General features: G+C 32.0%; 4 protein-coding genes, 2 long non-coding RNA genes, 1 other non-coding gene and 1 pseudogene across 13 annotated transcripts; 4 read left to right on the top strand and 4 right to left on the bottom strand.

Annotated features, from left to right (window-relative positions):
* Nucleotides 1-4,517: 4,517 nt before the first annotated feature.
* Nucleotides 4,518-4,713, bottom strand: LOC120072412 (U2 spliceosomal RNA). The gene has a single exon (XR_005480472.2). It is a non-coding gene; the product is annotated as a U2 spliceosomal RNA (small nuclear RNA).
* Nucleotides 4,714-15,458: 10,745 nt separating this feature from the next.
* LHCA6 (PSI type II chlorophyll a/b-binding protein (Lhca2*1)) lies at nucleotides 15,459-20,343 on the top strand. Its single transcript, XM_039022765.2, has 5 exons — nucleotides 15,459-15,781; nucleotides 15,863-16,036; nucleotides 16,620-16,657; nucleotides 17,525-18,039; nucleotides 20,179-20,343. Exons 1-5 carry the CDS (start codon nucleotides 15,735-15,737, stop codon nucleotides 20,200-20,202), a joined length of 798 nt encoding a protein of 265 aa, XP_038878693.2. The 5' UTR covers nucleotides 15,459-15,734; the 3' UTR covers nucleotides 20,203-20,343.
* A 3,482-nt stretch (nucleotides 20,344-23,825) lies between these two features.
* LOC120070709 (ubiquinone biosynthesis COQ9-like protein) lies at nucleotides 23,826-27,422 on the top strand. Its single transcript, XM_039022557.2, has 6 exons — nucleotides 23,826-24,316; nucleotides 24,584-24,691; nucleotides 25,780-25,941; nucleotides 26,036-26,207; nucleotides 26,930-27,003; nucleotides 27,109-27,422. Exons 1-6 carry the CDS (start codon nucleotides 23,984-23,986, stop codon nucleotides 27,187-27,189), a joined length of 930 nt encoding a protein of 309 aa, XP_038878485.1. The 5' UTR covers nucleotides 23,826-23,983; the 3' UTR covers nucleotides 27,190-27,422.
* A 2,609-nt stretch (nucleotides 27,423-30,031) lies between these two features.
* LOC120070729 (uncharacterized) lies at nucleotides 30,032-32,802 on the bottom strand. Its single transcript, XR_005480019.2, has 2 exons — nucleotides 32,678-32,802; nucleotides 30,032-30,391 (listed from the first exon to the last, which is right to left on the bottom strand). It is a non-coding gene; the product is annotated as an uncharacterized LOC120070729 (long non-coding RNA).
* Nucleotides 32,803-33,060: 258 nt separating this feature from the next.
* On the top strand, nucleotides 33,061-36,847 carry LOC120070727 (RmlC-like jelly roll fold protein). Of its 4 annotated transcripts, XR_016527614.1 has the most exons (7): nucleotides 33,327-33,583; nucleotides 33,923-34,044; nucleotides 35,196-35,511; nucleotides 36,372-36,444; nucleotides 36,528-36,568; nucleotides 36,689-36,727; nucleotides 36,831-36,847. XR_016527614.1 is itself a non-coding variant. In XM_039022599.2 (5 exons), exons 3-5 carry the CDS (start codon nucleotides 33,460-33,462, stop codon nucleotides 35,517-35,519), a joined length of 570 nt encoding a protein of 189 aa, XP_038878527.2. In that variant the 5' UTR covers nucleotides 33,061-33,194; nucleotides 33,278-33,306; nucleotides 33,444-33,459; the 3' UTR covers nucleotides 35,520-35,729. The 4 variants fall into 4 exon arrangements, 3 of the variants coding, with proteins under 3 accessions (XP_038878527.2, XP_038878522.2, XP_038878515.1); XM_039022599.2 differs by lacking the exons at nucleotides 36,372-36,444; nucleotides 36,528-36,568; nucleotides 36,689-36,727; nucleotides 36,831-36,847 and adding exons at nucleotides 33,061-33,194; nucleotides 33,278-33,306 and having other exon boundaries at nucleotides 33,444-33,583; nucleotides 35,196-35,729; XM_039022594.2 differs by lacking the exons at nucleotides 36,372-36,444; nucleotides 36,528-36,568; nucleotides 36,689-36,727; nucleotides 36,831-36,847 and adding an exon at nucleotides 33,129-33,306 and having other exon boundaries at nucleotides 33,444-33,583; nucleotides 35,196-35,729.
* Nucleotides 36,185-37,792, bottom strand: LOC120070726 (protein NEGATIVE GRAVITROPIC RESPONSE OF ROOTS-like; annotated as a pseudogene). The gene is made up of 4 exons (XR_016527613.1): nucleotides 37,654-37,792; nucleotides 37,496-37,571; nucleotides 36,595-37,420; nucleotides 36,185-36,414 (listed from the first exon to the last, which is right to left on the bottom strand). The product of XR_016527613.1 is annotated as a protein NEGATIVE GRAVITROPIC RESPONSE OF ROOTS-like (transcript).
* On the top strand, nucleotides 36,826-41,194 carry LOC150038025 (uncharacterized). 3 transcript variants are annotated; one of them, XR_016527616.1, is made up of 6 exons: nucleotides 36,826-37,002; nucleotides 37,118-37,205; nucleotides 37,292-37,397; nucleotides 38,316-38,484; nucleotides 39,074-39,281; nucleotides 40,676-41,194. It is a non-coding gene; the product is annotated as an uncharacterized LOC150038025 (long non-coding RNA). The 3 variants fall into 3 exon arrangements; XR_016527615.1 differs by having other exon boundaries at nucleotides 36,925-37,045; XR_016527617.1 differs by lacking the exon at nucleotides 36,826-37,002 and having other exon boundaries at nucleotides 37,109-37,205; nucleotides 37,335-37,397.
* On the bottom strand, nucleotides 40,480-45,816 carry LOC120070725 (inter-alpha-trypsin inhibitor heavy chain-like protein). Its single transcript, XM_039022584.2, has 13 exons — nucleotides 45,128-45,816; nucleotides 44,722-44,877; nucleotides 44,426-44,641; nucleotides 44,253-44,342; nucleotides 43,987-44,100; nucleotides 43,640-43,909; nucleotides 43,021-43,183; nucleotides 42,730-42,807; nucleotides 42,025-42,125; nucleotides 41,711-41,881; nucleotides 41,375-41,449; nucleotides 41,117-41,218; nucleotides 40,480-41,026 (listed from the first exon to the last, which is right to left on the bottom strand). The coding sequence occupies exons 1-13, from the start codon at nucleotides 45,515-45,517 to the stop codon at nucleotides 40,682-40,684; spliced, it is 2,271 nt and encodes a 756-aa protein (XP_038878512.1). The 5' UTR covers nucleotides 45,518-45,816; the 3' UTR covers nucleotides 40,480-40,681.
* Between the last annotated feature and the right edge of the window lie 8,984 nt (nucleotides 45,817-54,800).

Here is a 54,800-nt window from a genome sequence, read left to right on the forward strand (position 1 = left end):
TTATTTTAGACATTCCTTCAATATAGCACTCTATTTGCATATTTATCATTTTAAATTAGATGTTCTCTAATTAGAGTATAATCAATTAAAATTTTGATTTAAATACTATTTTGGACTTTGGTTCATTTTGATTCCTGTAGATTTATTTTATGGTCACCCTGCTTTTAAATTTTGTTCATTTTTATCTCTTGTGTTATTAAAATGTTTATTTTGGGCATTCTACTTTTAAAAAGTTGTCATTTTGATCTTTTTTTTATATATATTTATTTTATTTCACTTTTAAGGGGGCAAAAGGGTCATTTTTTTAAAACTACAAAAATCAAAATGAACCAACCTTAAAAGTATATAGAGAATTAAAGTTAAAAATATAGAGACCAAAATAAAATTTACGAATGTACAAAGGCTGCTTTTGATATTGATTTAGAGAGAATGAAAAATTATTATAACAAAATCTTAACTTTTTTTTTATTTGATTAAATTCACTAAAATCACTTTTAAATCGCACGTCTATTTCACTTTAGTATATGTTATTTACTAGCTTTTGAGATTCTCCTAAAGGTATATACAATATTTAATAAAAATTCAAATTTTCAATTTATCAATTAAAATTTAACTTTTATTTTATATATCTGTTATAAACAATTATTTAATAATTATAAATTATAAAAAAATAAATATTAAATCCATTCTAGTTATTATATCTTTAATTTAGTATTTATTTACTAAATACATAAAATCAACTTGTTAAGTATAAAGTTGAACATTTACCAAATACTAATATGTTTTATATTAAAGTTAATTTTACAAAGAAGTTGTCAACAATTATTTTAAAAGCTATAACAATCCCAAACGAAGCCATAGTCTAGAATGAGAACTCGTGAACTAGAATTTAAATCTTGAATTTTTTACTTTGACAAAGAAAAAAAATTAGGCTTCGTTTGATAACCATTTGATTTTTTGTTTTTTAAAATTAAGTCTATTTTATCCACATTTTTTATAATGATTTGCATCTTTTTTTCTCAAGGACAATGGTTGAAATCTTAGCCATTCAAAAAACAAAAACAACTTTTTGAAAACTATTTTTTTTAGTTCTCAAAGTTTGACTTAGTTTTTAAACCCTTGATGAAAAGTAGATAACAAATAAAGAAATTTGAAGAAATTTGAAGGTAGTAGTAATGTCTATAGACTTAATTTTCAAAAACAAAAACAAAAAACAAAAAAACAAAATGATTATCAAGCGAGGCTTAGTAATTTATTTTTAGCATTGAAAAAATGTCAATACAACTAATACAAAATAAGGGGGTTTGGACGGATTACTCAAATTAAGAGGGAAAAATGAGATTTTCTAGGTTAGAGGTTCGTTTTCCCCACTTCACGCATTTAATTCAATACCTTTGAAAAAAAAATATATGCCCCAGCTTTTTGAAAATGAGGATTTTTTAACCCTTTGCTGATGTCACACTAGATGAAATTACCAAAACGAAACCCTCGAGAGCACGTAGAATGGCCAATATCTAACACAGTCTCACTCTTGGAAATATTGAGGTTTTAATTTGATGAAAACTTCAATAGAAATATCGAGAAAATATCAATATCGATGAATATTTTTGAAAAAATTATAAAAACAAAAAAAAAAGTAAATAATTATTTTATGATTTTAAAACAACTATTCTTTATATTATATTTATATTAACATGTCATTATTCTTTATATTATATTTATATTAGTGCCATTTTATTGCTTATGTTTTATGGTTCGTAGATTTTTCTCCGATATCGTTTTACTCTTCATGTCGATGTCGAATCTATAGAAACCTAAAAATATCAGCACGTGGATGAAAATTTAATATTATGATTATAGATATTAAAGTAGTTTCCAAGGGAAATGGATAGAAAATTATTATTAAAAAAAATAAAGAAATAAAAGGGGAAAGGATGGAGAAAATAAAGCAGGTGAGACGTTAGAATGGAATGAAAGTGGTGGATGAGCTTCACCAATACCAATTAGTAATTTTCTAAATTATTGATTAAATCTCATAAAATAATTTAATGATCTTTTTGGCAATTACCAAAACCACCTTCTTCCTTTTATTACCTAATATCTTATGACAACTGAAATTGCTTTGATATTCCTTTTTAAAATTAGGGTTCTTCATTGACAATTGACAAACCCATGCACCATATCTCATCAACTTCTTCACTCTTCTTTTTCCTCCTCAAAACCCAAATAATTATTTTAAATGTCAATCATAAAATAAAAATTGTTCCTCAAACTAGGAATAGAAACCAAAATTATAGGAGAATAATAAAATAGACTCGAAACTAATCCAATCCATCAAGTAAGGATAAATTTAGAATGACTTTTAAAGGGTAAAAAATAAGTTTTTAGCACATTTAAATCTTTTTAGTGCGTGCATGGTTTGTTCAAAATTTAGAGAAAAATAAAATAAAATTGATTTGAGGTCAATTAAATCGAGTAAAAATGAATGTAGAATACTTTTAAAAAGGTTTTTTTTTTTTTTTTTTTGTAATGCATGGTTTGGTAATTATATTTGATCTTAAAATTATAATTATATATATATATAAAAGCTTTATAATTGACTAGATCACACTAAAACATGATTGTTCAAAATCAATTTTTTTTTTTATAAAAATCATATTTAATTAGAAGTATAAAATGAAACATTAAACTAATTTTTTATTAAAGACATGATTTAAACCATCTCAAAATTACTCTTAAATATGTTCTTACACTTCATCCAAACAACTATTTTTACAACTCCACGTGGGCAATGTAATATAATATATCATTAGTTAAAGTTCTTTTTAGTTCAACAATATGTAAGGTGGGAGATTCAAAACTCTGATCTATTATATAGTAGATGTATGTTGAATTGTGTTTAAATTAATTAAAGTTACATGGATAATTAGATGATTAAATTTAATTAGTCAAGTTAATGATGGTGATATATTACAATTTACATCAACTTCAAATATTTTTTTATTAAATAAAAGATTGGGACATGAGAGCTACTTTGGCAGGTAGACCAAAGAGTGTGTTCTAAACAACTTTTTGAAATGGATGTTTTTTTTTTTTTTTTTGAATAAATTACTTTATTTGGTCATATTATTTAGAAATAGTTGTATATTGTAAATAAAACGCTTTATTTAAGTATAATGATTTTAAAGAAAATTGAAATTTATGATATGCCTTTTTCAAAAAATTACTTTATTAGGTAATATTATATAGAAGTACTAAGGCCTCGTTTTCTAATTATTTAGGTCCTGTTTCGTAACCGTTTGAATTTTTTGTTTTTGTTTTTTAAAAGTAAACATATATCACCCACATTTCTTATCACGCATCTCTCTTAACTACAATTGTTGGATTATTAGCTAAATTGCAAAAAACGAAAACAACTTTTTTAAAGTTACTTTTTTTAGTTATCAGAATTTGGCTAGTCTTTTAAACTATGAACATTACTTTCACCTCCAAATTTCTTTCTTTGTTATATACTTTATATCAATGGTTTAAAAAATCAAGCCCTTGAGAACTAAAATAATAGCTTTTAAAAAATTATTTTCATTTTTTGAAATTTGGCTACGAATTCAACCATTGTACTAAAAAAAGATGCAAATCATTGTAAAAAATGTGGATAAAATAGGCTAAATTTTTTTTTAAAAAAAAAATCAATGGTTAAAGGAGCCTAAACCATTAATAAAAAGTACACAACAGATAAAGAAATTTAGAGTTAAAAATAATGTCTATAAGTTTAATTTTCAATAAAAGAAAAAAAAAACCATATCGTTACCCAACGAAACCTAAATTGCTTTACTTGACTATAATAAATTAGGAAAAAAAGATCATTGGACTTGTATTGCCATATTTTTTTATCAAATGGCTTGACACTCTTTTATGGTTAAAATATCTGCATCAACAACCTAGTGGCAATAATCTGATCACATATTTTTATCGAAGATTTTTTTCAATACCGTTTCGGTCATATACTTTAAATTTGTTCACTCTAATTGCCACATATTTTCAGTAAATTTTAAATTTAATCTCTTAAAAATAATAAAAATATTTTAAATTTAATCTCTTAAAAATAATAAAAATATTTTAAATTTAATCTCTTAAAATTAATTTTTATTGAAATTGGTTAAATAATAACACAATAATGAGAAGAATATGTTTTCTAAATGACTAAATTTAAGATGTATCATAATAATAATGAGAAGAATTGTTTTTGATCCATTCAAAATTCTTTATGATACAACATCAGATCCGGCTCGTCAATTTGAGGTAACCTGAAGAACCCAATTCATTTGGGCTTTTATTATTTTTGATGTTGTCAACTTTGCTTTTGTTTATTCAAATTCACATCTTAATTCGTAAAATCATAATACAATTTTCATTATGTCGAAGTCCAAACGTTAGATGTCCAATTAGAGAGTTGAGATACTTACAAGTTGGAAAATCGACAAATAGTAATTAAAGAATGGATTTGAACTGAAATTTTGGAGGGGTGCGCCAGGCCCAAGCAGAAGTGCTACGCATGGGAAACACCTGAGAGCCCCAATGGCAAGCCATTGTAATGGGCCCTCCCCCTAAAGAAATAAATTTAATATCATGTGGGCCGATGACCCACGTATCAGATATTAAACTGATAAGAACAGATACTACACTTGATCTTAGCCAAAAGGCCGAGAAAGGTATACTTTTTCCGTCATATGCACGCCTCTTTTATACTCACCCTCTTCCTCTCAATTCTGTAGCTTGACCGATGTGGGACAAGCTTTTGCTTCTATTCTCATCTTCTCAAATTCTCAATCTCATCTCTCATCGCTTTCTAAATAGTATTAAAATAAATTGAAAATATATGCAAACATTCTAAGGCCTAAAACATTAAACTTTGGCCCTTTTTCTTTTCCTTCTTACCAGGGATTAAATTTCCATCCAATCTTTAGTCATTCTATCCAAATTAATTTTTAAGTGAACTATAGCATGGCATCTTAGAGTTGTTATATTAATCAAAAGTTTTTCAATTCAAAATAGGGTCGATATATATCGTGTATATGGCATATTCAAAAATTTTGTTGACCAAAAGCTTTATATGATTTAGTAAAAATAAATTAATTGAGTGAAGCTTAAACTAAGATCTAGGGGGGCTGGAAGACAAATTTACCACTAAACTAGCCAATGATTTTTATACTATGTCATATATATATATATATATAAAAGTTTCGATTTTATTTCGTTCCTTCCAACTTTTAATTGATCCGTTTGGTAACCATTTTGGTTTTTTAAAGTCAAGCATATTTCCTCCTCATTTGTTGCAATAATTTGCATCTTTCTTAGTATAGTGGTTGAATTCTTAGTCAAACTTCAAAAACAAAAACTACTTTTTGAAAGCTACTTTTTTTTAGTTCCAAAAAAATTGTTTGATTTTTTAAACTATTAGTCAAAAGTAAATAACAAATAAATAAATTTGGAGGTGGAAGTAGTATCTATAGACTTAAATTTTAAAAACAAAAACAAAAACAAGAAACAAAATGATTATTGGACAGATGGTTGATTTGGTTCTTAAGCTTGTCTTCCATTTTAATAAGTTTTTCAAAATATCTATTTTGGTCTCCAAACATTTAAAATATAATCATTTTGGTCTTTGTTATATTATTTTTCCATGTATTACTTGTAGGTTGTCCTATGCTCGTCTATTTCTTTATGTGACTTTAGGTTATGTTCATATTAACATGTTTGTACACATACTCGACGCTATGTCATCAAAATCATAATAGAGATAAGAATCACAAAATAGTTTTTTTCCTTTTTTGGGTAAAAGGACTAAACGAAACACTTTCGAAGTTTAGATGTTAAAAAGGAACCATAGTAAAAATTAAGAAATCAAAATAGATATTTTAAATGTTACCAAAATATAACAGAAGTTTTTAACAAAATCTATGCTGCAATATTGAAATTAGATAATGAAATACTGATGTGACATTCAAAGCTTTTCAATCAAATCATCTAGAGTTGATAATAATGATATGATGATAATAATAATAATAATAATGCAATTAAAATTGAATAACAAAATGGTCACACGTGAAAAAAAAAATTAAATCTCTTTTTATTTGCTAGAATATGGAAAAATTGTCACAGCTCTAAACAATGTTTTGAGCAATCCTAATTTATCTTTAATGGATTGAATTTTCAAGGAGGTAGGTGACATCAAAATGGTTTATAAACATTGTAAAACAATTAGTTCATATAAAATAAATTCTTTTAAATGTAAATGTCAAGCAAAAATTACATATCAACTTTGGTTTTATTTGAGATCGTAATTTTTGAAATAATTACTAGTAGAACTTTTAGAAAAAGAGCAGTCAAATGAAGTGAATAAAGTGTTTAGCAAATTTCAAACTTTATATGAAACGTATTATAAAGTATGAATGACATAAAAATTTCAATAGTTAATTACGAGAGGTGTGAGAACTGAAACTAACTTAGGTAGGTTTTAGAAATTAACCCAAATGGAATAAAAAAAAACGCTTTAAATTATCTTATAATCAAATTTTTCAAACACAATGGAGCTTATTCCAAATTTATTATTTATAACTCTTTTAGTATTGGAAGGTAATGATTTAAATTTATTAAAGTTGAACAATTAGGTTTGGCTCTAAAAAATGTTTCAAGCTAATCCAACCACGAACACTTCTAACCTCAATTGTTCTTAAAATATACTATTAATATTTTCTTTAAAAAAAAAAAAAAAAACTTTTAGTTTACCCAAAAAAAAAAATACACTTTAGGATTTTTAGTCTAAGTATTTGTGTGATTTAGTTTGCCATTTTATAAATACATAGTATTTGTGTGTTTTATAGTTACTTTTTGTATAAGATATTTGATTTATTCAATGCTTAAATTTTAATTATCATGATTATTGCATTACGATTCAGTGTATTTGAATTTGTACATTGTACTTTAACATTTTGGATCTTCATTTTTTTTATGGAGAGATCTTTTATTATCTATAATCTATAATATATTAAAAATAGTAATTTTTAGAAAACTTTTTTGGACTATTTTGCCCTCTATCAATTTTAAAAATTACACAATAGGGCACTTGAAATTAATTCTACCAATCATTAGTGTATTTTTTAAAAAAAAAAATTACACAATATGCCACTTGAAATTAATTCTACCAATAATTAATTTTTTTCAAAAAAGAGGTTGATTATCAAGAATAATAAATAAGGGAATAAAAAAGCTTTTCTACAACTTAAAAAATTTATTTTCAATCAATTATAATTAATTATAGAGTTTCAAAAGTTTTAGAAAACCAAAAGGTTTGCAACTTTTTAACATCTACTTCCATTGGAAAAAAAACATTTTTTAATCATTCTTCCACCAACATTTTCACCAAATATTTTTCTAAGATTCTGCTTTCTTTATTATTCTTTTATTATTTCAACTAATTGTTCTCACATGTATATCTAATCTATGAGATTAGTTGGATAGAAGCTCCAACTGTAAGTGAAGGTTTACATTTGTATTCATAATCAAACGTGTCATCAAACTTTGGGTAGCTTCAAAAGTGCATTTTTTTCCCATCATAAACCTCGAGGGGGAAAAAAGCCCATGAGATCCAAAATCGACATTTTTTTTATTTTTTTTTTCTCCAATCTTAGTCTTATTGCATTCTCATATCAAATGTTTTAAAAGGGTACTCCCACGTGGACTTTGAACGTGAATCAATGTAAAATAAAAATTTTAAATTGAGAAGAAGACGATGACAACAATGACGAAGATGACGAGGTATACAGTGACGACGAAGAAGGCAAAGAAGAAGAAGAATGACCCATGAGATACAAAATCTACATATTTCATTTTTTTCCTCAATCCTAACCTTATCATATTCCCATATAGAATGGTTTAAAAGGTACTCACCTTTGAATTTTGAACATGAATGATGCTTATGTTTTTAGAGCATTAAGCGAAAGTGAGGGCTACATGTTTAACTTTTTTTTTTTCGTTTTTTCTCAATCTTAATCTTATCATATTCCCATATAGAATGTTTAAAAGGGTATTGAATTTTGAACATGAATGATGCTTATGTTTTTAAAGTATTAAGCCAAAGTGGAGGCTCATGTCTCATGTATATGAAATTTGATTTTATGAATGTTATTTTCTTTAAATAAAATATTAAAAAAAACAATGTTCACGGTGTTTTCAATCTCAAAAGATCTCAAGATGTTTGTGTATGTTATTTTAATATTAAGTGTATTATTTTTATTTATAATATATAATATATTTAAAAATTACAATCACAAAAATGTATTTATGGACTATTTTATCTCATCTCAAAATTTAAATATAAAATATGTCGTTAAAATTAATTGTCAACAATTGCCAACAGAGTTGAACTAAGTAATTTGTTTCTCAATAATAAATAGTTAATTCAATAATTAATACATATATCTTCTGAAAAAAAAAACAATTTATTACATGTTTAATTATATTTAATGTAAAAAAAATACTAAAATTATTGTAACTTACTATCTTAAAAAAAATAGTAAGAGGAGAGCCATTCGTGGACTACTTTGTCCCTTCAACAAATCTTGAATTTACCACATTGTCTTTTATTCTAAAACAAACATAAACTATCCTTATTGAGTTGTTTTAGGATAATAATAAAAGAAAATTAATAGTTTTTTTAAAATAAAAAATAAAAAAAATCCATGGTGTTATGGTTTTATTAAAAAAAAAATGTTACCTACGTTCTTAGAAATTATTATTTAATTAAAATAAAAATAAAAATAACAAAACAGGAATAAAATTAACATTAATATTAGTTGTTTATTTTTTTTTCACATTCTCAAATTCATACATAACCTATATATGTTTAAGAGATAAAATGTTAGAATATGAAACGTTTTTATGTTTATAAGTATATTTAATGGTGAGATTTGAAAGGTTTGGTTACTTGTATCTTCTACAATTGATGATAAGCAACTCTCTTCGATCATTTTTACTTTTTAACGAACATTTGAACTTTCTCTTTTATTGAGGTTTTTAAAAAAAAATAAAAATAAAAATAAATTTTTTTATTTCATTCACCATCTTACTTTGCCTTATAATTTTATTAGATTATTTATAAACCGTCATCTTTGGTTATACTTTTGTGTTGAAATGTTAATACTTTGTTATTTAGATTCGCTAAGAGGTCAATAATTAAATCCATGGTGGCCACCTACCTAGGAATTAATACCTACTATTGTTTATGTACCATAAACAAGTTGGTTCGAGAGGGACTTTGTTTATGTACCATATTCATTGAAGAACGGTTGTGGACATGGTGTAGATGTTGGGATTGATGTCCTAATTCTCCCGGAGTCTCGTTGTTTTGTAAAGATACACATTGTTCAATGAATAAAATAAGTGTTATTTAATTCTGGCATTTACTTATATCCAATAAACAAAGCTCCTTGGTTATCTTATGTGAACTTAAGCATGTATATGTGATATACAAATGGATCATGCCTTAAGTGATAACCTAAATAGGTCTGTAGTATAAGGATTAAGGTGGGATACTTGATCCTGGTGACACTATGGATACGGCCCGCTTTGTAGAGGTTTGCAAGTGTTGTAAACTACTACAGATGGTAGATCCTGACCATTCATGTGGAGACGTGGAGCGGGGTGTCCTATACAAAGAGTTTGTATAAGACCTGGACCACGAGATGACTAGACTCTGTATATAACGTCGTTGATACTAGAGACTTACATCTCACCTAAACGACCATAGGTGACACGACCTCAATCCTGAGTGTTTTGGGAACTCCTGCCTTTGAGGGCGGTCCTTTGATTAGTATGGGTGAGAGTGGTCAGATTGCCAACTCAACATGCCTACCTTTTTGGGGACTTGTCTGATCTGGGAGCTGGGAACTCAATCCACAAGATGGAATTCACTCTTTTCCGAAGTAGGGATAAGTAGAGAGATTGCTCCCTTAAGGGCTGATTTGGGGCTTGAACATAGTGGCCACACTTCTCTTTGGAAGAGAAGACTCAGTCATAGTAGGACTATGACTTATGTTCATTAGAGGGATCAGTGGTACTTAAGGAGACAGATGTAACTACAAGGGCATAACGGTTATTGGCCCAGCTGTACTTACGAGCGATCTGTGAAGAGTTGTCGCACTACTGATTGGTTAAGATGGACACATAATATATTCTGTGTAAGGAGAGTTCAAGCTGTCGGTCTTTAGTGGAGTGCCTGGCAGTTAACGGATGGTGGATCCCGTGACTAAAGAGTTTAGTCAGTTATTCACGTACCGTTGGAGCTTCAAGCTACAGGTCCATGAGGTCCCCTTGGTAGCTCAATGGATTTAGTTGAGGATCAGTTCTTGGTGTTGATTTGAAATGTTCAAATTGACAAGAGGTATTTTGATTATATATGATATAATCGGTATGTATGAGATACATCTAGTGGAGGATTGATGTAAATGAGATTTACATTAAGTACCATGGAATAGAAAAAGAACTATGGTTTATATGTTTCATGAGATGAAATATTAAAACTATAGGTTATAAATATAGTATGATAAGTTGGTTATCATTTATGTTTATAATAATATTAATTATTGGATAATTAATTCCTTTTCTTTTAAATAACAAAAGTAGTGGGTGGTTATTGGATCATGGTAACCGTGAGTTTAAAAGAAAAGTGGTTTCCTATTTTCAAAAAGAAGTTTTTTTTTCCAAACAATTGAAAAGAATTTTGAGTTTTCTCTCTCGGCAAAAGAAACTCACGAAGTTGTCAGGTTTCCTATTTTCAAAAAGAAGTTTTTTCTTTTTTTTTTTTTTTTTCGAACGATAGAATTTTTTTTTTTTTAGTTTTCTCTCCATGCAAAAGAAACTCACGGAGTCGTCAAGTAATTTCGGATTTACTAAACAACGGTTGGGCGAGCTAAACGATCGTGCAAGTGCGAGCTAAACGATCGTGCAGTATTTACTAAACAATCGCATAGTTTTGCTATACGATCGCTGGCCCAAGGTAAACGATCGTGTAGAGTTTGTACGCGACAAACCGAGCTAGATGATGAGCTAAATGATCGCATAGCTTTATCTAAACGATTGGGCATCGACTTATACGATAAGTCCCCACCATCTCCCACTTGCTCAGTCGTGTACGCGATCGATGTTTCCTCCTTTGTCTGCCTCATACCAAGTCCGAACAGAGCCCACCCTCTGGATTCTCACACCGAGAATATCAAAGGTAGCCTTGTTGGTGGTGTCAGACTCAACTCGACACCGTCGAGGTTTTCTGGAGGTCGTTCGTGGTGCTATGGAGGCAGTTTGTGTTACGAAAGAGTTTATGGCCGAGGAGATCGTTGAGGACAAACTCGAAGTATTCGTTCTGTGTTCGTTGCGGTGTTGCGGTCGTGTAGATCAAGTGTTCGTGGTCCTGTTGTTTGAGCTAACGAAGCGTGGAGATGCTTCTGCCATTGTGCGTATAGTTTTCTCTTTATGCATTTGAGTTTATTCATGCTTGAATTGTATAACTGTTTATATTAAAGTCGATTGTAAATGCATTGTTTATTCATGATTGTAATTTGAAATAGTCTTGTTTCGCTGCTCATGAAAATCTCGATTCCGATTTCCTTCAATAGGATGGCTTTACTCAAATCTGATAGATTGAGACAAATGCTAAACATGGCACCTTGTGGATCCTTGTTTCTATTCAATGCCTATTTTATGTGGAGTCTTTGCTTTTTATACTTTTGTGCAGTAGGAAGGAGGTTGAAGCCTTTTGTTTTAGTATGTTCTTATTCTTTTTATGTTGAGAAGAAGACAACTTGATATTGCATAAAACATATTTAGTTTTGTGTTCATTACCTTGTTCATGTTTTTATTAGTATTTAAAGTACTAATTGAAGATATCAGAACTATTTTGTTGGAGTTATTTTTTAGTTTCTAAATGAAGAAACAAACTTCCCCGAGTGAGATTGGTACACTCTAGTTTTGTTTGGTTTTGGATGAATTTTGTACTTAATGGATCTCTCATATCTTCATGCAAGTAAGAAGTTTGTTTTCTTAAATTACATTTGGAGTCTAAAAAAATCATGGCTTATGCATGAGAAATTTTAATATTTAAATAATTGGGCTTAAAATGACTGCCATTTATAAATATATAATCTGGTCAAAGCAAATGTAAGCTCTCAAGAAGAGCTAAATTTATGGCCTTAACTTTCCTATATTTAGATCATTCTTGTACTTTATTTGTCTTATTTTGTTGGAGAATTGACCCAATGGAGCAAATACGTTGCAAGGATGAAGAATCATGCAAAAATGAAGGAAAAACCATGAGTCAAATGCACCACATCGAGCTGAGATGCAAAAGGATAATTCTGCCCTGTTCTGGCATTGCAACGCTATTCCTAAACCTAAGTCTAATGCTCATTCGACGTTGTAAGGCAGTAGCATCAGGTACAGGGAAGCGTTGCAACGCTGCCCCAAATGTCATGACGCTCCGTAGTTGGATCATCGCCAGCATTCCAACGCTTGAACTTCAATGCTAAAGGACAGAACATTCGACATTGCAACGCTCTTTCAGAGCGTTGTGACGCTACAACGATTGATGGGATTTGATATGCGTGCGTGGGGCAACCGAGCGACCGTTGCAACACCTCATTGACGCTCTCCAATGTACGACGCTACGCGAAACCTATAAATAAGACGCTCGGGGTCAACCTTCAACACACAACATTCATACTGAAATACAACTCCGAATAAAGTAAAATCTGAGAAATTAGTCCGGTTTTGGGAGCCATTGAAGTCAAATTGCTGAGCAATTATCGCCATAGTCAGCCTCGATTCTCTTTCGATCATTGTAATTCCAATATGCCTTTTAGAGGCTAGGTAATTTTCTTGGGATAATTTGTATGTCTTGATTCTTAAAGTTACTAGTTTAATCTATTCAATTGTTGTGAAGTCTTTGGGTGGATTCGTTTTAATATTATTAGAGTTTCAATGATTTTTTCTGACAAATTAATTTATTGAAATTCTTGTGTGCTTCATTCTAGCCTATGCATTATTGATTGATTAAGTTGCACGTATTAGGATCGCATGTTTAGGGTCTAGACTTTTTTTTACCAAACTCATGTATGCCCTAGTATAATCTTTCCCAAATAAATCATGCTATAAAATATGACTTTATGGCTTGTAGTATGTCTCAACAATTGAACCATTTCTTAATGCTTTTCAGTTTTAACTTATATGTCGCTAAGAAGGAAAAGTTTTAAACTGAATTGGTACTAGTTTTGAATTTTATCAAAATTGGCTAATTGGGCTATTAGAATTTTTAATAGATTGAGAGGTTCACATAATTGGAAAAATTAACTAGTACCTAATGATATAAAATAAAAAGCATACAAACTAATCCCAAGATTTTTCCCTCAATTTGATTCAACCTTTTCTGTGCTAACTCTTGCTTTTCATAAAACAAAAACAAACCCATCAAAACCCTCTTTAAGTGGAATTTATAAATCGCCCTAAGTTGATTCGACAGTCTCTTTGTGGATTTGACCCCAATCTTACCGCTTTGCTACTTTTGTGGTGCAAATTTTGAATCGGTGAAAATAAATTATTTTTGCTCAGGCTGTGGGCAGTTACGACAACGCTAGTCCCGAAGTCCGAACAGAAAAGTATGTAATATTGTGCTTGTCCTATTACATGAACGTGGGCATGAGCATAGTGCAGGAGATGAACCGATATGGGCTTCACTTGAATAGGTCGTCGACAAGCGATGGTGAATTGAGAAGGCGGCTATGGGAGCTAGGTTAAAACCCACTCTATAGCATGTGGAGAAATGAATATTTTATTGATGATCAGACAATGTAGAATACATGGGTAAATATATTAACATAATAGATAATTAAGGAAAGTCTGAATAGCTTAAATTAAAAGGATAATTGACAGTTGATAATATTCCAATTTAAAACTAATAGTATCATATATGGTAACCGTGCTAAATTGATCGATGGAGACGTTTAATATTTTTTTAAATTTTTGATAGATCAATAAATTTGTGTCTAATGGAGACGTTTAATAATAGATATTTTTTTAAATTTTTGATAAATCAATAAATTTGTGTCTAATAGCCAATAAGAGTGTAGCTGAACTGACATAGTGTTCATACTATCGACCTCGAAGTTTGAGGTTTGATTCCCTCATCCCACTTTTTAATTACAATACCTTTCTAAAAAAAAATTGTGTCTAATAAGATATTAAACGTTTAGTTTTGTGTCCAATATATTAATATTTTTAAGGACCAAATAGGTATTAGACCTATTAGACACAAAAATTAAAAATATATGGACTTGTTAGACACGTTTAGTGTTCGAAGTCTATCGATCTAATAAAAAAAAAAAAAATCCATAAACCCAATAACACTTTTTAAATTAAAGGTCGCAAGCCTATTTGACACAAACTTCAACATTTTAGAGATTATACTTGTACAATAAATGGGAATCTGAAGTTTTGTACTTTAAGAAAATAAGTAAATGATAAATTAGATCAAAATGAAATTTCACAGGGTAACTCAGTTTAGAAATTTAATTTTCCCAAAAAGGAAAAAAAATCAAATTATTTTTAGGTTAAAATACAATTTTAGAGTCTTGTACTTTGTATTATTTCAATTTTAATATATATGATTTACGAATTTAGTCCATGTTGCTAGTTTATTGTTTTTTTTTTCTTTTTAGAAAAGAAACTTTTCCATTAGCATTATTACTGTAGTTTTTAAAAATGGAAAACGTCAACTTATACCTATGAACATTGAGGTTGTATCAATTTAAACTTCAAACTAATAATTGTATCAATTTAAATCTTAAATTTTAGAAGTTGTATCAATTTAAACTTCAAAGGAATAAAATTTCAACCTTAAAATTTCATAAGTGTATCAATTTAAACCCTAAATTTTCATAAATAAAACATAACGAAAGATTTAAATTGATACACTATTAAAATTTCAAGGTTTAAATGCATACAGTTATTAGTTTGAGGTTTAAATTGATACACCCCTTAAAGTCCATATTTAAATTGATACAATTACCCGTGTAGAGTTTAAATTGATACAACCTTCAAAGTTTAGAAGTATAAATTGATATTTGTCCTTTAAAAAATATGTTCATGTATTGTATTTCTTTCCATAAAAATTATTATACTTATTATTTAACCAATTTCAGTATGAAAGTTAACTTTCAGTATTAAATTTAATATTTATTGAAAATACAATGACTAAAATTAATCAAACTTCAAATTGTAAGAGCCAACATGTTATTTAACCTTATTTTTTTAAAAAAAAAATCGTGAATTTTGCCTTTTATTTAAAAAATATCCTATATTTTTAAACGTAGCAATGTTTCTTTATTTCAAAAGTTGCAATACATTTTATAAATAATTCATAGAGTAGAAATCCTTTAAAATTTTAGATAGAAATTGAAAGTGAAATTAGAAACAATTTGGCAATAATCTAAAGAAAAAAACTGAATCTCAATTTTTTATTTTTTATTTTTGTGTGGGATATTATTCTAAAATATTTGTATACGGAAGAATTAGAAATAAAGCTTAAAATGATCTCTATATCCACAACAAGACATCATAGGCCATCCATTCCTTACAGATTATAACACAATCCACCGATTCTCTTTTACCTTTTTGGAATCTCTCCGGCCATGGCCCTTTCAATTTCTTCAACTGCGTTCTCGACTCTCCCAATCAGGTGAACCCTAATTCAAAATTATTTTCATTAATCTTTTCTTTTTACCAAGTTTTCATTCTCCTCTGTTCTGTTTGGCAACAGAGAATCGTTTCACAGAGGACATTCTCCGGGAAAATTCCCAAATTATGAGCTCCGGCGGGATTATTACCGTTTGAAAGCTGCGAAATCCGGCGTGTCCAGCGTTTGTGAACCGCTCCCTCCCGACAGACCCCTCTGGTTCCCCGGCAGCAGCCCGCCGGAGTGGCTCGACGGCAGGTTGGTTAATTATACCTTAATTCACTTCTTTCTTCTCCTTCGATTTCTGGAATTAACAGAGTATTAAAAATCACTTTTTAGCACCTAAAACTTTTATATAAGTAATAATTTAATCTTTAAACTCTAGTATATAACAATTTAGTATATCTTTATAATAATTTTGGTCCCTAAACTTTATTATATGAATGATTTAATACATGTATTTTAGAATTTGTAACGGTTTGGTCTCTGTCATAAAAATTAATGTTCAACTTTAATGAGATTTTTTGCATAAATAAATCGATAAGTTAATTAGCGATTCAATATTTTTACATAATACAAAATCTACATCATAAAATAATAAAAATTGACATCTAATTTTGATGAATTTTTCATGTTAGAGATTAAATTGTTACAAATTTGAAAGTATAAGAACTAAATTGTTACATTCTATAATTCAATGACTAAATTATTACAAAACTGAAAATACAGAAACTATATCGTCACAAATCAAAATTCAAAGACTATGTTGTTATTTTCATTAAAGTTTAGCGATCAAAAATATTTTTTTAACTATATTAGCTTTTCTTCCATTGTTTTGCAGCCTTCCCGGTGATTTTGGGTTCGATCCGCTTGGATTGGGTATGCTTCTCTCCCTTTCTTTAATACAAATATCTACACCGTTCAAATTGGTTAATTGGTCGTAAGAAATAATGTAGATGGGATGCATAAAGATAATTGTTATCCATGATGTACCTAAATATTTTTCTATAGTTTTAATGTTATTTTTTTAAATAAAGAAGTAAAATATTATTTTGATCCACATACTTTGAGTAAAGATTGATATTCATTTTTATCATAATTTTATCGACACTATATTTAAAATTTAAAATTTATTGTTTAGTGGTCAAGATAGTGAAACTTCTAATGCTTTGGACGTAGGTAGGTCAGGTCCAATCCTTTCGACGTTGTTCTCTATTGAATCTTCATATATTGATTATTTCACTCTAATGAAACATTTGAATAATTTCTTCTTAATTTTGAATGGATAATTAATAATAACTATTTAATTAAAAATTTTCAATAATAGTCATTTAAGTTAGTTATTTAAAAAATAAATAAAATGGGAGAAAATTTCACAATGGGAACTCAACTCCACCAATTCCTTAAGACTAATCGAGTCTCAATCCATTTAAAATTAAATGGAAAATTTTGCAAGGATAAAGATGGAAAAGTCATCTCAACCTTATTCTTCTAATTTTAGCTTATGTATTTTGGACACATGCTCTCCATAAATATTAAAATTTAGTCTATAATATTAGTTTATTGTTGATATTTGGTAAAGTTTTTATTTATTTATTTATTAGCATTTTCATTATAAACTTTGAAAATATATTCACATGTTTTTTTAGTAAAAAAAATATTATCAGTTTGTTAATTTTGATAAAAATTAACAGTAATAAGAAAAACAATATTTTAACCTAACTTTAATGAAGATGGTTGTGTTAGGTTCTGACCCAGAGACACTAAAATGGTTCGCACAAGCGGAGCTAATGCACGCAAGATGGGCAATGCTAGCCGTAGCCGGAATCTTATTACCGGAATGGTTCGAAAGCTTAGGACTAATACAAGATTTCTCATGGTACGACGCCGGATCGCGGCAGTATTTTGCAGACCCGACGACATTGCTGGTGGCGCAGTTGGCGTTGATGGGGTGGGTGGAGGGGCGGCGGTGGGCAGACTTGGTCAACCCGGGCAGCGTGGATGTTGACCTGAAGCTGCCCCACAAAAAGAAGGCTAAGCCAGACGTGGGCTACCCAGGCGGATTCTGGTTTGACCCGATGATGTGGGGCAGGGGGTCGCCGGAGCCGGTCATGGTGTTGCGGACTAAGGAGATCAAGAATGGGCGGCTGGCCATGTTGGCGTTTGTTGGTTTGTGGTTTCAGGCTATTTATACTGGCCAAGGGCCGCTTGAGAATCTCGCTGCCCACGTGGCAGATCCCGGCCATTGCAACATCTTTTCGGTAACATTTAATAATTATTCCATTTTTAAAATTAAATTTATAAATATGGGTCTTTTAAATATAAAAAAATATTTAAAAATATTTACACTTTATAGCAAAAAGTTTGAAAAGTATAAACATTTTTAAAAGATGAATTTAGATTTCTTTATTTTATTATCTAATTTCCGTCTTTTTTTAAAGATGGATTCAAATTTTGAAAACTAAAAATAATAATCATAATAATCTTAGCTAAAAAAACTTATCTCTCTATTTTGAAGTTTGTTCAATTTTAGTCTCTATATTTTCGGTTATTCAATTTTAATCATCATATTTTCAACAAATATTAAATTTGGTTTCTCAAATATAATTTTTACCAAAATTGTTTAAATAATAATTATAATTTTCATGCAAGAAAATACAATATGTGAACATGTTTTCAAAATTTGTAATGAAAATGCTAGTCAATAACAAAAATGTTTTAAAAAATCAACAATAATTTAGCATTAAGGATGAAATTTAAGATTTATTGAAAGTACAAGAACTATAATTTGATAATTGAAAGTATAGAAAATAAAATTATACCATTGTCAAATTATAAGGGCAGGAATGATATTTTAAGTCCCCCAATTTAACTATTTTACTTAAGAAACACGAAAATAATGGTAAGAAATTGAGTGGAAATAAATATTTTTTTAAAAAAAAAAAAGAAAAAAAATCAAATTCAAATGGTTATCAATGTGACTTAATTTCCTAAGTTTTTAAATTTAATTTACAAGTTTAATCCCTTTGAACTTGAAAATTTGTGTGAAGGTGGTGTTTGAGCTTTTAATTTTATGTATAATAAAATTTTGAGTTTTTAATTATGTGTTCGATAAATGTTTATTACTTGTTCAAATATTTTTGAATTTCAATAATTTATTAGATACAAAATTGATACAAATTTATGATAGAAATTCATGTTACCATCTATATTTATGCTTTGTTATTAACTATTTGATTTTTTGTTTAGGGTTTTCAAATTTAAGTTTATAAACACTTAATCCGTTGGTTATTTGTTGTTAGAAGGTGTTCATGGGTGAGGTTAGGTTGGTTTGAAAGACTTTTTAGATCCAATCCAATTGTTCGGGTTGTAAATTTTTTCAACCCAAATAACCCTTATTAAAAAATAAGCCTAACCCAACCATAAAATATTTGGGTTGGGTTGGTTCGGGTTAATCAGGTCATTTATTTAAAATTTTGTTTTAAAAAGAAGCAAAACGTAAATATGTAAAAATCTAATTTAATTATTTTCATATATTGAATTAAGATTAACAACTCAATTTCAATTTATATAGTGAAAATTTTCTTTCTATGCAAAGAAACTACTTTTAAGAGTTGTTGAAGTTAATTATTAAAAAAAAATATTGAAATTAAATAAAATTAAAATCAATACATGTATAAATAATTGTGTTATAAATAATAAAAAAGTATACATTTTAAAGTTAATAATAAATTCGGGTTGGTTTGAGTTATATTAGGTGAACCCACAAACCAATTCAACCCCTAAAATTTTCATTTATTTGAACCCAACCCAACCCAAATAAGTGGATAACCCAACCCAAACCGCATGGGTTGGGTTGGGTTGGGTTGATCGATTTTTTCGAATCATCGGATTTTTTGAACACCCCTATTTGTTATCATTGTTTTTATTTTTTGTTTTTTTAATTGACTACAGTTCAATTATTTATTTATTTTTAAACTTAAAAAAAACTAAATGATTATAAAATGAGATCTATATATTCTAGCGATGGTAAAATACATTTAAAAAAATATGTAAAAAGTTAGGTCCGTTTAGTGACCATTTCATTTCATTTTTGTTTTTGAAAATTAAACCTATTTTCTCACATATTTTTTCAATAATTTGCATATTTCTAAAGTATAATAGTTAAATTCAAAAAATAAAAATAAGTTTTTAAAAATTATTTTTTTAGTTTTCACAAAGTGGCTTGGTTTTTTAATCTATAGATAAAAAGTAGAGAACAAAATATGAAAATTTGAAAGTTGTAGAGATAAATATCATTTTAAAAAATCAAATGGTTATTGAAGGAGGTGTTAATAATGTATAAAAGATTCTTATTTTTCTTAACAGAATTTTTATTTATTTATTTATTTCTTTTGCAGGCGTTTAGTGCAGGCTCAGGTTGAGTTGGAGCTTGTTTTGGCTTAGTTGAGACGGTGGAGTGTGTACATAAACCAATGGGAGGAGAAGAATTTGTAATGGTTGACTATAATCATATTTGGATCTCTATTGGTTGAAGATTTAACAAAGTACTATTGAACCAAAAACTGTCACTCAATTTCTGAATTCAAACCACACCAGTTTAAAAAGAAACCAAAATTGTCTCTCGATATATTAAGTCATTTTTCTATCCGTCAACTAACTATCAACTTCAAGTTTAAAAATCACTTTTAGTTACTCGAAATTTATTAAAGTAACGATTTAGTTCCTCAATTTTTATTGGTAACGATTTAGTTCATGTATTTCAAATTTGTAACAATTTAGTCTTTGAACTTTAATAAGTACATTTTGATTCATATACTTTACAATTTGAGAAATTACTAGTTTTGACCTTAAAAACTTTTTCTAACCTCATCTTTAAAATCTACTTTTTTTTCTAACCCTTTTTCCAATGTTTCATACTTTAAGTGGAGGGATCACCACGTAAAAAGACAATTTTGACCCTTAATAAATGGTATTTTAAAAAGTAAAATCAAATCTCTTTATCTTCTCGTGTAAGTTAGAGTTTTCTATTCTTCTTCTTATTGCGTTTTCTTCATCATTGTTGAACTCTCTTTTCGCAAAGACTCTCCTACCTCTATAAGAAATATTCAACTTTCGTCTTTTGTTACCCCTTTGCTCGGATTTTGAAAAAAGGTATTTTTTTTCCAATTTATTTCTTTCTAAATATATCGATTCTATTGTTTATAGGGGGGGGGGGCTGTGTGATTTTTTGTAGGAATGTGTAGTGAAAACCTAAAACATTTTTTTTTAATCATCCTTTGAACTTTAACGAACTTTAAAAAACCAGTAAAATATATGGGGTAAATAGATAGAGGGCCTACATGCGTCCGTTTGAAAAGAACCCAAGTTCTTGATCATTTCGTATCAAATATGTAGGAACCTTGGATCCACAATTGTATAGACATCTTAAGGTGAGATCATGGTTTTTTGGGTCAATCCCGCTTAGATTATACAATTTCAACAAGAAGTCCTGAAAACAAATGTCACCTCTTACATCTAAATGCCCTAGATTATTGCCTGTGTATTCTCATTCATCCTCATTTCGAATACCATCTTCGGAAACAAACACGCGAGGCATTCTGCAAGTGAAGATAAAACTTTTTGGCTAGAAGAAAATGTATAAATAAATATTTTTTTAAAAAAAGGAGAAAGTTGACTTTACGAGAGAGTTGACCTGATCAACTTCACGAGAAAGTTAATCCGGTCACTTCACGAGAAAGTTGACATTGTCACTTTATGAGAAAGTTGACTGGGTCAACTTCACAAGATAACTCGATTGGTTCAACTGCACAAGTCAAAAATTGAACAAAAGAGTGTCTCGTAAAGTTAGACAAAGTCATTTTCACGAGAAATAAAACTTCAAAAGACATTTGCTTTGAACTTCACGAGACAAATCACAGAACACCAACAATAACTTTCCCACGTTTAATCATATTCTAGTACTCTTCATTTTTCAATTTTCTCTTCATTTTTTAACCTAAAACGTAACAATACTCGTTTATAACGTATACAAGTGAAACAGAAGCAAGGATTTCATTGCTTACTGAAAACTTTCTTTAAAAAGTAATTTTTGGCTCCATTTTCATGACTTTATGAAAAAATAAAAAAATATTACTTTTCAGCATACATGTCTCTTTTGAAACTCTAAAAAAGAAAAGAAATTGTTCCTTTGAACTTGGGACCTTCTGAAAAGGATTATTCCTTTGAAGTTGGGACCTTACCTCACGTAAAACATTTCTATTATTGAAAACATAATGTGAAACTGAAGATTGAAGTTTCTATTTTAAGATATGTGAATTAGGTAAGTTAGATGGTTTCATATTCAAGTCAATTGAATGACCATTTATTAAGGAACAAAATTGTATTTTTACGTGGTGGGTCCCTCCACTCAAAGTCTGAAACGTTGGAAAAAAATGTTAAAAAAAATAGATTTTAAAGATGAGGTTACTTTTGAATGGGGAAAAAGTTTTTGGGTCAAAATCGACAATTTTCCTTACAATTTTTAACGAATTGATCCTTATTGTGAAAAGTATTATTAAGATTTAATGAAATTTCTTATACATGTAGATCGTTAAATTAATCGAAAATCAATTGTTTTTATAAACTATAAAGATTAGGTCGTTACATAATAAAATTAAACACTTAATTTTAAAGATATTTTTTTTTCATAATAAGGACTAAATTGTTAAAATATAGGTACTAAATCGTTACTTATTAAAGTTTATAGACTAAATTGTTATAAATTTGAAAGTACATGGACTAAATCATTACCAACTAAAGTTCAGGAACTAAATTGTTACTACACTGAAAGTTTAGGAACCAAAAGTGATTTTTATACTTAAACTATTTTCCAAATCTGAAGCTCTAAAGTAATTGTTTTGAATATTCATGAACCAAAATAGACATGACTTCAAACTCCTTGAGTGAAAGTGTATTTTGTCCTAAATTATTTAATAATAGTTTAGATTCAACTCTACTCACTGTACTTTCTAAATTAAATTATAGGAACAATTATTTTATTGTTTATAAATATATTGAACAATATTTTAAATTGATATCTAATTTCTAAATCGATTATTCTCAAATATCTCATCAAATCAAACATTTGATAGCCAATTTCAACGTATTTTATTGAATAAAGACACAAATTCACACTCCAAAGGTAGATGGTTTGATCTCCAACTCACAATTGTTGTACTAAAAAAATCAAACATAGACTAAATAACTTCATATTTAATAAATTCAGACTCATAAAATCCCCCAAATTTGTGAACCAAACACTCCATAAAAGGCTAAAAGTAAATTAAAACATGGTAAGTGTTACCTTCAAATATCTTTACAATGGTATGATCTTGTCTACTTTGGGCATAACTTCCTGGCTTTACTTTTGGTTTCACCAAAAACGCCTCTGCCATTGGAGATGATTGTTCTCCCTTTTAGTTAATGTCAGACTTTGATCTCATCCCAACAATCTTCTCCTCGAACAAAGAACCACCAAGCCTTCTCTCAAATAGTCACTCGAGTGTATCGCAAGCTCAACCATTTGAATTACATCAACGCACACCATCTGTCTAAAGACTAAATCATGGATGGATACCGCCATAACTAGATTTTTAGAAGCTATCTACTTCTTTATTCAGCACCCGAGGAATCAACTGACATGGTAAAGTTAGGACATGACTCTGATACTACTTGTTAGGGACAAAAAACGTCTACATATCTCCATATTGTTATGTCTTAAATTGTCAACTTCAAACATAATACTCATGACTTTGGTTTTGATTTCACCCAAAGAATCTCAAAGCATTAGAGATAGTCGCCACTCCCTTATAAATTCATGATCGTCATCTTATCTAATTGATGTAGGACTTTGACTATATTCTTAAAAGATAAAAAAATCGATTTAAATATTATTTTAATCGAGATAATTTGAATTATTTCATTTCAATATGCATACTTTCAATTGTGCAATTTCGTCACGGTAGTTTCGATAATTATAATGACATGGTTATAATTTTCAAAATTTATCACACATATCTTTTGGTTGTCTAAAGGCCACGAGGCTTCAAAGTAGGTCGCTACGTAGAACCTATTATTGTTTGGACTCTTTTCTCTTTGTGGAAAATTTAACCAACAAATCACAGCCTCACTCCATCATTTCCAGAGCGGCGGACCGACGGAGACATGTATCGAACGGCGGCGAAGCGTCTGATCGTCGGCGTGACCTCCGGTAGAAATGGCATTCAACGTCTCAGGTTGCCATCACCTTCCACCTTCCTCGACCATTCTTCCTTCTCCACAGCTACCAATTCACAAGAATTTCCTAATTCTCAAATCCCCAATCAACACCATATTCGTCAAGAAACTCCTACCTATTCTGATTCTGCATCTTCTTCAACTTCTTCTTGGTCCACATCAACTTCCGGCGAAGAAACCCGAAGCCATCAGAATCGGCGGCCGAGAGTTGAGTATCAAGAGGAGCAGGCTCGTGTCCTCCAGGCTGCTCTTTCTCATGTGGTCTGTCCTCCCATCTCTTTTCATTCTCACTCATTTATTTAGTTGTAATTGTAAGTTCTGCATAGCCAAATGGATGCCCCTGTTCGATTCTGTCAGAAATTCTATCGAGAGTTAATGATTTTCTTGATCTTTCTCATCGATTACTGTAACTAGCATCTAGGGCTGGCATTATTGAACGAACGTGGGTTTTCTTGGTTTGCTTCCGTCTTTAGGTTTTTCAAGATTTAGAGATTTCGAGTGTAATTTTGCATTTGTAAAATATTACAGGTGAAGCTAGGATGGACTGAGGCCGCAATGATTGCTGGTGCAAGGGATCTTAGCATGTCACCTTCCATTGTTGGATCATTTGCCAGGAAGGAAGCTGAATTAGTTGAGGTATACTCTTGTTTTCTTGATTTCGTTCACTTTCCCCATTTACATCTTGGACAACCCATTTGAATGTCATAATATTACTTACATACTGGGCACTGCAGTTAATGAGCATGAAGTTCTTGAGCTTTCCTATTAGTTAGTTCAGAATCTGGATGCTTCCTTCTTCATGGTCATAGTTCATTAAATCTATAAAATTATTAGGAAAGCTCCACAAGATTTTTGTCTGGATGACCAAAATTTGGTTGTACCAATGTCGAATGACCTGGATTCTAAAAACAATGAAAACTAATCTTTTGCTTACTTCACAAATCATTGACTGACTTTAAATTATCCATGCACAATTGCGGGTTTTCATCCATCACGAATGGATGTATCCTGAATGCGATTTCACCTTCGAGAAAAGTGATAAGATCACAAAATTTTAACAGTCTTGAAATTGTATTCAGGGTCTTGGGCGGTAAGGAGAAATTAAGTTAGATGGTACTATGTGACATAAGCAAAATGGTAGTTTTCATTGTGTTTTTAGAATCTGGGTCATTTGACATTAACCCAACCAAATTTGGGTCCAACCATACATAAAACTCAAGCTCCATTTAGTGTTGGAAGAAGCTCCCTGTGCTATGTTGTTGCTTGTGGTTGCGGCATTAAGTTTATATCTTATACAAACTTTAGCTAAAAGGTCCCACGAAATATGCTCGTTATAACGATAAGTATATAAAATCACCATCACTGCTGAATATACATTGTTATTTATAGTTTGTTGTTATTTGTTGCTATTTAAACGACCTGATCACTTGCATGATCTTATTCAGTATTGAAAGTTTAAATTAGTCTTTTAAGATGTCACAAAAAACTATAGCAGATGGTTTAATCTCATGAACTTTCTATTACCAGCAAGCTAGCATTTCTTTTTATGCTGTTCTATTTTGGAAACTAGCTTTACGTTCCTATTTAAGGTTCATTTGTGTTTGATTATGTGCTGAGGGATCATTTGCAAGTTGTAACATGGTTTATCTGAGTTTAAGTTGCTTCTCTCTTCCACTAGTCTGCCTAATCGGGTCAACGGATTTACATGCTTTTTCCACTTTCAGTTTTTCATGGATGATTGCTTACAGCGGCTCATCGATCTAATCGAGGCAGACGAAGGCCTTAAGAATTTGATACTTCGTGAGCGTATTTACAAGCTTGTTAGGGCTCGTCTAGAAATGCAAGCTCCCTTCATATCAAAATGGGCTCAGGCGCTCAGTATCCAGGTATCGTTGTCGGTACTGTATATGCTTTAACATCTTTAACGTTGAATACCTGATCAGGATCTTAAAAGGTAGTAGTTATGAGTTGGTCCTACAGGCACAACCAGCAAATCTAGCAACTAGCTTTAAACAACGGGCGACGCTTGTTGATGAGATATGGCATGCTTCTGGCAGTGATACCTCTGACGTTGATTGGTACGTCAAGCGCACTATTTTGGGAGGAATATACTCAGCTACTGAGATATACATGCTAACTGATAGTTCTCCAGGTGCATTTTCTCAAGTTCCTGGACTTTGAGTTTGAATTTGCTTGAATTCTAATCTTTTTCCATTTGCATCCCTTTCCTTGTTGGACCGATTGTTAGAGGCTTTTGTATGGAGGACCCATCTCTAGAGGTGTTAATACAGAATGATCAAATCCTAAAAAGCGAATGAAAACTAAGCTTATGCTGACGTCGAAGAGCACTAACGCCGCCCGGACGTCCCTTCCATGGCGAAATAATTGGAGCTCTAACGTGATATTCATTTCAATCGAGATTTTTATTTTATTTTTTAAATAAAAAAAGTCAACAATCGGCCAACTGGTGATTAAAAATGAAAATCACGTAGGGTTCCGACCATTTCGCAATAAGTGAGATATCCCTAATGCCATAATGCATTTCAGATGGTGGAGTGCTCCATGACATAAATAACATGTTATTCTTCAGTAGTTTTCTAGGATTGGGTCATTCTGCATTGACACTGCTAGGATTAGGTCATCCGTATAAAAATCTCAGGTTGTTATGTGTACTGTACCTTTTTTTTTTGGAAATGTGTACTGTATGTAAATGACTTCCTACTACTTGTAACTACATACTAGGAATTTTTCAAACCTCTCTTCCTTTCGTGCTATTTGTTTATGTCGTTGATCATTGATAAACATAGCTTGGAAACATCTCTATAATGTGTCCTATTGAAAGCCTGCCTTTTTTTTTTTTTCCCTTTTCTGTAGATTTTCAGGATTCATGGACTTTCTTGGACAATCGTTTGAAAGATGCTTTTGATATAAAGAAAACCGTCCAAGAGGTATCGTTTATGCACTTTTTGGTTTCGAGTTTTGTAATATGTTCCTATGAGGAAATTTCTCCGAAGTTCAAGTTTCTTTTGCTGCATTTGATTGAGGCTATGCAGGCAAAGTATCTGGCAGAAGCTGTAGGTGCTGGAATGGGGAACACCTTTCAGGGATTTGTTGGAAAATTTTTCCAGAGATAGATAGATGAGATTTGACTACAACTTTTTAAGTTTCTAGAGTGAGGAGTCAGCTTGTTTTGTGCTTTTTTGGTCTTGCATACCATGGATTTGAACTTAGAATTCCATGGAATTATGGGAAATAGAAATGAGTCATGGTATTCCTGGCTTAAAGCATAACAACTTTGGTTTCACTGTGCTGTTTTCAGCAATTATCTTTGGTGTGTTAAAATGAGTGAGCATCAGTTTATTCTTAATTCTCAATGCCTCTCCAACCTCAGATGTTACCATTCAGGAGGGAAGTATTCTGGTATTGTTCAGTATTGCCAATTTTTGGGGGAAATTGTAACTTAAAAAGTTTATCTTTCACAATTATCATTATTTTAGAAAATTCGTTGTAATAGTTTATCTCGGTCAAACCCAGTTGAGAGAGCACTGAGATTTGAATAAAAAATTAAAATTTTCATCTTATATCCAAACTATTGATTCTTTTGGACTTTCTCGGTGGAGCATCGACTAGAATGAGTATCTAGATTTTACATAACTTTTATGAATCTTACTTAATGTCTCACAATTTTTTTTTTCAAAATTTAAAAATCACGTTGCGATTCCTAAGTTCCATTTGGAAAATTGGAAAAGATGTAATATTTGATATAAGATTTAAAAAGAGTAATAATATTTAGAAAAATTATGTAGAATCGCTCTTAAATCTAGGTAGTTGAGCTTGATTGGGAATGATGGAGAAAAACTATTTCAACAATTTTTTAAAAGGAGGGTAGTTGAGAAAGATCAAAATATTTGAGGTTTTTTTTCCATCCCCAATTTCCATTAAATCAGAAAATATGTGCTTAATAAAAAAACATTAAATTACCAAAAGAAAAAAAGACTTGTCTTCTTTTTTTTTTTTTTTTTTTAATTTATTATAGGTAGTATTTATAAATGATATGAAAGATAATAGATTATTCGATGTCGAATATTCTGATTTACGGATATTTTAATCCTTAATGCATAGTCAATTGTGTAACACATAAATAATGTTATAATAAAGCTTCATGTAGATTCATGTTTATAGCAAAAATGTTTTGCAGTTTCATCTCTGCTGTTTGGCTGTAGCGACTATTACTCCATGGTGGTGTGTGTTTGGTTCAACAATGTCTGGTTGTTGTGGCAACACAACACAAAATCAGATTCACAAACATCAACATTGTGAATTCTTTTTTTACAACAAAATCATACTTGAGCGACCTCTCTCTTGACCGTATACAGGCTAATACGATTCTAACTTATCCACGAATGTCAAAATTTTGATGTTGAGCTCATTGCAGACCCATAGCTAGGGATGTTTGTAGGTTGGATTGAGTTGAAGAACCTTTTAGATCCAATTTAATTGTTTCGGTAGTAAAATTTTCAACTCAAATAACTCACTAAAAAATGAACCCAACTCAACCATCAAACATTTAAGTTGAATTGAGATTAACAACTCAATTTATAATGTAATCTATTTCCAAAGTGGAAAAAAAAAACTATTTTTAAGTGTTGTTGGAAAATAAATTGTTTAAAAAAACTAATGAAATTAAATAAAACTAAAATAAACATAGAGATTTTCAGAAAAAATGTCAAATTATTTACAAAAATAACAAAAAAAAAAAAAAAAAAACACTAAGAAACATGATAAACTTCTATGAGTGTCTATCACATAGTATCAATAATAGATTTCTATCAATTTCAATCACTTATAGATATTGATAAACGATGTAACTTGAGTCTAAGCAATTCTATACGAAAAAATAATTAAAAAGAAACTCAATATAGTCAATTTTATGTTCGCTACTATATAAAAAAATTGAATGCAACGACTAGAAAAGATGTTATATCAAACTTTGCCAATTAAAATATAAAATTAAAAGCTACTTAAGTCAAACATTTCAGCTACCTAAACAAGAATCAATTGGCTGATTTTTTTTTCCTTCAACAAAGGGTATGCCATTTCAAATTTCTAAAATTTTGCTCATGAATTTATATATGCCTCAAATCAATTGAATCATCCTTTTTTCCCCCTGTGAAGTTGACACCTTAGTACTGAATTTTCTTCGTATGAGATATTTCTATCGATATAACCGATGTTTCCATTATGTTGAGGAAATTTTTAGTACAATGGTGGCATGAAATACCTCCATTCATTACTCGTCACAAAAGTAGCATTTAAGAATTATATAGGGTTCACAAAATAATAAATAAATTGTTTAAGGACATGTCAAATAATTAATTAGAGTAGTAGGTACTATTAGTTTTTTCCCATTATATTTTATAAAAATCTACAAATCACAAAAACTAAGCAATAAAATGTCACTAATGTAAATATAACACAAGTAATAAACATGTTTACTTGTTTAAAAATAATAAAATATTTGTTCACTAATTTAAATTTATTTTTAAAAATAATTTTCTAAAAATATCCATCGACATTGACGTTTTATCGATATTTCTATGTACATTCCTGTAAAACTAAGATCTCAATATTACTGTCGACAAAGGCATTTTAAACCTTGGTTCACTCACAGATACATACAATCATGTATATGTATGCATGTATATATATAGAAGGTTGGGAAGAACTAATGTCATATTAGAGCTTCATGTAGATTCATGTTTATAACAAAAATCTTATGCGATTTCATCTCTTATGTTTGGTTGTAGCAACTATTATTTCCATGACAATGTGTGTTTTGTTCGACAATTTGCAGTTGATGCGGCAACAGGATATTAGGTTCACGAGTAGTAGCATTGTGGATTTTTTTTCTGACAACACAATCGTACTTAAGCTGTCACACCCCTTCCCCAATTACCCTTCTAATTCGAGAAGAATTGAGAAAACAAAAATTTTCAACCTTCTTATGACAATTATTGCCAATATACTTCCATGAACCAACGCCCTTGGTATCTGATAAACAATCTATATCTTATAACAGACCATTACCACATAGTCAACACGACTTAAACATACAGATTCTCGTACAACAGAACACTTACTCATATATATCACAGTTAAAGGGTCTAGTAAGTCTATTTACAACAACCATAAAAACTCTACCCTGACTTCCCACAATATGAACATAAGCCTCAAGTTTAACAAAGACGTGATGTGCCACTTAAGCTTTAAGTCCCTAATGTTCTTGAGAAGTGACTAACTGGCAGAACTGCTAGACCTCGGGACGTCGACCACTACCTGGGGAGGAAAATATTGAAAAGGGTGAGCTTAAAATACCCAGTGAGTGACTTTTTTTAAATAAATCATACTTCCATAACTTATAATATAAACATGTTTAGAACAAAACATTTACATTCACATTCCAGGGTTCGAAAATAACAATTTAAAAATCTAAAATCATAGCATGAAAAACTCTGGATTAAAGGTTTTCAACATTTCCTGTAAAATTCCTATATTCCTTTGCCTAAACATGTGGGAGAGCCTTTTGCTCAAGCTTAATAACCTTAGTTGAGAGAGAGCTTTTTTGCTCGATTTCATCAACGTCAATAACAGAGATCTTATGTGCACATAAAACTGAGTAGGATCGTGCTTACTTTACCATACCTTCGGTAGCAAGGATCGTCATATAGCTAGGTACCTTACCATAGCTTTGGTACCAATGCTCAGGAGTAAGTTTTACATATCAAACATATATGTTGACATCATAAAACAACATACTTATCATACTTAATGGAATCAGTAAATAGCTCATTCTAATGTTAAACATGACATAAATCTTAATTGGAACGTATAGAAAATCCATGTAGAATCTGCCTTAAAACCATTAACATGCATTCATAAACGATTCCCAGTACTTAAAACATGTGTTGGAAAATCAATATAAATCTGACTATGCATTGAAAATTTATAAGTTAAACATTTAACAAATATTTTGAAAACTAGTCATTCAGTTACTCCCTCAAAGGGTTGTAGGTCTCCCCTATATGCGTTTGCCCTGTAAGAATAATAAGAGCTTTTGGTTAATGCCTTAGCTTCCTCTCGAGCTTAACTTACTATTCAAGCTAACATATGCTAAGCCTCAAATCTAGTTCAACGCATCACCTTAATCCTTTTCTACTCGATGCATCCTCAGTACATTGGTATTTAACACATTACCACACTTAACCAAAGTTTTACCTTGCGACTAGCTAGTGTGTGACAGCTCACACAAGATACTCCTAGGCTTCAGAACGTATTGGCTTCGTCTATGTGATGGGTGCTCGCCCACATTTAGCGTCTGCTGGTCAGCTGCTTGCTTATGCATGGATTGTAGTTGTCTGCTTGTTCATCCAACCAAATTCCAGATTTCACTTTCAACTTGAATAACTTAAAATCCAGACACAATCTCATGAAATTTTCTTCTAAGAATTCCTTCTTAAATGTCTTAACTAGCTTACCTTAGAATCTCAACCTTTGATTCTTCTCCACGAGTTTGGAATTACCAATTCTTTTCAACTCGTCCGCATAACCTAAGATTCTTGAACACTTGATGAATTTTCTCAACCTTTAGCTCAATTCCATGGGAAATCTTTTTCCAACAGCCTTGAATTAGCTTCTTCACCACTCAAGCTTTAAATCGGTGGCAACTCTTCTTCTCTAGCATGATTAAAAATGCCCAAACTGAGCTCTACACTTCAAACTTCCTTATATACTCAGGTTACATGCTCATTAAGCTTCCTTAGGATGACAGCTGGCGCACTAACTCATTATCATGGCTTCTAAATATGCCACTTAGCCCATTAATTGGGTGATTAAGCTAAATTCTTAAGTCCTTCATCAATGCCCCGGTTTGTGTCCTATCTTGTCTTTCTTTTCGGTCAACGTATACCTCGGCTAACGCCGCATTCCCTTGCTCACGCATCACTAACTAATGCACACATTGGATTTATCCCTAACACTCGCGCTTAGGCCTGCTGCTCATAAACGCCTCCCTTAATTTCTAATACACCTCACTGTCTACCATGCATTCACCTAGGTAGACTTAACTGCCCGCATATTATCCATCCTAGGGTTTCATTGGCCTCTAAAGGCCCTTGACACATACCTCCTGTTACACTTGGCCAATTTTCACCCTTAGGCTCTTAAGCCTACAGATGCTCATGCTTTCCTCACTTCTACGTTTCTGATTCCCTTATAAGTGTTAGCTTTCTTATCTTGCTCGAGAGCATAACTTCTAGCATTTAGGCAAATTCCTACTTCCCTTTCAACCTGGTGTCGCGCCTACCTTCATATGTCTTAGCTTCCCCAAATTTGTCTAAATGTTGATTGCCCTTTACTACCCGAGAATACCCCATGTCAAGATTTAGAAAATTTTCCTTATCTCTACCTCACAAGCATACTCATTTATAACTTCCATAATATTTCAACTACTACAAACATTATAACTACATGCTTACAGAGATTAAAGCACATACTAGGGTAATTAAACACGTAATTAAGGAAACTTAAACATGATTAACTAGTAAAATAGGTTTAGAGGTTTACATGAGCGACCTTTCCATTGATGGTGTACAGGCTACAACGATTCTTACTAACCTATGAATGCCAACATCTTGATGTTTAACCTCTTGCAAACCAATGACGATACGACTTGATTTCAAGCAAATTCTGAACAAGAAAACAAATATGAAAGAAAACTCAATTTAATTAACTTTATGTTGGATAATGTATTAGAAAATCGAATGAAACTCTTAATCTCGAAATCAAAGTTTTATTCCCTCACTCCACATATTATTTAAAAAAAAAAACAACTAAAAAGGGGATTATTTCAAACTTCAACAATTAAAAGGTTGAGTGAAAAAATTCACCAATTAAAATATCATGTTAAAAAACTTAGAGAATCGAATGCTACTTTTAAGTCAAACATTGAAATTAAAAATGTATCTATTGGTGAAAAACTTTAAATAAATGAAAAACCAAGTTGTTTGAAAATCTCATATTGCTAGTTTTGTAACATGAGTCTCCTTTATAAACTCTCACCTTTAATTATGGGTTTGGGGAGGTAGGTTGTTTTATCCTTGACATAAAACGTCTTAGAAAGACTAATTTCTACGACTAAGTTGTAACCAGTTTTTGTTTTTGCAGATATTTTTCTTTTTCGTCCTTTGAAACAGGTGAGCTGTGCAGTTTTCTATTATATTTTGACTCGTGGGGTTGGCTCACGAACATATCCAAACATACAAATGAAAGATAGATTGTGAATCATGTGATCTTCTCTGTTGTAATTATCACTTATCAATGAATCGCTTAGCTTGAAGGAACCAAAAATGGCTACTGCATCAGAAATTGTAGCGAAATTGAATTTGAAGCCACATCCAGAAGGCGGTTTTTACGCTGAAACCTTCAGGGACAGCTCCGTTCATCTCTCCAAATCTCACCTCCCACCGGAATGTAAGTCCAATTTTCTCGATCATACCTCCATTCATTTCACCATAATCTCTTCGTTTTGATTGGTTTGATTGCACGGAATCAAACTCCGAGTCCTAATTTCACAGTCTCCACTCTACTTTTTTTGGATTTGTATGAACTCCAATCGTATCAACAAGATCGCTTGTCTTATTTTCCGGAAATTCGAATCTGAGAATCGAGCATCATCTAGTATACTTATTACTGTTGTTCAGTGCCTAATTTGTTGTCTATTGAATTTTCCTTTTCCATGTTTGAGTTTTCTTTTTCGTACGCGCTCTCGATCGATCTTTTTTCGTCGATTTTAACTTTATTCCGGTGCAGACAAGGTTGATCGAGAGGTCAGCACGTGTATATACTTTTTGGTGCCTTCTGGGTGTGTATCTGCTCTTCATCGCATACCATGTGCAGAGACTTGGCATTTTTACTTGGGAGAACCTCTTACGGTAGGTTTCTAATAATTGAGATAACATGAAGTACTAGTTTGTCTATGTTTCTGACCGAATATTTCGTTTTTCTGCCAATGATATTTCCTTTTTCGTTTGCATAATCAAAAGATTTTTTGCTTCTGATCTGGTTTTTGTTAGATATGACTTTCGTTTCTCCTGTCTACACTTCTCGAGAGATTTTGATGGTAAACTTAAATAGATGAGTTTGACCTCCGTTCTAATCACTTTTTCTTTAAAAGTGATTTTAATTACAACTTTGTTTGGTTGCACTAGACTACATTTTGCCAAATTACCCTAAAGTGATACTTAGACTAACTTTTTGGAGAATATGTTTTGAAGTGATTCTTCCAACAGCATTCTTTAACCAATATAAAATTTTCAAAGTTGATTTCTTTTTGTTGCTGAACATTCTAGACGTTCAAAATCATGGGGCAAGAAGTGGAATTGTGAAGTTTGAGGAGTAGTGAACTCTTGGGGCCCATAGTTTAAGGAGTTAATAAGACGTAAAATTGATGTTTTTAATAGTGGAACCTACGAACCTCTTGGGCCAAATAAGGAGTGGAGTTCACAACTCCACACTTCCCAACTCCCTATTTCCCAACTCCTTGGCCCAAACAAATCCAAACCCAAGTAAGGTGTTAAATCACCGAATGACCAAAAAGCTTAAGCTGATAGATGAAGGTAAATTTAATATCGTATTATCTAATGCTTCCCCTCACTTGTGGGTTTTAAATATGTAAAAGACCCAACAAGTTAAAACCAACATTAATTGGCGAAGGAAATAACATTGCAGGATTTGAACGTAGGACCTCATGAACCACTTGCTCCAATATCATGTTAGATTACCGATTGACTCAAAAGCTTAACTGGGTAGGTGAAAGTAAATTTAATATATCATCTAACACAAGACGACGTTGGCATTAAGATATTGGACATAAGTTCAAGGACAGTTGCACTAATGTGTATGCTCAATGAAAAACAAAATCTGCCTACTTTATTAAATGCGCATTTACTTATAATCAGGTGGTAAAAGTTGTAATGAATGCTGGTTTTCTGCTATTCAACTCATGTATGGTGTGTTTTTTATCTTTATCTCACCTCTATGATGATACTATCCTTATTATTGTAATTATTACTCTTGATTATAGGTATTGGAGTTGAATGAAAAGGACGGTCGTGTCAAATTGACTTGTCTTGGGTCTGATCTCATTGGAGACAATCAATTACCTCAGTATACAGTGCCTCCTAATGTCTGGTTTGGTGCTTTTCCAACGAAAGACTTCAATATTTCTGCTGATGGGACTGTGACTAAAGCTGCTCCAAGGGACTCTGAGAATCACTACTCGCTTGTGGGCTGCAGCTGTGCACCTGCTTTCCAGTTTGAGGACTTCGAGTTGGCAAAACGATCTGATCTTGCTTCACGTTTTCCCAATAGTGAAGCTCTCATCTCGTTGCTGACACCAGGTGGCTGATTCAACTGAAGATTACAGTATCTTTTTCTGGAAATTATTGCTTAGATTCCGATGATGAGGAGATCTAGATTGTATGTTGTGATTTTGCTCTTTGTTTATTTTTAATATCACAGTGTAGTTAAAGATTTCAGTCAGTGGATTGTGTGGTAACGAACCTCTTATGGCTTACTGAAGATAATGATAACGAATAAGACTCTTTTTTTGGATGAATCTTGTAGTCCCAGTGTGTTTTCAGGTTTTGTGGATGGCCCCCGCATGAACAGATAAATGTACCCATCACAGAAGGAAAAAACAGCGAGAGAGACACCTTACATCTCTCTCTCTCTCTCTCTCTCTCTCTCTCTCCGTGAGTTCAATTGTAAAGAATATGAGCAATTTATAAAAAGTTCTTGCGGGCTTCTTGATTTCATGCTATGATTTAGACATGTCCTAGTTGATTTTCTTCCATTCTAGAATATTTTCCGAATAACAATTCTGAGAATTTCTGGGGAAAGCATTGTCTTAGATATAATTCAGCTTTGTAATAATAAAAGTGTGATTCCAACATCTATTACTTATAGGAACAAATTTTGATCCTCTTAGGAAGGAAAGATTGCGAAAAAATTATTCTTCACAGCGGAGTCCTTTCATTTTTCTGTGTGATTTTATATATAACAAACACTGAATTGTGAGGAACATCCCCAGTTATTCAATTGTATTTCCAAAGGATCTTATTGTGTGAGTCTTAAAAGATAAATTCGAGCTCAGTTTCAATTCCTCCATAATGTTAGATAAGTACAATAGGTAAATATTCAAGCAAACAATCAAGCAACCAAGCAAGAAAATGATGTCTTGTGATCTTTTCTGTGGCAGAGCCACACATGGCAGGTAGCTTCTCAGATTTCTAAAACGATATCTGCACAAGAAAATGGAAACAAACAATCAGGTTAGCCTATAAAAGTAAGACAGTACTAGATTTCTGTGTATTATGGGAAAAAGCATATTAGAAGTTTGTGTATATGATGGCAGAAACATGCGTCGTTTGATGGATATTGAAAGTTGATCCACAGGTACTGATTATATTGTTAATACTAACATTCAGAATCAGTCTGGACCCATTTACTTCCATCACCAGTCTTGTCGTTCTTTTCGTCTTCATTTTCATCTTTTTGCTTGTTTTTCTTCCTCAGGTACTTCTTGGATGATGTTCTGACATTGGAGCTTTGGGGGTATATCTTCTTTTGGAGTATTGTCCTCAACATCTGTTTACATTCAGAAATAGTTATCAATATTAGATTACGAATGTTATGTACACTGATCCCACCAGAACAGCAATTTGAGGATTTGAGCGTTAACGGATGTTCTGGATTCTACCTTCTCCATTTTCGATTCCAGAGTTGTGATTCTCAGAGGAGGAGTAACTGCAGCAGGTGTGGTAGCAGTACCACCTCCACAGATGAAAATCTTCTTGAGAAGGAGGGATAAAGTTCTTTTGCCAATAACTGTAGTGTCATTAGCTTCAACACCTACATCTTTGCCTTTACGGAGTATGACATGCTGGAAACTATCGCTCTTCTTAATCAGCTCATCATAACACAGTTCATTCTTTGTTGTTTCAGATTCAAAGCTTAATTGTCTGTTAAGAAATACGTTTGATGGACAATGCTTGCTGACTTCAAATTCCAAGGATGGACCCAATTGCTCAAGGTGTTCATCTAATAACTGATTGAACTCTTTTTGAAGTATATTTAGTTGTTCAGGTGTAAGATCTTGAAGATGTTGTTGCAAGAAAGATGATGGATTCTCTTGAGACCTTTTTGGGCGTGCTTGATTCAGATTCTCATCTCCAAACGTTCCTATCGCCAGCAACACATGAGGCCAGTTGGTGAATTCTTCTGAGTGAGTTTTGTGCACCATCTCATCTGTTTGAGAAAGAACTTTAAGTTACTTGCATTCTAAAAGATCAACATACAATGAATAATATAGTCTTTGCTCACCCTTGATTGAATTTGATGTTGTTCTTTTGCTCTCCTTTCTGCCATTAGGCTTCTTCCCTTGCATCCAATTCAATATCTGCACACGAAAAGGAGTCCTAATTAATCACAAAGAGTAGAGCACCAAGTTTTCAAGACAAAACACTCTTGTATCAACTTACCCTCATCTGTCAAAAGACGAATTCGCAAACCCTGTTCTTCGTCCTCTCTGTGGCCTCTAGTTATTGTTTGAATTCTTGTTGATAAGGCCAGATAGAGCCAGGTCTAGAAAGATATACCTTTAATTTTGGGCTATGGATCCCACAACAGGCACAAGGATTGCATACACCAAGGCAATATGAGTGCAAAACACTTTATATATAGTGAAGAGAATTGTGAGAAATTCCACAACCAAACTACTAGCTGCCACTGTTTCAAGTTCCAAAACGCTGACTCTCTTTTTCTCTCTCTCTTGGGTTTGTCACATCTTTGCCTCCCTATTACAATGTCTTTTTCCATCAACTTTGATCAAAAGGAAAGAACATATAGCTTCTTCTCCCTGTCTCTACACCACCATCTCATTATTTTAAGAGCCCATATAGCCTTGCCCAACACTTCAATACATCACATGTGAAAAATTCAAACTTTTATACCAATATAAGACACAGGCAGGTATAGAAACTACAACACACAGTTCGAAAAATCACACACAGCGCGATCTAATGGCAAATCAAAGAGGTGGCTATCTTGTTTGGAACGTTTTACATTGGAGATAGGTTTTCATTTTGCAGTCCATTATTACTTAATGTGTTTCTTTATGATAGAGATTATCAAACTGATGCAGAAAATCCGGGTGGCTGCTCTGTTCTGTTGATGGAAGTGCATGCAGGAAGATGGACAAAGAAGAAAAGGACATGAAAGACTGAGCTATCACGCACGAAGAAGATTTGAGGAAGAACATCTCTTTTTATCAGAAATATAAAATAATATATATGGATGGCCAATGGAAAGAGGTAAGGCTTTGAAAGCATATCTCATACGTTATATATATATATTATCGCCCACATTCTCGTGGGGATGTCTCTCACTAACCGAACCACTAGGGTGCACATCCTAAATCTCACTAACATTGGTTCTAACACCAAATATAATTTTAATTTTTTTTAAATTACAAATTTAGCCCCTATGGTTTGGAGGAAGTTAGAATTTAGTATTTGTAGTTTATAATTAGAATTTAGTCCCTATGGAACCGCTATGGACTATTTGTGAGGGTTTTTATCAAATTATAGGGACTATTTATGAAGTTTTATCAAACCATAAAAACTAAGGTCATGCCAAAATAAGTTCAACTTAGTAGTATTGGCATGCACTCTGATCCAAGAGGTCGGAGGTTTAATCCCCACCTCGCAATAGTTGTACTAAAAAGAACTAAGGTCATGTTTATTACAAGAAACAGACTACAATAGTCAGCACCCCGAACATACGCTCCAAACAACCCCTAACTTTTCTTAAACCATAGGGACTGAATTTGCAATTTAATTATTTTTTCCTGTCCAGTTGCTTCCTCATTGCTAATATACAACATATCATTATTTTTTTCAGAATCCTCCAAAAGCAGCAGCCTGGTTTCCCTCTCTCTCTCTCTAATAAATCAAAGGGAATCGCCACCATGCAAAGAAATATGCATTACACCTTTTGGACACGTGAAGCTGTCCATGGTATGAATTCATATGGGCGGTGGAGCTTTAAGCCTTTAACCAACTCCATATCGGACCATCGAATCAAGCTTGCTTGTTTACATGAGGAGCAGGTGAGAATTTTATACAAAATATATTGCTTGTTGAATGAGGACCCTACTCTTTGATGTCATGAATCATTTGGGAGCGTTTGGCCTCCTGAGTTGAGTTGGATAGAGTAGTCTATTATTAGTCTATTCAATGTTTGGAATTCCTATGATTAAAATTTGAAGATTACAATTGTTTTAATCTACAATAACCCACAATTAGCTTTGTGAATAGATAATGTACTTTTTTTCATGATATGAGTGATAATGTATAATTTTTGTTTGGTTATTGTATGTTCAAGTACATAGAAATTTGTTCACATAATTTTGAATGGTTTTTCTCTTTAACGACTAAATTACAAAATTACGTTTTCTTAGATTAAAGTATACAAAAAAATGTAGTTACAAAAAAAAAAAGATAAAAAGAAAGCTTCAACTCAATTTTTATAACTATACCACCTGCTAATGACAAAAAAAGAAAGCTTCAACTCAACTTTGATTTTATTTTATTTTTAAAGTTTTGGTATAGTTATAAAAATGAGGCATAAAAGAAAGAAATGTAGTTGAATTTCATTATAAAAAGTTTTAACTTTGATCTTTCTTTTAGCTTTTAGTATAGTTATAAAATATACAATCAAATTCGTTTCTCAAAATAAAGTATAAAAAATAAAATTATAAAAGAAAAAAAATCAACTTTCATTCGGTTTTCCCATTTTTTTTTAAAAGCTTTAATTACAAAAATGACAAAAAAAAATAAAAATAAAAGAATAGTAGAAAAAACTTGACCAGAAAATAAAATAATTTGCACCCCAAATTAATATTATTATAATCCAGACTATTACTAAAAGGGTAATGATTTTAAATGACAAAACTACTAAAAATATTTTTAAATATAACGAAATGTCACTAATAAACATATAATAGATAGTGACATTTTTCTACCTTTGTAAATAAGTTATCTCAATTTCTTATATTTGAAAACGGCTCTAACACATACTATTGTAATCTCGATTTAGTCAATAATTTGTTAATTCTAGGGGAGGTAAGAAACCATAGACTTGCTTGTTAAGATAGAAACTGCCCTATTTCTAGGCAGAAGGCAGCAATGCTTGAATTGCACATGGGACCATACATTATTATGTGCATTATTAGCTAATCAGAAACTGAAAAGATTTTGAAAGTTCAAAAGCAACAAATATATCACAATTTTGAATACTTCTCAAGGTGGGGAAACTGATGTTTTTTATATGAACATTTTTCCTTTTTGAGTTCATCTGTGGTTTGCTTAAATAAGACACTTGTATACAGACTAGTTTACACCAGTAATCATGTATATTTTACTGTTCTAATCCTATAATGAACTTTGGGATTTAATACACAACACACTGCTAATGACAAACCTTGTACAAATTTTGTTTCAGGTATACCTACGAGACGCTCTGAGTGTCGCAGCACATCTCTAAACAGCATTCGAAACAACAGAAGCAGGCGAAAGCGGTACAGAGTTGTGTCAATGCAATCGCACATTGATTATTCATTCTAGAGCAGGCTTGGATGCAGCAGGGGCAACAGCAGTAACTACACAAATTGCCACAACAATTCGAAGCTGCTTTGACGAATATTTCGGCAGCCTCGGGTTTTTTCTCACCAATTCCGAGAGGAGTGTTATCAGAAGTTGCTTCCAAGTTTCCAAAGCCAACACCACAGAATGGTAACAGCATCATTTTGTCACCTTTAGGTGCTGCCATTTTCTCATAAGCATTTTTCTTCGACTGTGAAGTTATTATATTAACTTAGTAATTAGTAACCAATTTGCTTGCAATTCAAATTTGAGGTTATGGAGGGTGTAAAGCTTAGCTCACCTGTTGCACTTTAATTGATTCATGGACTTTATCTGCATTCTGAAATATGACCATCTGAGTATACTCACTCATTACACCCATTTTCATGCTCATCTTTTCAACCTAGAACGTATGAAATGAAGCACCGGAATATCGTCATCTCTATCGTAGCAAATTCGAAACTCAAAAGAACTTCAGTGCTTAGAAAATAAAAATCTTCTTGGATGTGTTTGTAAATGAAAACAAGTTGAAATGGGACAATGAGTAAATAACACAAACCATTTCCACCAGTTGTTTATTTTCTGAACACCAAGCCTCAGCTGTGAGTTGTTCAATCTGATCTTTAGCAAATAACTGGAAAAGAAGAAAAGTTTAAAGCAAGAATTATGAATTGGCATCATATATGAAGCTAAAATAGAAACATTGCAACTCATCCTTCTTCCCACCGGCCGGCCCACCCCCCGCCCCGCAGAGAAGGGATGTGAAAGTTGACCAATCAATTGAAAAGGAGATGAAGATATTAAATTCAAATCCAAGACTTCACCCATTAAGTTTCAACAACCCAAGATAATAAGAAATTCAGGCAACTTTGATCATATAATGGGGATTCTCTACCTTGTCAAGAGGTATATCCTTTGCCTGCTGTACCTTCAAGTCTAAGATAATGTTATCCAAATTGGCTAAGAGGCCTCTTGCCTTGACAATGTCTGGAAATTTTCCAGAGTATCTGCCAGATACAGTCATTAGACTCTCAGAAGCAAGGTCTGGAATTGAGGAAGGATAAACCTAAAACAAAAGCTTGGAATTAGAAAACGAGTAAGTGTTGACTGGAATAATGATTTATATTTCATGCCACAGGAAAGTGCATGGCCTAAAAATGAGATGTCAATGTCTCCTGAAAATTTTACAAAACAAAAGAATATGCATACCTTGACTTCATCGAGATCGTCGAATGCGTCGACGGCTATATTAACAAAAGTAGTGGATGAAGCTCTTTTGTACAACTTCTGCATTCGGGGTTCAACCGAATCTGAAAAACGAAATGGTTATAGATGTATTGAGTCTGAGTTGAACAAAGTGAAAACAGAACTGTTAGTATCCCTTAATTTACAAGAATAGCAAATAAAGAAGAAAAAGTTCATGAATTAAATCAATGATGAGGACTGGGAATAGGAATTCTTCAGTTAATAGAGTCTTCGGACCTAAATCATATTTCGATGTGCGCATCATCTAATCTATGATAAAAAGAATTTATGATTCAACCTTATGTTGAAACCTCCCATCTACATTTCCAGGGAGCTGGACAAATGATGAATTTGCTCCAGAAATACGTCGATCCAGTATGTTGATACCTAAAAGAATTTCAAATTATCCATGCATTGTAGATGATCATGGTCTGCGTAATTCATGTTGATAATTTCAAGACTCCTTTTTGATGTGATGGTTAAGTCCATAAATTATTAGAGGAGGTTAGAACAATAAGGAGAGGGAATTTAAAATTGTATTGGTTAGAACATATAGATTTTGAATGTAGATCCGAACAGTTATTAGGATGTAGCCACATTGTGGCAGTTCCCTCAAGTAATTTTCCCCTCAATAGGAGAGAAGAAGTAGAGTGAAGTACCAAAACTCACCTAAGTCGTAAGCACCATCATATCGACCCCTACCGATCATTGCAAGCATCCTTAGAAAATAGTGGTTGCAAAATGTACCTGGTAGACACACAACCATAAGGTCGAATATGTGTGTGAAATCTTCAAACCAAATAAAGATACCCGCATGAGGGTTGAAATAACTGAAATTACAACTCAAGCTTAACAAGGACCAAAATCCTCAATCCACGAGTTATAGAATGGTCAAAGCTCGATGAAATTTTCAGGCAGCTTGCCAATCCTTCCAGTTTTAGATTAAGACCAGAAACATACCTATACCAAAAGTATATATACGAGGATGAATGGATTGCTTTTCTGTTTGATTGTTCCGCATCACATCACAAATATGTCTCTCGTTTTTGACAGCACCATCGGTAACAAGAAAGATGATAGGAACTGAACCACCAGTACCCCCTTCATTCAGCATCTCAGTGGCCTGGATATTAGCAACCAAAAATTTTATGTTACTGATGTTGAGATATTTCAGTAGTAAAGAATAAAAAGAAAAGGATGATTGACCAAATAATAAAAAAAAAGACAAGATATGGAATGAAGAGAGGTCACTTCTTCAAAAGAAAACAACTCCAGCCATCTTTTTCTTTTAAGAACTGGGGTGGTTATCCGGAGTCGGATCTCACATTATGCTCACGGTCCACCTCCCTAATCTTATGGAGGCTTTGTCCATCCTAACGCCACCATCTTACATATGTATTACCTAGACTTGTTTTTCACTAAGTAAAAATATTCAATCCAACAGTATTTATACAAATTGTACACCCAAGTGTTTTTAGTGTTAAGAAGGAAAGTTCCTTTGAAAGCATAGGTTTACAACAGTATATGGGAATTAATGACAATAAAAATATCCACATGAAAAAGAATTGAGATTGGAGACCTTTGTTAAAGGAAGTAAAATATCAGTGCCACCCCCTGCAATAAAATTCATCTTTATCCATTGGATGGCCCTTTCAACAGCATCCTTGGTGGCCATCTCCATGGATTCTGAGAATTGGCGAGCTTCGTCGTTGAAAGCAATAATATTAAACATGTCTTCTGGAGGAAGCTTACTCAAGGCTGTGGATAGTACATTTTTCACATCGTCGAGTGCCTTGCCTTGCATACTTCCACTTATGTCAACAACAAACACCATCTTCTTTCTGAAAACCTGTTGAATTAGTTAAGATGTGATTCTATACAATACTTTCTAGGGACTAATAATAGATTAAGAAACCCCCATCCTACCTTTCCCTGTTCATTTCCTGGATACAAGTACATGCAGAACATCTCTCTTTGATCAGCATCATCCACAGGAGGAGAATGTAGGAGAATACCACCGTATATTTGACTTGAAGAAACCTAAAACATACAAGAAGGACAAGATTCAAAAGATTTAAGTGATGAGCATATATGAACAGGCTTGTCTCAAGGCTGCACATTCTTCTCAAGTGTGAACAAATCTCTCTGAGACAGAATACCAAAATACCAATACTGATGAATGTAGGACATACACTATATGAGAAGCTAAGATCAGCTTTTGACCATGCGAGAACTTCTGATTCGTATACAAAGCTCAGCTTTCCAGGTTTTCTCATTGATTCCTGAATCCATTATAGGAACAACATCACAGACTAGAATAACAAACAAAAACATCAATTACTCAAAACACAACAAGGTATCAAACCTTTAAAGGATGACTCGTTGTCTTGCACAAAACCTCAGCTGCAGAGCCAACATTCACAGTTAACGCTATCTTCTCCTTTTTCGACATTTTCTTCCCTGCAGGGATGACATATTCAGGAAAAGTAAAAGGAACATTCAAGCTGAGATTGCCTGATGAGTTGTATAGTAGTTTCTGAGACCAACTCATGGTAATAGACAGAGTGGTGCCCCCATCAACCTTAAAAAGACACAGGAAACAAACAATCAAAATCAAAAGCATTTACTTACAAACAAAATAAAAGGGGTTGCGTTTATCACCTGTGGGATTGTGAGGGTAAAGATACTCGAAGTCAAGAAACCTCCATCTACTCGTTCTGGTTTTTCCGAAGCATTTTTACTTTTATCTTCTAGTGCAATAAGTGAAGTTCGATGTGATTTTCTAGGATCATCTACCTCACAACCTAGAACTGAACCCTGTTAGCCAAATAACATCATTCCCTGAGATTGCAGTAACAATAAAAAAACGCAAAAAGACCAAAAACTCAGAGACGCTATGAAAATTCCTAAGAAACAAAAACAAACATCATTCGAACGGCATCAAACCCAGAAGAAAAGGGTCCATAACGATCACAATTACAGTTTACATCAACATAATTCTTCATGTACACCAAATATAAACAAACTATATTCTAATAATTTCCAGAGGGAAATCCCAGAGAAATACCTGTTCTCCCATAGGAATTGCAATGCGGCAATCACAACTCCGACTACCCATAACGCAATGAACCCTCCAAGAGCCAGTGATCCGAATAATGGCGGTATCCAAATAGCAATCAGCCTGCAGCTCAATTCCATTCATCTGAAGCGGAATCAAAGCCGGTGGGTCGCAGCGGCCATGAACATGGGGCTGGTAGCTTGGAATATCGGGGTTATCCACGATTCCAGGATCATGAATTACAGCATAAACCATCGGAGCCGTAGGAAGAAATGAATGATCCATCCTATCCATGGTGGGGAACGATCTCGGAGGCGCAACGGCTCGGTCTTTGCCGAAGTACAGTCTCTTGGAGAGACGGAGGCCATCATCAACAGCTCTGGCGAAATCTTCCGCCATTGAAAGACCCAATTTCTGAAGAAATTTGAAAAGGGGGGAAGAAGATGAAGAACGTGATTGGATTTGAGAGTGGGAAAAATGGGTATTCTTCAAGAAACGATTCGATTCGTTTTCTTCTCTGCAAATTTATTGAAAAAATTTATGGTTCCACGAATGAATTGGGATTAAAGATGAAGGTATCAACTTTTTAAAAAAGAGAAACGGGATTTTCTTTTTCTTAACAAGATTTTATGACACTAATCACAATGCTGCAAACTTATTGTCTTTCTTTAATAAAATTTTTGTCTTTATGCCCAACCAATTCAATCAATGGGCCATTTTCCAACGGTTCTATTCCTTGAATTAAAAAAGTTCCCAACATACCATAATTTCACATTTTATGACTTATGGTATGTATTTGTCGAGGGTAGTCTAAGACTTTATCCTTAAGTTCAAGGATACTTTGGGATTCTGCATGTTTTGATTCAAGGCATCAAGTCTTGGGTTGAACTTAGTCAAGTTCGTTTTGTTCTACAAAATAGGTAATCATCGATCAAACTCACTACCTAGAATCCTGTAATATCATAGGATACTAATATTACATATATCTCAAGTGGATATTAGACGAATGACTAATATAAATAAGTCTCATTCCACCACCTCATAGGGATAAACAATATTATATGTGTTTAGTTGAATTAAACACTTTTGTGTACTAATTTAGACATTGGAGTATACTTGACTTGATATCACATCAGTACGAATTTTCTTGTAGGTTAGCTCGGACATACTCCTCGAACTAGAAGAGCTCTACATGGAGATGGGCGACTTGTACGAGATTTGAGCACCAACAACATGTGGAAAAATCTACCTGTAGATTTAATAATATATATATTATATGTCAATTGATCTAAGCTTTCTTTGGCAGACTATGAAAATATTTAAAATAATAAGATATAAAAGCAAATAAGATACTTTTATTAATTAAATGATTCATTTTTTTAGGATTTTTCTAGTAATTAATTAAGTGACATATTTAACATCATGATTATGTTGGTACGGGTAAGGTAAGGAATGGTATCAATCTCACGATTAAATTATAATATTAGTTATTAAGAAAAATATAATAAAGTTGATGGTTTCAATTTTAATTGAAAATGCTCGAAACACTTAAAATTTCCTTATTATAATGTAAATCAAAACTTTACGTTATTAAGTCAAAATTTCCATAATGAAATACAAAGGTTATCCAATATAAAAGGTAATTTAATAATTTCTGGAAAAGAAAAAACATCAATAAAGAAACCATTATAAATAATTGGAAATAAATATATAATAATTTTAGGAACAAGACAATTAATTAAAACAATAGTAATTTAAGAAGACTTATATGGGTTGAGGGCCCACGTGGACAAGACATGGTGGTGGTCGTGGGGAAAAAAATTAATTGCGACATAGTACTAGTTTTTTCCATTCATTATTCGACATTAGAGGCGACAAAAATCTAAGTAGAGTCGAGTCCTCACCTCAATCAAGACGAAAAATTTCCAGTTTGATCGAAAATGGGGTCGAATCGGAGATTATAATCGAGTCTCCGGTCGGGGATGGGAATGGTATCTACGTCCTGTCCCCGACCTCAATTATTTTTTTAATATATAATCATATATATACCGTATACATATATATTAATTTTATAAATATTTATATAATTATATATGTTGAAAAAAATCGGGGATAGGTCCCCCCAGGGAGACCCATTTACCCCGACGGGGATGACAAATCCCTGCCCAACCCCGATCGTGTTGTCAATCCTATTTGACACGTCATTAAATAATTTATTAATTTATTATTTATTTATTCCGTAAATCCCACATAATTTTTAAATAGTACTACTGTGCAAACAATGAATGAAGGTAGTATAAAAAAATTTCCACAAAAAATTTCCACACTACCATAATACTATAAATTTTCTCGTGGTCATGGAAACAGAAAAGAATAGATAGAGAAATCATTGAAACACATAGATTTTCATTTTGTAATTATGTTTTTCTGGTAAAATAAATTATCAGCCCTAAATTTGAGAATAAGTTCTAATTATTCCCAAAATTTAAAAATCGACAATTTAATGTTAGAAGGTTTTAAGTCGATTAATAAAAATTGATTTCAAAAGGTCCTTAGATCGATTAACAACATGATGATTTGCCAATTAATTTGAATTTTTTAGTTTATGTAACATTTATCTTCCTTTCTCTCTACTCAAAATCTCTATAAGACTGATGAGTTACTTTTTGTTAGTAAACTAATCATCGAAAGAATTTTTAATTATTTTATAAAGATTATGGATAAAATTATTCGTATTTTAAACTTAGGTGTCAAATAGAAATCTATCATCAAGCTAAGATAGAAAAAATGTACTTTACCCTTATTTTTTAACATATTATTAAAAAGCAATAATATGAATATTCCAACATTTGACCGATAAAGAAAGTTACTAATTTTTTAATCGTTGAGTTATGTTCTATTTATCAATTACTAATTTAGAGTCATAGCTAGGGATGTCCATGGGACGGGGCGGGGTAGGGTCGAGGTCGAGGATGACTTCCTTGTCCCCCGTCCTCGCTATCCATTTCATTCCTCCATACAAAATTTTCCACTGAGATCGAAATAGGATTCTCCATGAGGAATTCATTCACGCGGGAAATTTTCTCCATTTGGATTTTTTTACAAATAATAATAATAACTTAACTAAATCATTATATCAAAAGTTTTTATTTTAATAGTTAAATATCTCATTCATATGTGACATATATATGATTAAAATGTTTAAGAAATAAATATATCAATTAACTTTATATATAATTCAATATATATATTAAAACCTTATATAAAAATTAGATATGTATAATAGGGTGGGCCAGGGAAGCGAAACGGGGGGGGTCGAAGACGGGGTCGAGGAATATATTGCCTATCCCCCTCCCTGTTTATCCAACGGGAAAAATTTTCTCCCGGCTCCCTCCTCATTTCTCGTCTAATTGGAGATTCTTCACCCCATCAGGGTAGGGTCCCCGTCCTGCGGTTAAATAGACATCTATAGTCATATCAGGTGACATATATAGTTTTATTTTAATACATAAAAAGGTTTTAAAAGATTGCAATCAATTTATATGGTCTTTTATATTATGTTTGACAGAAAAGTTATAATTGAAGAGAAAGATAAAATATGAATTTATGAAAATTTAAAGGAAAAAAGATGAAACTATCCATGTAAACATATCTCTAGATTGTTGTTTCATATCTATGATTTATCACACTCATACACAAAAGGGTACTCCACTTTGTCATATAATGACTTTGACCCAAATAGTTATAACAGGACAAAAGATGCGAGTATTTGTTCAAACATATCTTCATTGTTAGATAACAATGTTTCATATCTATAGATTATATCATCTCATCCATCTCAGGAAGAATACACCACTTCGTCGTATAACCACATCAAACCAAAATAATTGTAACGAGACAATTAAGGTAACTATCTGTTTAAACATGTCTTAATTGCTAAATTGTGATATATTTTATATATGTGATCTAGATCACACGTGCAAACGAAAGATCACATCACTTCATTGTGTAACCATTTCAATCCGAATAGTTGAACGAAGGGCTTGAATTTATAAAAATTATAAAGACAAAATAAGAATGCAAAGATTATCCTCCAATATGAGTCATTTTATATAGATTAGAGCTTTCTCACACTTAATGTTCATGATGATATATTTTTTCTTTTTTATTTTAACTTCAAATATCAACTAACCTATGAAAAAGTCACAATAATTAGAATAGTTCATTACTATAAATTTAGACTTTATTGACGTATGTATTTTTGTTTAGTTGACACTAAAAAAAATCGTTAAATAAAACTGTTATTTATATGGATTAAATCTATGGCAGGTTCGATTTCTCGCTCATATTTTGTTTGGAATAAAAAAAAATCCAAGGAACTATTAATATAACTTTTTTAAAAAATTGTTTGAACTTTTGATCATGTTGTACATTACTTGATAATATTTTTACACATCAAATATGAATTTTAAGAGAATAATTCCCATTTTATTGAAGAAAACAAGGAGGATGAGAGAGAATAATTGTTTTTTTTTTTTGCTTTTTGTTTGTGGGAGACAGAAAAGGAAAAATGTGCCTTTTTTTTCCTTTTGTGAGATGACAATAAGAGAATAATGGAAAATTTTCAAAGCAAACCAATTAGATGTAGCTCCTGTTTCCATGTCATTATCTTAGCCATTAAAAATCAATAATTGAAGGTTATTTTGTTTTATTAAATAAATATATTATTTATACAATATATGTCATTATCTAAAAACATCTATTTTTAAGGTCGCATCTTCAACATACGATGGTTTTTTTTATTAAGTTTTATATTTTTATAAATTGTTTTCAAACTTGTAATATTTTTTAAAAAAATCCATAAATATATATCATTTAAAAAAATTCACGTGACAACTTATGTTTGAGGGACTTTTAATATTAATATTGTTGTTTTCAAAACTTATTAGAGAATATTGTTGTTTTGAAACTGAGAAATATTGTTGTTTTCGGAGTTCGAGACTAGAGGTCGAACGTTGAGAACTCGACTAATGTAGAGGTCGAACGTTGAGAATTCGACAAACAAAGAAAAGCTTATAAATAATACGCGAATTAGGGTTGTCGAGGGCTGAAGTTTCAACATACATAAGCCGAAACTTCAACCCTCGACAAGGGAAAGAAATCTCGCGAATCTCGCTAATTTTGTATATTAGGTTGTCGAAGGTTGAAGTTTCGACACACATAAGTCGAAACTTCAACCCTCGACAAGGAACATAGGTGGGTGAAGCAGATTGTAGGAGAGAGCGATACTGGAAAAACAACAACAATAACAGAGATAGTAGGAGAGAGCAAGATTCAAAGCGAGATAGTAGGAGAGAGCGAGATTCAAAGCGAGATAGTAGGAGAGAGTGAGATTCAAAGCCAGATTGTAGAAGAGAGCGAGATTGTTGGAGAGAGTGGGATCTATTGTATATTCAATTTTTTTTATTGTAATAAATAAAGTTTTACATTATTCTTCACCCTCACACTTTTCTCTACTATTCAATTATAGTCTAACGATTATTCAATTATAGTATAATAATCTAATATATTTGTTATTGTTGCGGATTTTGTAACCAGTTAGGACAAATTCTGTTATTGTTGTTATTTTTTCATTAATAATTATTAGCTCTTTTTTCTCATTGGTGAAGACTATCTTTATTATATATATATATATATATATATATATTTATGGAAAGTTCAAATAAAGTGAAGACTATCTCGCTCTCTCCTACAATCTCGCTCTCTCAATCTGCTCTCTCTTACAATCTCGCTATAAATCTCACTATCTCCTACAATCTTGCTCTCTCAATCTCGCTCTCTCCTACAATCTCGCTGAACATCTCGCACTCTCTGTTATTGTTGTTATTTTTCCATTAATGATTACTAGTTTTTTTTCTCATTGGTCATATATAAATGGAAAGTAATGATTACAATCTCGCTCTATCTATGGAAAGTAAATAAATTTATTATATATTCAATTTTTTTATTATAAAGTTGTACATTTTTCTTTTATTTTAATTAAGTTGTACATTTTTCTTTTCTTTTAATTAAGTTGTACATTATTCTTTTCTTTTAATTAAGTTGTACATTATTCTTTTAATTAACTTGTACATTATTCTTTTAATTAACTTATGCATTATTCTTTTAATTAAGTTGTACATTTTTTTAATTGAGAAATAAATATTTTTTTTCAGATCATGGCTTTAAACCCAGGACCTATTGATCCCGATGTTTTGTACGACCTGTCCATTCATTGATCATCTGTTGTATGGCGAGATTGTACTACTGGAGAAATATCTTGCAGGCGTCGAGAGGCAGTTCTCCAGCGCACTATCCCACTCCACCCTCAAATACTACCACTACTGCGCATATCTGGATTCTATGGGGTTGCCAGATTAGGATTTATTCAGTTGGACTGGCATCTGATCACAACCTTGGTCGAGAGATGGAGGCTCGAGACGCATACATTCCATATGTCTGTTGGAGAGTGCACTATCACTCTACAAGACATAGAAGTGTTGTTGGGGTTACCTGTTGACGGTGAGATGGTCACCGGAGTGATGTACGATGACTGGTTAGAAGTTTGTCAATTGTACCTCGGTGCGACCCCACCTGCCGACAAGATTAAAGGATCGAGGTTAAGTTTAATATGGTTAGGAACACAATTTCGTGAGCTCACAGATGATACATATGAGAAAACCGTCATAAGATATGCACGAGCATATATACTACAAATTATAGGAAGTTTGTTTTCAGATAATTGATATTTAAATTCTAAATTATCAATTTAAAAATTTAGGTGGAAAGACAAATTTTGTGTGACTAGGACAGCCACACATGTAGTCAGCCAGTATAGATACATGTTTGTGATGGAACTCGAGACTTTGACCAAAAAGTCAACATTTTGACTTTTTATGATTTTTTCCGTGTTGACTAATTTTGACCTCCCGAGCATGAATCCGCATTCATTTTCTTGAAATTCAAATCACATTTGAATATAAGATTGGTCAAAGTTTGACTTTTCAAAGTCAAAAAGTCAATCTTTGACTTTTTACATCTTTGACCATTTCCATTATTTCCGAGCTTCTGAATATGAACGTATTCATTATATTGATATTTAAATCACATTTAAATATTAAAGCTCTATCTCTAAATTGAAAATCCGACAACTGTATCACATATACTTGTCGGTTTCTCTCTCTTCACCTAATTCGAACAATTCGAATTATTCTATCATACTGTTCTAAGTTTATTCCATATGAGCTAGTAGGGGAACAATTGGTTTAAGGTCCAACCTATAAACCGAATCCCTCTCGGGCCAAGGAGAGGGTGGGGACCCTTGTTCAAGACCTAGGTTTTATACATTAAGATTAAGTTACCTAGGTCATCAATTAACGAAATAGTCAGTTTTATACATAAAACGACATTTATAACGTAAAAAGTGACTATTTCATGGTTCAGTCTTATGCAAACTCATTGCATAGGATGCCCTCACTCACATATCTCTATATGAACGATTCAAGATCACATTGTTTGTACTAACTACAAAGTGAGCTACATCCATAGTGTCCCCAGAATAAGGCGCCCAACTTTATTCATATACTATAAACCATTTTGGCTATATATTTGAAATTGATCCATATTTATGTCACACATAAAGTTCAAACTACATTAAATAGCCTCATGACCTTAGTTTATTGGATTCAAGATTATAATTTCAATAACAACTTTATCGAATTTTTGTATGAATGGTCAAAACATATGCATACTTTGCCTAATTTTTGTACGAATGATCAAAATATATGGCGGACGATGAGTCCTCTCATATGTTTTCACATTGGTGAGTGGCATCTTCCTGACAGGGTGATGAGACAATTCAGTTTTCAGCAGGATGTCTCATCGCCTTGTAATACTAAACCCGTACTGCATGATATTGACCTAAGGACTGGAGATTGGTCCGAAAAAGTTGTACATTTGGTAGTGCGATGGCACTATCGTGTAAGGTTTATTGCAGTGGGGGTTTCTCTTGAACAGTTTGACACAAATGTCACTCTAGAATATATTCATTGATATAATAATATCACAATGCGCTACATCACTCGTCCGGAGTAGCTGTGGGTCATCTAGTAAATGAATATTATCTAATTATTTTTAATTTAAATGTATTTTAAATATTGTCTAATTGTTTTATAATTTACAGAGATCGAATAATCATAGACTCCGTGAGGTTGCGAATGATCCGAACCAGGTTTTTGCTATATGTAGTGACAATCAAAGCTATATGAAGGAAATTCATTATATGTACGATATATCTATTGTTCCTCCACCAGCTCCTAGACGTAGAGAACCTGTTCGGGAAGAGAATGAGTTTGATGAGGTTGCACATAATGTGGAAGAGTTGCCCCTTATGATGCAGACGCAAAGTCAAACTGATTATGCTAGTCCGATGATGCCAACATTTGGTTCAAGACATTATGACTCAGAGGCTGGTCCTTCGTCTTCATACGTGCATGGACATGGTCGGGGTCGTGGAGAACATAATGAATATTTATATTATGAATCGCCTACAGAGGTACCAGAGCAACATCAAGAAGAACCCGAGCAACCTCAAGTTCGAAGTCGACGATGACAACCAGCTCGAAATCGACGACGTCCACCTTGTGGAACACATTGATTTTTGTAATTATTTTTATATAAATGAGATTTTTAATTTTAATTTTTTTTATTTTTATGAGATATTATTTTTTAAATTTATTCTTTTTATATATTATGAATAGTAATTATTTTGATATAGAAGCTTTTAAATGTCACTGACATAAATAGTAACATCAGATAGTCTAAATCTAAAAAGTTAGGTAAAAAAACTTCAATATTCAAATTTACATATTTTAGATAATAGGTTAGGGACAAAATAAATCATATCAACACTCAAAACCTTCACATGCAAGTCTATAAATAAAACTGTATTATTGATATAAAGAACAGAAATATCATAGTAGTGAGGTCAAGATTTTGATGGAGTTTTTTTTTTTTTTTTTTTTTTTTTTTTTTTAAATTATAAATAATAATAAAATCTTTATGATGTCAAGCAACAATAAAAAAAACATAAGAATATGATGAACCAAAAACATGAAATGGCCCCATCTACGAGCAATAGCAGTTAAATTCTAAAAGATTTATCCAAATGAGTGTGTTTCCAAATGGGTTAGAAAGAATAACATATCGAGCTGGAAACTCCCAAGTTAAAAAGAAAAAAACTGGAAACTCTCGCTCTCTCTCAATATCTCGCTCTCTCCGCTCTCGTTCTCTCTCAATATCTCGCTCTTTCCCTTCTCGCTCTCTCTCAATATCTCGCTCTCCCCGCTCTCGCTCTCTCAGATTTCGCTCTCTCTCAATATCTCGCTCTCTCCGCTCTCGCTTTCTCTCAATCTCAATATCTCACTCTCTCTCTTACTTTTCCCTCTTTCGTTCTCTCCCAATACAAAATTATTTTTAACACATCAAATCATTATGAGTGTTATGAGGAAGGTCTTTCATTCTCTCCACATCAAATAATTATGATGAAGGTCTCCGGAATGATAATTAAACAGACTCAATAATAATGTTAGGGCAAGATCGAGGGTTCAAAGTTCGACATACAAAAAATATGAAAGGGGAAGGT

The sequence above is a fragment of the Benincasa hispida genome, chromosome 2 (genome assembly GCF_027475165.1).
Source record: "Benincasa hispida cultivar pf3 chromosome 2, pf3_genome.v1.1, whole genome shotgun sequence".
Classification (NCBI taxonomy): Eukaryota; Viridiplantae; Streptophyta; class Magnoliopsida; order Cucurbitales; family Cucurbitaceae; genus Benincasa; species Benincasa hispida.

Bases quoted from the DNA above. Each gene is read 5' to 3' on its own strand.
- LOC120070709 (XM_039022557.2), top strand. From the start codon at position 23,984: ATGTATCGAACGGCGGCGAAGCGTCTGATCGTCGGCGTGACCTCCGGT. The intron at 25,942-26,035 runs GTATCGTTGTCG...TTGGTCCTACAG, and splicing joins CTCAGGCGCTCAGTATCCAG to GCACAACCAGCAAATCTAGC. The intron at 27,004-27,108 runs GTATCGTTTATG...GAGGCTATGCAG, and splicing joins TAAAGAAAACCGTCCAAGAG to GCAAAGTATCTGGCAGAAGC.
- LOC120070725 (XM_039022584.2), bottom strand. From the start codon at position 45,517: ATGGCGGAAGATTTCGCCAGAGCTGTTGATGATGGCCTCCGTCTCTCC. The intron at 44,642-44,721 runs GTGATAAACGCA...TGTCTTTTTAAG, and splicing joins TTACCCTCACAATCCCACAG to GTTGATGGGGGCACCACTCT. The intron at 43,910-43,986 runs GTAGGATGGGGG...CTAATTCAACAG, and splicing joins CAGGAAATGAACAGGGAAAG to GTTTTCAGAAAGAAGATGGT.
- LHCA6 (XM_039022765.2), top strand. From the start codon at position 15,735: ATGGCCCTTTCAATTTCTTCAACTGCGTTCTCGACTCTCCCAATCAG. The intron at 15,782-15,862 runs GTGAACCCTAAT...GTTTGGCAACAG, and splicing joins TTCTCGACTCTCCCAATCAG to AGAATCGTTTCACAGAGGAC. The intron at 18,040-20,178 runs GTAACATTTAAT...TTTCTTTTGCAG, and splicing joins GCCATTGCAACATCTTTTCG to GCGTTTAGTGCAGGCTCAGG.
- LOC120070727 (XM_039022587.2), top strand. From the start codon at position 33,460: ATGGCTACTGCATCAGAAATTGTAGCGAAATTGAATTTGAAGCCACAT. The intron at 33,584-33,922 runs GTAAGTCCAATT...ATTCCGGTGCAG, and splicing joins ATCTCACCTCCCACCGGAAT to ACAAGGTTGATCGAGAGGTC. The intron at 35,512-36,371 runs GTGGCTGATTCA...TTTCTGTGGCAG, and splicing joins CATCTCGTTGCTGACACCAG to AGCCACACATGGCAGGTAGC.